A 60,099-nucleotide genomic window follows, 5' to 3' on the forward strand; every position below is an offset into this window, starting at 1 on the left:
TCTCCAGGAGACTGCTTCCAGAGCCCAGGCCATGCTTTGAGGTGAGCCCGACTATAACTAGCCGGTACCTCACAACCTCACGCACCAGCTCAGGCTCCTTCTCCACCAGAGAGGTGACATTCCATGTCCCAATTGCCAGTCTTGGTAGCCTGGGATCGGTCCGCCAGGACCTCCGCTCCTGGCCGCCGCCCGGCTCACATTGCACCCGACTCCTACGGTGGCTCCTGCGGGTGGTGGGCCTGCAGGAAGATGGGCCCATGTCCCTTTTTTGGGCTGTGCCTGGCCAGGCCCCATGGACTAAGTCCCGGCCACCAGACGCTCGCCCTCGGGAACCCTCCCCGGCCTGGTTCCAGGGCAGAGCCCTGGTAACCCTATCCCGGGCAGGGTGAACTGTTCCCTCAATGGTCTTTTCATAGGGGTCGATCCTCTTATGCTGTGGTTTAAAACCAGGCTATGAGTTTCACTTATCTGACATTCTAATGTAGTGCAGTGGTACTGCTGGCCCCTTTACTTGCAGTTGCTTTTATTCTGGTGTATTCACAGTCCCTTAACCCATGTGCTCTTGGAGTGCCTTATTACCATTTCTTGTCCAGGTCAGCCCGGGTCTTTATAGGACTAGTGGGTTAGAGGACTAGACTCACACATCCAGTCTTTCCTGGCTATCCTCCAGTCTTGCCCCTTTCACAGTGGTCACTAGGAAAATACCTGGGACTTTCGGCTAGGCATTACTGCCTGACATACCATTAGTTTAGGTGTGATCCATCTATATTTAGAACACACCCTCCAGTCTGTCTTCTTAAAGATCAGAATCACAGCTCCAATCTGCCAATCCAGAAGCACTACCCCAGATCTACATGGAATGCAGCAGAGGCGTGTCAACCAAGAAAGCCCAACAACATCCAGGACCTTAAGGAACTAAGGGGCGAATCTCATCAGGGGACTATACCAGATATTAATTAACTACCTCAGTGACCTAACCACTAGTGATAGGTGAGCTGCCACCCTCATCTCCAGACTCAGGTTCCGCAATGGAAGGTGTGGTAGTGGAATTATAGAGATCCTTGAAGTATTTCATCCAGCGCCTTGCGATATCCTCAACTAATGTCAACAGCACCTCAACTGCGAACTTCGTTATGGAAAAGTTGTGATTTGCAAAGAAGTCCAACAATAGGACACCACTAAAGTTTGGGTCAGGCAGGCCATTCCTCCTAATCACACCTCTCCAGTTTTACCTGTTGTTGCCAATGAGAGCTCTGAAGTCTCCAAGTAGGACAATTCATAATTCTCATGTGATGTCAGAGCTACAGGGAATTGCTCACCAGGAGGGCAAAACAATACTCTCCCCTGCTGCCCTACAGCCATGCCTTGAAAATCTTTGAGTTTAATTTAGTCAAAATGCTAGACAATTACTGGACTATCAGATATAATAATCAGTGCAAAACCAAGGAACGGCAAAGAATGGCAGTCACTCATGTTTACAGTAAATATTTTATCAGAGGTAAGATTCTGTTTAGTTCACCGAGTTATGATAAGTGTTGCAATTCTGATGATGCTAAAGCTAGCCTAAATGTTGTTAATGTATATTTAGAATCAGAATCAGAATACTTTATTAATCCCTAAGGAAATTATGTAAGAAAGCTATTTAAGCGACAGTAACAGTAGCTCTAGGAAGACAGCAGAGCTCAAACAGCCATGTAGCTATGTTCAGGCATCACCGGCAATCAGACAGAAAATGACTCAAGTAAATGCCTCAGCCATTAACATTTGAATTCAGCACTAGTCAAATCAAATATAAAAGACTTCTTATTTACTATGTGGTAAGGGAGATTAATTACTTTCTTCCCGATTGAACCTGAACCTTTTCTCTGGTTACATTTCTGTCATTTAACTTTGAAGTATTGTTGCATCCTGGTGCCTTACATCTCTCTTCATTAAGTCTTCTCCCAGCTCCCGACACACACAGACCTGCACATGTGTATGGATCATCATTTTTATCCACACACTATTGCTTACCCAATTGTGTCAAATATGTAAGACCTTGAACTGACTCCTGATCCCTAACTGTTCTTCAAACCTGTTTGAGGGATCTAATCTTACTCACTTTCTCTCTCATTACATTCATTCGTCTTATTGAGGAGAAGACTCAAACTGTACAATGACACTCTTTAATAAAAGCTCACGATTATCTCATGTAAATTGGTATAAATGTATGTTAGGTGATATGAATGCTGATATAGGCCACTATTCAGTGCTCCTAAAATGAATGGAGTTTCTCTTATGAACTCTAAACCTTGTTCTAATATGCCTTATTTAAATGATCTAGCCACCTTGATCATCACCTTTCACCTGCCTAATAACTTGATGATCACTAATCAAGTTTGTTGTAGCAGAGAAACACTTGGGAGAGAAACACAAATCCTTTTGATGACAGTGTAATGAACAAAAATCTGTTTTAGTGCCTGAGGGAAACGTCATGCTTTTGAGGGTTAGGTTGTTGAATGAGCCTGATGGTTTATTCTAAACTACTAAACTTATAACTTTTAACTAAATTATTGAAAAAAACCAACCATTTTATTCATACAAGTGTGTTTAATACATTGATTTGGGTGTCAGAATAATAACATTAGCCTTTCACTGAAAGCTGATTATCTCAGGAGAAAAGAGGAAATTACATGTTATAGGGTTACTTTAAAAAAAAAAAAAGCAATACAACTTTCAATGACATCAGCATTTTAGAAATTAAAATATATGACTTACCAGATTTTATTTTCTTCATGTCTACAAACCATACGCCCGTTGCCTAATGTTTCTTCACCAGACAGCAGAGAGGCTTCAAGACTGTCTTTTGCTGAACAAAGACATTTACTTTCTCTTAAACAGAAACCTTTTACATGATTGCCTTATCTTTGGCAAATTAAATCCATACATAAAAGGGGTGAGCATTGGTTGACAAATGAGCATATACATAGGTAAAATGATATTGACTTCATCTGGTACCTGACTTATTAAAAGCCTGAAGTTAATAGAGTGAAAAATACAGCCAACAAACAGGTTGGACACAGAGACGATCTGAGGGGTGCATGTCGTCATGGCTTTCTGCTTGTTTTCTGTGGATGTTTTTCGACAGACTGTCAAAATTTTCACATAAGAGACTGAAATGAGACTGAATGGTATGAAAATACTCATTATGACAAAGAATATGATAGATATAGAGCTTTGGACTGAAACTGAACATGAAAGTCTAATTATTAATTGGTGCTCACAATACACATTGTCAACAATATTTCCACAAAACTGCAAACTGAAGATGAAAGAAAATGAGAGTATAAAAATAAGAAATTAAAAAACCCACACAAGCAGAATGATCTTAAGCACTCTCTCTGTGTTCATAATGACATTATAACGTAATGGATGACAGATTGAAATATATCTGTCATAGGCCATGGCTGCTAAACTCCAAAACTCAGCAGGTGCACTTGTGTACAAACAACACATCTGCAGATAACACCATGGCAGGGTCACCTCATGACTGTCTGAATACATCTGTGAGAGCAAAAGAGGATACAGTGATGTGCTGGCATTTATTTCATTCACACATAAATTGCTGAGCAGTATATACATTGGCTCATGCAGCCTTCTGTCCACATGTATGACCACAATAAGAACTATGTTGGCCACACATATAGAGACATACCAAAACAATATTATGGTTAAATACAGGTATTTTAAATCCCCAACATTTCCATAAGCAGACAGCACAAATGACACAATCTCACTGGAGTTTTTCATTTTCTGCTTAATATGAGACAGTGAACAAAATCAATAATAATGTTATCAGTGGTTCTTTAAGATATAGATATGGGTATCAGATGCCCAAGAGAAGTCTATTATATTGTTTAAATGCTATTTTACAAATAATTGTTATGCCATTATGACACATTCATTCTCAACAGGTGTGACACCCGTGACAAAATGTTTACATAAGCAGTGAAATAATAAACATAAACTGTTTTATATAAGGTTCAAGATTTGAGCTGAGAAATTAATTTGAACTGAAGAACAAATGACATTATAACACAACATTTTAGTCATTACTCTCCCTCCCAGCTCAAAGAGACAAAAGCCTAACATTTATAGCAACGGCAAAGAGGAGAAGAAATGAAGTGGGTGGGTCAAGGTTGGAGGCAATGGCATACATTCCTTTGTTTTGTCTTTGTCTGTTTCTGACATTTGTTTTAAGTAAGCTGCTTTATAAAAAAATATAATATCAAAGCTTTTCAGAACTGTAGAGGAAGATAACATTTGTGTTGTTTTTAAGGGAAAGTCTAATGTCCCTACATGTTTCTCTAAATGTTTGTTATGTGTTTCAAAATGGAATTTGAATCTACAGACATTTAGGTCTGGAGTGGTGAAATATCATACATAAATGAATTTCATGTTCATAGAAAAAATTAAAAGCAACATTTCTGAAGTTCGAACACAGTGCAAAATGTAAATAAAAAGAGAATGCAATCATTTGCAAATCTCACAAACCCATATTTTACTCACAACATAGCCTTTTAAGAAAAACAATCATTTTTAATGTGATGGCCGCAATAAGTTGGGACAAGTCCATTTTTACCATCGTGTAGCATCCCTTTTTCTTTTAACAACAGTCTGTAAACATCTTGGCTGATGAGACTAACTGCTGGATTTTTGGGAGAGGAATGTTGTCCCATCCTTGTCTGATTTAAGATTGAAGCTGCTATACATCCCTGATCTTCCCCGATGATATGATGAAATGACATTTTTATTTTTCGGTTGCAGTTGCCCACAACCGAGATGACAGACCTTGCCGACCGTACATACAATACACAAACGTCACATTGGGGAGACAGGTCAGGCTAGGTAAGCTAGGGAAAAAAACATTGAAATGTGTAACACAAAAGGATAATCCAGAAATGCAAAGATATCACCACACCATAACACAATAAAACACAGACAAGCAACATGCGAGAATATTCTAGTGTGTACAGCTGGATCTGGGATCGCTGCAATCTTCGATTGCGCCTCCAGCTGATCCGCTGTCCACATCGGATGGGAAGTAAGCACGGGAGGAGGCGTTGGATTGGAGGGAGGGTGGGTTATAGTCAGAGCTGGACTGGGACAAAAAATCGGCCCGGGCATTTTGACTAGAGACTGGCGCACCAGGTATTATAGGAAAAACCATAAAGCCTTTGAATGAAAACAAAAATTGTTGTTCCAGTGATGGACACAGTCTTGTTGGTATATATGTATCAATCTAATAAACTTAAACCTACACCATCCTCCCTATTCTGGTATTCTAAACAGTATTTAGCCAAAACCCAAAGACTGCTTGGTCGAGTTAACCTCCTGAACTATCTACAACACATGGTGGAAACCTGAAATTAAGACAGAGAAGCCTATTCTCTGCACAGGTAAGAAAGAATAAAACTTAATTGACTTTTTGATGGCATTTTACACACAGTACTGGTACAGAATCTAGAAAATGTGGGCAAATACTGGCATCATATACTTAGCTACTTCTGAAGAAATTATGATGGGACCCTGAAAAACATTACTATGTACAATAATTGATTTCTATACATTTTACATCAGATGATGTAATGTTTGTTGTAAGAATCAGATAATTATTTATTAAAAGCGAGACATTTTAAATGAGAATAAGAAAGTATTTCTTTGTGCCTCCCTTTCCCTGGCCCCTGGCAAAACTTTGCTACACCCGCCCCTGCACTGTTACCAGCTGTCAGCTCGTATCCTGGTGTTATTTGTCTCTCAGAAACAGTTCATATCTTCCCTTCAACTCATTCATGTCACCTAAAAGGTAAACCTGTTTCTCCATCACCTGTTCAGCTCTGATGATTCAGTAAGGACATCTCCTGGTTTCCTCTTCATGTTTCCCTCTCACCACATATCCAAACCGATATCATGACCAGCAGCTTTTATAGCTGTGGCTCCAGCAAACATGAGCTGATACTAGAAATTTATATTAAATAAATTCTAACAACAGCTGATCAAGCTTAAAAGTGCTGCTGTTGTTTAGCGCGACATCCGCTGGTTTCTTCTTTCTGGCACGAAGTGGGCGATAAACAAACAAGAAAGAAAAGCCGATCAGCTGATCGTTAATCAGTTTCATGATTGAAATAACAACAGGTGAGAGAGGAGGATAGAATAAGAGAATAAGAAACAGCTGTGCAGCATAAAGACACAGAATAAGTCCAGCTTTGTGTCTTTTTCATTGTAGCTGAAGTACGGGACAAACTGTGTTCCTTTTCAGCTCAACATGAAACACGTAATATTTTCTCTGGATACGAGACGATTCCGTTTTTTTACAGGAAGGTTGGCAACTCTAATAACTAACCTTAAAGATAAAATAAAGTTCACTATCAGTAACATCATAGCACCCACCCAGCTGTATAGCAACTCCGTCGTGCTAGCTAGTACGCAGTACGAGTTATTGTAACTGACTGTAAAAAGTCAGCATAACGAAAATAAACTCCACCTAAACTTGGTTTATATCTGACCCAGATAGACTGCAGGTCATAAGTTCTCACCTGAAGTTCAGTTCCCCTGATACTCAGACCGGCGGCCACCTCGGGTCTCTCCTCCTCCTGCCTCACCTTTCTGTCATCTCGCCTCCAACACTTGCTAATGTTACTGAATCTGTGGAAGCTCCGCAATAGCCACCACCAAACAATTAAGTTATTTTTACACATCTCCCAGCTTCTGGCCAATCCACCACCTTTCAGTGTTTATACCGTTATGAAAAAAAGAAAAGAAAAAAACCATCGGCCCATAAAAACGAAAAATCACCATTGGCCCACTGGTCAAATGCCTGGTATGCCCAATGGCCAGTCCAGCTATGGTTATAGTGAGGGCGTATCAGTATCAGTGTGCGTGTGTGTGTGTGTATCCTGTGTTCAGCTGAGAGAAAGTGTCACCAGGCCCGGTTAAGCGAAGGTAAACAGTCTCCAGTGGACCCAGGCGGCCTTGAAGGAGTGACAAAGAGTTCTGACAACAATCCTGTTATCATGGAGAAGTTTGTTGGTCCAGTCAGCTTCGACCTTGGCAGCTTGCGCCAGTGGGATAGCCACATGAGTGAAGATGGTGAATGTTTGTGTTTAGTGCGAACAACTGCATCCAATTTTTACAGTTGGTCTAATGTCCATCACTGGTCACCAATTCTCTCAATTCCCGTTGTTCTTTTCCAAGATGTTATCCATATTGCAGAGCCATGAGCTTCTCCAAGATCTTATCCATATTGCATTCAAAACACAGTCTGAGAACTCACAGCCCTGCCAATCGTCTATCATGTCGGCCAGCCTTATGAGATTTTGAACAGCTGTAACCGCTACTTGTTCTTCGATAAGCCAGGTCTGAGCCAGCTCCAATCAGCCAGAACTCTGTTACCGTGGTTCAGAATTGGTAGATATTATTCAATGTCTTCCATTGAAAGTGTTGCCAGATGCACGACACAACCGACCATTGAGTAGTCAGTAGACAGTCGGGCTCTCCCAAGCCCAGGAAGGTGTCAATTCCGTTACGGGACCAGTTGATCAAATCCATAATTCTTTAGGTTTTAGAGAACAAGACTGAGAAACTCTTTGAGGGTTAGAGTTAGACGAGACTAGACAAAGACATTGAAGCAGAAGCAGGGAAGAGGAGGGAGGGAGAGGGTGAAAGATGCGTCCGCCTCCTCCAAGAGCCAAAGAGACATTTCATTGTTCTAAAATCTTTATAAAGCTTTATCATTAATAATGTTAAGTAAGGTGATCCAAACTGACTGGGCCTCTCTGGAGGAGCGCTGCCATTGTTTCCTGGTTAGCTGGATGAAGGCAAGTAACTGCCAGCTCTGGGATGCATTAATGACCAGTACATGACATGTAATGTCTGCACTGCGCTAGGTGGCCTCACTCTGTTGTCTCTTTGAGTTGCTGTTCAACTGGATGCCGCTGCAGTGGTGGTCCTAAATAAAGAAAACTGGGAGGAAGGTCTAACCCAAAGAACAAATTTTGAGACCAAAGGTACACATGTTGGGTAGTTTATCATAAGAGAATTTGCTCCAGTCCCGGGAACGTCAGCACTGCATGTTATCATGTTGTCACAATCTGCCATGGAAAATCGTGAGGAGAGAAGAGGAGGACCCAAATTCAGATGACCTGACAAAGAATGAATGACAAAAGACCACATAAATACACACAAGGGTGAAAAGGGAAGTGGAAATACACACGGAACACAGCTAATACAAATGAACATGACACCGCAGGACTCACGGGCAAGACACAGGAGCAGGGATAAACAGGGAGACAAATGGGGAGATGAGATGAAACACAAGAAGAGCAACATGGAAACACAAAAGGGAGACTGAGCACAGAAACACTATGTCAGCGGATTGGTCTGTGACCCCGCATTTTGAGTTTATTGTTATATTTGTGATTTCTTAGGTATATTGAAAGGTTCTTGTAGTTCTTGTAGTATTATCAGGTTGCCTTGAGTTTAGTTTAGGTTATTCTATGTCAGTGGTTAAACTTTTTTTTGCTAGGCCCCCCTTTGCACCTCCCCCAGCACAAACACATCCTCCAACCACACACAACCATATTTTGTTTTCAAACTCCACTGCAGTTTATTTTACACCTCAATCATTTAGTAAACAATTAAACAAATAAAAGTAAAATTCCTCGTCAAGTCGTCTTTCGGTTCAGGGCATGTTCATGTTTCTGGTTCATGTTTATACTTCATAGCTTCACTCGTGTTCCTGCTCCACATCATCTTCATAGTTGTCACAGTCAATTGTAGTTTTCTCCAGTTTAGGTCTTAGTTTAGTTTTGCCCTTGTTACTTCTCGTCTTTATTTTGTTTTGTGTGTAACAAAAGGCCGAGCACCCCGACACCTGTAAGATAGAGGGGCTAAGCTAAGACCGAGAAAATGCTTGTTTTACTCCCTTCATGCAGCTCAAATTTACTTGCTGTTCTGTACTCTAGGATGAAGAGAGGACCTGAACTGTCAGCTGATCACCACCTGGTAGTGATTAGGATAAATTGACAGAGAGGATGCTGGAAAGACCTGGTGGACCTAAACATAGTGAGGTTGCGCTGGGAACACCTGGCAGAAGCACCAGCCTGTGACATCTTTGACTCCCACCTGCAGCAGAACTTCAACAGTTTTCCAAGGAAAGCTGAGGACATTGACTCAGAGTGGACCATATTCTACACATGCAATGTTCAAGTAGCTGCACAAAATTGTGGCTGCAAGGTAGTTTCTGCCTGTAGTGGTGGTAATCTCCAAACCAGATAGTGTATACTGAATTGAGTCTGTTAGACTTCTGAGGCAGCAGAATGTTTCTGGCAAACCAAGCAGTGTCCAGTTCTAACAAAAGTTCTAAATCAAAAATGTAGGAGTGGAAGGGGTTTTGTGAGACCATGGAAGAAGACTTTTGGTCCAACTGGGCTCAATGTAATATTCCACACCTCCATTGTTGAGGCTGCAGCTTCCATCTGTGGCTGTAAGGTGGCTGCTGGTTGGTGTCTGTCGTGCTATAAACAGCTCATGCTATTGTGTCAGCTCGACACAATCTCACATTTCCTAATAAAAATGGCAAAGGAAGGAATTACCATCATTATCCCCTACCAGTATTAATTCACAGAACAGGTAACACCTTAAATGAAGCATATATGACAAGACATATTTTTTGACATACTTTTCTTTTGGGGACAATGCTATTGTCCAGTTCAGTACTTTCTGTGTGAGAGCCACTCGTGGAGATTAAAAAAGGAAGTGTTTGCTAAACAGTCGGCCCACTGTTTGTTTGCTGTCTGCAGGTTGGTCAAATCCTGTCCGGACAGCCAGAATTGAGTGACACAGTGGAGCGATTTGCCCTCATAGAGTGTGTTATTATCTTAGTATCTTAAATTAAAGTAAGTGGCACCCGACCAGCACTATTCTCTGTCTGAGTAGAGGACTGTTTTCTTCTCCTGAGTGAACTTAAATTTTGCAAAAATTGCACCCAGTAGGCCCTACATCTTATTCCATGGCCTCCCACACCTCAGTTTTTGCTTTAGCTGATTTTATAACTGCACTATGCTTGTCCTACCTGAACTAATCTAAACATATAGTGAAATTTAGTGCCCACTATCTCATTCAGGGATTACCATTATTACGGGCAGCAAGCACTTTGGAACTACAGTCACCTGTAGCTGCCGCATTATTGTAGGTGTGGAACTGGCACTAGGCAAAGAAAACCAATTCTTTGATTTTCTTGTTACAATAATAATAATAGTAATAATAATAACTGGGGTTTGTTTGTTTGTGTGTTTATGCATGAGTTAGTCTGCATTTGTGATTGTAGGCCTATTTGTTCCTGTGTTCTATGTGGAACTTCATGAAAAGGGGTTGGATATTCCATCTCTGTTGTTTGGCCATTGGAGTAACATTGCATCCAGTGAAAAGATCTTGTGTGCATTTGCTGTACGTTGGTATAAGTTCATGAGCATGATCTTTCTGCATATATATATATGTACTTTATTTTAAATAAATTCATAAAAAGGCACAATTTTAGAGTATTTAATAAATTGTTTTCTTTAGTATCCAGGGAATATTACATGTCGCAAAGTAGCTTTTGCAAAATAATTTTAAAATAAAGAATTGCATTGGTGTGAATTCAAATATGTCTCTGACCCATAATATGAATGCTGAATGTTATTCTCCAACCTCATTTTGAACGAAGACATTTATTTTCTCTCAAAAAGAAACCTTTGATATGATTGCCTTATCTTTGGTAAATTAAATCCATACATAAATGGGGTGAGCATAGGTTGAAAAATGAGGACATACATAGGCAAAATTATACGAACTTCATCTGGTAACTTAGAAACTACAAACCTGAAGTCAATAAAGTAACAAATGCACCCAAAAAAAAGGTTGGACACAGAGATGATCTGAGGAGTGCAAGTAGTCACAGCTTTCTGCTTGTTTTCTTTCGATGTTTTTCGACAAACTCCCAAAATCTTCATGTAAGAGACTAAAATGAGACTGAAGGGTATGAAAACACTCAGAATTGCGAAGGATATATCAGAAATAAAACTTTGGATTGAAACTGGACATGAAAGTCTAATTATTAATTGGTGGTCACAATACACGCTGTGAATAATATTTCCACAAAACTTCAAACTGAAGATGAATGAAAATGAGAAAATAAAACTAAGAAATGAATACACCCACACAAGCAGAATCATCATAAACACTCTCTCTGTCTTCATAATAACATTATAGCGTAATGGATGACAGATTGAGATATATCTGTCATAAGCCATGGCTGCTAAACTGCAAAGCTCAGCAGGTGCACTTGTGTACAAACAACACATCTGCAGAAAACACCACGGCACAGTCACCTCGTGGCTGTCTGAAAACATCTGTGAGAGCAAAAGAGGATACAGTGATGTGCTGGCATTTATTTCATTCACACATAAATTGCTGAGCAGTATATACATTGGCTCATGCAGCCTTCTGTCCACACGTATGACCACAATAAGGACTGTGTTTGCCACACATATAGAGAGGTACCAGACGAGTATTATTATGAAATAAAGGTATTTCAACTCTCCAATATTTCCATAAGCAGACAGCACAAATGAAACAATCTCACTTGAGTTTCCCATTTTCTCTATAATATGTTACAGTGGATAAGATAGATCAGTAATAATGATATGTTATATTCATTAGAAAGAAATACCAGACATCAATATAGCTGAGCAAAGTTTCTATGATATCGTTCAAATGCTGTTTTACACACACGTTACCTGATTATGGCACATTCCTTCTCAGCAGCTGTTGCACCTGTTGTACAATGTCCACATTAGCAATCAAAAACAAACAGCAAGTAGTTTTATACTTTAAAAGATTTAAGATTCAATTACACAGATTCTTACATATTAAGAACTCATAACAATAAACTCAGCTGCTTCCCTCCAGGTTGAACAAGACAAAAATAAGCTTCTGCTAATATTTATAGCTGCAACACAGAGGAGGAGGAGGAGGAGGGACAAACGGTGGCATTCTTTTCTTTTGACAGATATTCCTGAGTTTTTGTTTGTTTTAAATAAGATACTGTCACGTCCGGTGTGGCAGACGTGTGGAGTTGTAGAAAGGACCCAAAAGGCGGCAGCTCTGGTGCAGGTGAGTATTTATTTACAGGAGTGGGTACAAACAGCAATGGTGGGTGAACATGAAACTGGAAAACCTAAACTGGGTAAAACTAACAAAACAAACCAGAAACGAAGATGCAGGGAGGTCCGGGGAAATACATACTGAGAGACACAGGGAGACCAAGGGGAAACAACATAGACGAACCAGCAACGACTAAGACAGAAGACAAGACTTAAAAACACTCAGAGAACACAGGGAGATCACACACAGGTGGGGGACACAGCTGGGAGTGATTAACGTGACGAGACTCGGGAGGCAAACTGAAAACACTCACATAAGACGCAGACCTTCAAAATAAAACAGGAAATGGTAAATGGCCTGTATTTATATAGCGCTTTTACTAGTCCCTAAGGACCCCAAAGCGCTTTACATATCCAGTCATCCACCCATTCACACACACATTCGCACACTGGTGATGGCAAGCTACATTGTAACCACAGCCACCCTGGGGCGCACTGACAGAGGCGAGGCTGCCGGACACTGGCGCCACCGGGCCCTCTGACCACCACCAGTAGGCAACAGGTGAAGTGTCTTGCCCAAGGACACAACGACCGAGACTGTCCAAGCCAGGGCTCGAACCGGCAACCTTCCGATTACAAGGCGAACTCCTAACTCTTGAGCCACGATCGAAAGACATACACGCAATGACACAACACACAAACTTCACACAGACTGGGGAACACATAGGAACATGAAAACAAAACCCAGAATAATAATAACTACTAAAACATAAACACGGAGTCACAAACTCTGGATCATGACAGATACACTGTAAAATCATTACATCAACACATCAGTTATTACAAGTCTTTAGTATTGTAGAAGATAACTTTTTTCTTATTATTAAGGGAATTCAAATTTCTCCACAAATGTTTTGAAACAGCCTAAAACTTGCCTGACCTGAACCTGAACAGTGTTCGGTTACTGGATGAATGTGCAAACCACCATTTGTCCATAGGGTGCACATGGGACCAGGATGATTGATTTTGTAATTGTATCTTCAGTTCTGTATGTTCTGTACACTTGAGTGAAGATTGGCACTAAGCTATCAACTGATTGCCATCTGGTGGTGAGTTGGATCAGGTGGCGGGGGGGGGGGGGGGGGGGGGAGGATGCTGGACAGACCAGGCACACTCAAGTGTATAGTAAGGGTGCACTGGGAATGTCTAGCAGAGGCCCAGTCAGCGAGATCCTAGACTCTCACTTCTGGCAGACTTTAATAGCATTTCTAGGGACGCGTCCCGCATGGTGTTATGTCCCGGCCTAGGAGTAACCGGGACCCAACATGAAGGTGCAACTCCGCGCTCCAACCACTCCTGAGAAAGGTCAGCAAAGGCGCATGAAGGTGCTAGCAGCAATTTATTTACTTCGGACATGAGCTGTGCCCAAAATAACAAACAGAAAGATTTCTAATGTTCCTTAAGCTTTCCTTTTAAAACAAATGCGAACAAAAGACAATTTTCTAACCTACACTCCCTTGTCAAAAACATGAGAAAAAGGGTTCAACAAAAAAGGGCTTCTCACTCCTACTAAATCTGCTGCAGTGCTCAATATATACAGTGAATGCAAAATTACAAGAAATGTTTAAACAACTATTTACAAAGGTGCTCTTATCTCACACAAGATATCTCAATTACTGACAGCTCACACATTGCAAATTTTGACCCGATTTTTCTTCCTTTCAGCTGATTGGCCAATGTCATATCAATCACAAATGTAACAATCCAATCAGCGAACAGATGTGTTTGGCTGTTGAAGGAGTGCTAAATTTGTGATTGACATGACATTGATCAATCAGCTGAAAGGAAGAAAATTCGGGTCTAAATTTGTACTTGTAAGTTGAAATCCACACACAGCCAAGAATCTGAGCGCAGAGTTTTTTATTTTTTCTTTGTATCTGTAACCAGACCTTAACAAAAAAAAGTTGTAACTCGTGTAAATATTTTTTTTACAAACACAAATCTTTTTTACACACATGCAAATTCTCATCTGTAGATGCACATACCATTCATTCATTCTAAAACCTTTATCACCAAAGGTATCATTACACCTTTAATCATGAATAATAACATTCCTGATGAGTTCCACAATTTCATAAACATTAGTGCCCCCATTAGAGATGCAGACCTTTGAACTTGGTGAATAAACTGAGCACTTATAAAAAACTTAAAAACAACTGAAGGAACGGATGTCTCCTCTTTAGTATAGAAGATTGTCTGGACTGGTTGTGGAAGGAATTACCTTCATTATCCCCTACACTGTTAAAATTGTTATTTCTCTTCTTCTTTCTGCTGTTTAGTTTTCTACAGTTTATTCTATTCACTGCAACTGAGAAATACTTACCTCTTTAACATTCATGGAGCCTTATTTCTTCAAAGGGACAGAAAAGGTGTTAGAGAGAAGTAAAACAAGTAAGTAAGGTAAGTTAGGAGGGAGCAAGAAGGAGAGCTGGAAGGGGAGCGCCCGATCTGGCTTCCCACACCTCCCCACCGGATCAGGCTGTATGCTCTTCCTCCCCACTGCCTCTCAGAAAAGGGAACAAGAGCAGAGGGGAGAAGAGCGGAACATTTTCTTTAGCTGATTTTATAACTGCATTATGCTTGTCCTACTAGACCTAGTCTAAATATATAGTGAAATGTAGTGCCCACTATCTCATTCAGGGATTACCATTACTACAGGCAGCAACCACTTTGGAATTACAGCATTATTGCAGGTGAATGCGGCACCTGCACGAGGAGGCAGTGCCACTTACTTTAATTTAAAATACCAAGATAGCAACAGACTCTGTGATACAGTGGAATGGATGTACTGACTCGAGGGCAAATCCGCTCCACTGTGTCACCCAATTCTGGAACTGGCACTAGGCAAAGAAACCCGGTTCCTTGATTTTCTTATAACAAAATAACTGGGGTTCTTTTTGTGTGTGTGTTCATGCATGAGTTAGTCTGCATTTGTGATTGTAGGCCTATGTGTTCCTGTGTTCTATGTGGAACTTCATGAAAAGGGATTGAATATCACAATTATGTTGTTTGGCCTTTGGAGTAACATTGCATCCAGGGAAAAGATCTTGTGTGCATTTGCTGTACGTTGGTATATGGTATCATGAGCATGATCTGTCTGCATATATATTCCCTCTCTCACTGTTCTGGGGTGACGATGTTAAGGACAGTGTAAGAACCAAAATTTGGTTTCCTGCTTAAGAGCAATACAATACTATAGAGGGTTACATGAGCCTGTTAGTTTATTTTAAATAAATTCAAAAAAAGACACAATTTTGGACTTTTTAATAAATTGCTGTGTTTAGAATTTAGAAAAATTACATGTTGCCAAGTAGTTCTTTGCAAAGAACTTAAAAAAATTAATTGCATGGTTATTTTGTGAATATAAGTAAATCTGCTGAACAAAGACATTTATTTTCTCTTTAAGAGAAACCTTTGATATGATTGCCTTATCTTTGGTAAATTAAATCCATACATAAATGGGGTGAGCATTGGTTGAAAAATGAGGACATACATAGGCAAAATTATATGAACTTCATCTAATACCTGAGAAACTACAGACCTGAAGTCAATAAAGTAAAATATATACCCGACAAACAGGTTTGACACAGAGATGATCTGAGGGGTGCAAGTAGTCACAGCCTTCTGCTTGTTTTCTTTCGATGTTTTTCGACAAACTCTCAAAATCTTCATGTAAGAGACTAAAATGAGACTGAAGGGTATGAAAACACTCACAGTTGCGAAGGATATATCAGAAATAAAGCTTTGGATTGAAACTGAACACGAAAGTCTAATTATTAATTGGTGGTCACAATACACGTTGTGAATAATATTTTCACAAAACTTCAAACTGAAGATGAATGAAAATGAGAAAATAAAACTAAGAAATGAATACACCCACACAAGCAGAATCAACAAAAACACTCTCTCTGCCTTCATAATGACATTATAGCGTAATGGATGACAGATTGAGATATATCTGTCATAGGCCATGGCTGCTAAACTACAAAGCTCAACAGAAGCACTTGTGTACAAACAACACATCTGCAGAAAACACCACGGCACAGTCACCTCGTGGCTGTCTGAAAACATCTGTGAGAGCAAAAGAGGATACAGTGATGTGCTGGCATTTATTTCATTCACACATAAATTACAAAGAAGTATATACATTGGCTCATGCAGCCTTCTGTCCACACGTATGACCAAAATAAGGAGTGTGTTTGCCACACATATAGAGACATACCAGACCAGTATTATTACAAAATAAAGGTATTTTAACTCTCCAACATTTTCAAAAGCAGACAGCACAAATGACACAATCTCACTTGAGTTTTCCATTTTCTCCATAATATCCCACAGTGACAAAGATAGGTCAGCAATAATATATATTACATTTGCTAGACAGCAATACAACGACCAGGTATAAATTGCCAAGAAATGTTTCTACTATGATACCGTTCAAATGCTGTTTTACACACACATGTTACCTGATTATGTCACGTTCCTTCTCAACAGCTGTTGCACCTGTTGTACAATGTCCACATTAGCAATCAAAAACAAACAGCAAGTAGTTTTATACTTTAAAAGATTTAAGATTCAATTACACAGATTCTTACATATTAAGAACTCATAACAATAAACTCAGCTGCTTCCTTCCAGGTTGAACAAGACAAAAATAAGCTTCTGCTAATATTTATAACTGCAACAGAGAGGAGGATGAGGTTGCTGAGGTTCAATTCTCGACCTCACCGATCCTTTAATAATGCAGCTGGAGAAGAAGAGTCAGATGAGGCTGAAGTATCCTTTCATCAAAGCTTTATTACCAATGCGCATTGAGAGATCACACTACATGCAGCCACAGCAGTGGATCTGAGCAGCAACTCCTCAGTCTGTTCATTATAAAGGCTCTGGGCGCTTCCTTAAGGGACTGCCCCTATAGTTATCTAGTAGTAACACAAGCATCTTGCAACCTTTAGCTTACATGCTCAGTCACAGGGGCTACAGGTGAGCCCACCCTCATGCTCGCTACAGTCAGCAAAACAAGTCATAAAAAGAATACATGTTGTTTCCTTATCAACCACACCCAAGGACACACCCCCAAACATTCACATAGAAGGGTACACTCCCCAACTGTTCCTCTGTAGTTTCCTGCTTTTCTGTTCTTCTTTACAACCTACTCCTTATCTCTGCACATCATAAGGGAACTGAAACATGCCACCTGCTCAAATACTTTCTCACAATCCCCCTTTTGATCTCTGCTAAGAGATCACACTATTCAGCTGGTGTTTCCCTTCCAAGTCGTCTTGGTCCACTGCAAACAAAGGCCCTATGGTTGGGATACGAACTAAAAGCTGATTTCCCCCAAAGTAGTAATAGAGCCAACAAAACCATATCATTTAAGTTGAGATCCTGACACCGAGGTTAGCCAGGCGGCTAATGCTATCTACCGCCTGACTACCGAGGATAGTGACGTCATCAGCGAGAGACCGGTGACCAGCATCGCGGAGCATGACGTCTGAGCGGCACTGAGGAGAGTGAACACAAGGAAAGCGGCGGGGCCAGACATCACCGGCCGTCTGCTGCGCTGCTGTGCTGACCAGCTAGCAGGTGTTTTCACTTACATCTTCAACGAGTCCCTGGCGAAGTCTGTGGTCCCCACATGCTTCAAAAGATCCACCATCATCCCTGTGCCCAAGAACAGCAAACCCTCATCCCTGAACGATTACCGGCCAGTTGCACTGACCTCGGTAGTAATGAAGGTGTTTGAGAGGCTGCTGAAGAACATCATCTCCTCCTCCATCCCAGACACCACAGATCCGCTGCAGTTCGCCTACAGATCCAACAGATCCACAGAGGACGCCATCGCCCACGTCCTGCACACCACTCTCAGCCACGTGGACAAGAAACAGGGTAACTATGTGCGAATGCTGTTTGTTGATTACAGTTCAGCGTTTAACACAATAGTGCCCTGCAGACTGTTCACAAAGCTCAGGGATCTGGGACTTAACAGCCGTCTGTGTGCATGGGTGTTGGACTTCCTCACTGGCAGAAATCAGGTGGTGAGGGTGGGCAGGTGCTTCTCCAACAGCATCACCATCAACACAGGAGCACCTCAGGTATGTGTCCTCTCGCCACTGCTCTACTCCCTCTATACTTCAGACTGTGTGGCCACCCATGGCTCCAACACCATTGTGAAGTTTGCTGACGACACAGTGGTGTTGGGTGCCATCTCCAACAACGATGAGGCGGCCTACATGGATGAAGTGAAGAATCTGGCATGATGGTGCCAGGACAACCACCTCCAGCTGAACGTCTGCAAGACCAAGGAGCTGGTGGTGGACTTCAGAAGGGGTCAGCACAGAGACTACAAGCCCATTATCATCAATGGAGCTCCAGTGGAGAGGGTGCAGTCCTTCAAGTATCTTGGTGTCCACATCTCCTCAGACCTGACATGGGCTGCCCACATTCAGGTCCAGACCAAAAAGGCTAGGCAGCGCCTGTATCACCTACGACAACTGAGGAAGTTCAGAGTCTCTCCAAAGATCCTCAGGATTTTCTATACAGGCGCTGTGGAGAGCATCCTCACACAGAACATGACATCGTGGGTTGGGAACAGCTGTGTGAAGGACCAAAAAGCTCGCCAGAGAGTGATCCGTACAGCAGAACGCTGCTGCAGGATTGCTCTCCCCCCGCTTCAGGACACCTACACCAGGAGATGCCGGACTAGAGCAGCGCAGATACTGAAGGACCCGTCCCATCCTGGCAACAAACTGTTCCAACTTCTGCAATCTGGTAGAAGGTTCCGCATCATCCGGGCAAGGACAGAGAGACTCAAGAGGAGCTTCTATCCCCAAACCATCCGGGCCCTAAACACACACACCCGCCCTCTCACATCATCTATAATTGACTGAGACAGGACTCTCTTCCAGACACTCTAAACCAAGGCACAATGTACATTCCAAATTCCTTTAATTTTAAATATGTTTATATTGTCGATCCTGTAAAATAGTCAGATGTCTATTCATATTAATGTACAGAATTCACCTGCTTGCTGCTACTACTGCACATTCACCCAGTGTATATACTATATATATATATAATGTTCTTCCTCTACACCCCCCCCCCCCCAAAATTTTTGCACATGTCGAGGAGCATGTAAGGCTACATTTCACTGTGTGTTATACTTGTATAACTATGCATGTGACAAATAAAGAACCTTGAACCTTGAACCTTGAACCACCAAAGTGGAACCCTTCTCCACTTGAATCCCTTCTAAATGACCCTTCTAGGAACGCATGTCTACTTTCTAAGGCGACTGAGGTCTTTCAACATTTGTCAGACAATGCTCAGGATTCTTTGCGAGTCTGTTGTGGCCAGTGCCACCCTTTATGCTATTTCATAGGGCACATCTGCACCAGGGCAAACATCCGCCTGCTATACAGATGAAAATAGAGCAACAGGACTGCTGAGTCTTTGATTTTATTTATTTTCTGCTGTGTTTCACTTGCATTTATTTGAAAAACTGAGTCTAAGCAAAAAATAATAATTTTATTTTATGTGCTGGAATGTGCAGAAAATAGGGTTAAATATTAAACAAATTTCCTCCAGTCAGAGAATGTTGCATATAATTTAATTTTTGCTTGATGCATAAAGTTAAAAGATTAAAACTAATAAAAATAAATTTTAAAAAGAGACTTTTCCATTTGATTACATTTTGTATGATTGATTATGCAGAAAAAGTAGAATTGGGCTGAAAGATCTATCGCTTTATCACCTATTCAGGTTGTAAATTGTGTTTTTAAAAAGTAACTAAGTAACCAAGTAATTAATTACTTTTGAAAATAAGTAATCAGTAATGTAACAAGATTACTTTCAAGTAACTTGACCAACACTGGTGACAAGAGCCTGATAGTTAATTTTAAATAAATTCATTTAAAGACACATATTTAAAGTATTTAATACGTTTCTTTGTTTACAGTTCAGAGAATATTACATGTTGCAAAGTAGCTTTTGCCAAATTATTTTAAAAAGAAAGAGTTGCATGGGTCTTTTGGAATTTCAAATATATCTCTGAACCATAATATGATTGCTGAATGTTATAAGCATAGCATAGCATCTTTATTTATAAAGATTATTATTATTTATAATGCACACTAGGCACACTCAGGTGGAGCTGGTCTTCCGACCTGAGGGATCGGGAAGGTATGCATGGATGAAGAAGCTCAGAGAGGTACAGAGGGGCAGCATTGGACAAACATTTAAAAACAAATAAAAGCAGCTTAAAATGGATCCTAAAATGCACGGGCAGCCAATTAAGTGAATATAAAACTGGGGTGATATGCTCGCATCTACGAGTCCCAGTTAAAAGGCATGCAGTCAAACTGAAACTGAACTAGCTGCAGTCAAAAAACAGAAGATCGACTCACCCCAAAATAAAGAGAATCACAGTAATCCTGCTGAATGGTTACAAAAGCATGGATTACTGTTTCAAATTGCTGTCTCGCAAGAAAGTGCTTAATTTTGGCCAGCTGCCTGAGATGAAAGAAACTAGACCTTACAACCGACCTGAACTGGCTTTCAAGCTTAAGCTCAGGATCCATTTTAAAACCCAGATTAACAATCTCTGTTTTACAGAATGATTTCAGGGATTGCAAATCAACACACGGAACAGCAGTGGAGGCAGGTTTAAACACCATTACTTCAGTTTTAGAATTGTCAAAGCAAAGAAAGTTTAGCCTGTATCTAGCCCCGGTTTCTTAAGAAGTGGTTGCACAATTGCATCTTTGAAATTCTTTGGAACCACACCTGAGGCAAGGCTGCTATTTAAAATGGTTAAAATAGTTGGACCTATGGTAGAAAAAACTTCTTTCAGAAAACGGGGAGGGGTAGCATCATAAGGTGAGCCTACAGGCTTTAAATGATCCCCCACCTCCTGTAGCTGAGCAAGAGTAACCGACTCAAACTGTTGAAAGACAGCTGAGCAAATTGGAAGATCAGAGGGGTCAGATGTGGGCAAAATAATCCACGCCCTAGCCGAGGCTACCTTGTTCATAAAGAAGTGCAGAAACTTTTCACACATTTCATGTGAAGGCTCAAAACTAAGAGCAGAGGGAGGGCTTAAAATAGTCTCAGTTAACTTAAACAATATATGTGGTTTCTGATAATTCACCATAATAATGTTTGCAAAGTATTTCCGCTTTGCTTCTTTTATTGTAAGCTGATATAAGGCCCAGCGCTCTCTTAAATTTTGTGAAGGGACCTGTAAGTTATCTTTTTTTCCATCTCCGCTCAGCCCTACGACATTCACGCTTCGCAGAACGAGTTTCATCATTCAACCAGGGTTCAAACTTAGTCTTAGGATGCCTAATTTTTAGAGGGGCAACAATATCCAAGGCAGTCTGACAACTGGTATGAAACCGTAGTTCCTCTACGTATTGGAGTGTGTCAGGAATGGAGAACTGATTATAGTAGGTGGAGAACCGAGCTGCAGTGAAAGAATTTAACAAACGAGTTGTCTTAGCAAGGACATGCCTCCTGAATTCATTTCTAGATAAAGAAATGTCAAACAGAACCGGCATATGATCAGAGAAAAAAGGGTCAGAGACTTTCAGATTAAAAACAGGCAATCACTGCGCTAAAACCAGATCGAGATTGTGACCACAATGTTGCGTGGGTGCAGGCACACATCGAACTAAATTAAAAGAATCAGTAAGATTAAAAAATTCTTTAATCATGGGCTTTTCTGGACAGCACACATGAATATTAAAATCCCCGACAATAAGAAAGGAGTCATATTTTATCGTGACTTCAGTTAGAAATGCAGCAAATTCCTTTATTCTCCTACAGAGCAAAGATGCTCTAGGATAATCTCATTCTGAACAAAGATATTTATTTTCTCTCAAACAGAAACCTTTGATATGATTGCCTTATCTTTGGCAACTTAAATCCATACATAAATGGGGTGAGCATAGGTTGAAAAATGAGGACATACATAGGCAAAATTATACGAACTTCATCTGGTACCTGAGATACTAAAAACTTGAAGTCAATAAAGTAAAAAATACACCCGACAAACAGATTTGACACAGAGATGATCTGAGGGGTGCAAGTAGTCACAGCTTTCTGCTTGTTTTCTTTTGATGTTTTTCGACAAACTCTCAAAATCTTCATGTAAGTGACTGAAATGAGACTGAAGGGTATGAAAACACTCAATAAGAGAAAGGATATGTTAGAAATAAAGCTTTGGATTGGAACTGCACATGAAAGTCTAATTATTAATTGGTGGTCACAATACGCATTGTGAATAATATTTCCACAAAACTTCAAACTGAAGATGAATGAAAATGAGAAAATAAAACTAAGAAATGAATACAGCCACACCAGCAGAATCAACAAAAACACTCTCTCTGTGTTCATAATGACATTATAGCGTAATGGATGACAGATTGAGATATATCTGTCATAGGCCATGGCTGCTAAACTGCAAAATTCAGCAGGTGCACTTGTGTACAAACAACACATCTGCAGAAAACACCACGGCACAGTCACCTCGTGGCTGTCTGAAAACATCTGTGAGAGCAAAAGAGGATACAGTGATGTGCTGGCATTTATTTCGTTCACACATAAATTACAAAGTAGTATATACATTGGCTCATGCAGTCTTCTGTCCACACGTATGACCACAATAAGGACTGTGTTTGCCACACATATAGAGAGGTACCAGACCAGTATTATAATGAAATAAAGGTATTTCAACCCTCCAATATTTCCATAAGCAGCCAGCACAAATGAAACAATCTCACTTGAGTTTTCCATTTTCTCCATAATATGTTACAGTGGATAAGATAGATCAGTAATAATGATATATTATATTCATTAGAAAGAAATACCACACATCAATATAGCTGAGCAACGTTTCTACTATGATACCGTTCAAATGCTGTTTTACACACATGTTACCTGATTATGGCACGTTCCTTCTCAGCAGCTGTTGCACCTGTTGTACAATGTCCACATTAGCAATCAAAAACAAACAGTTTAAGATTCAATTACACAGATTCTTAGATATTAAGAACACATAACATTAAAATCAGCTGCTTCCCTCCAGGTTGAACAAGACAAAAATAAGCTTCTGCTAATATTTATAGCTGCAACGCAGAGGAGGAGGAGCAGGAGGGCCAAACGGTGGCATTCTTTTCTATTGACAGTCGTGTCTGACTTTTTTGTTTGTTTTAAATAAGATACACTGTAACATTATTACATCAACACATCAGATATTACAAGTCTTTAGTATTGTAGAGGAACAAGATACATTTTTCTTAGTCTTAAGAGAAATTAAAATTTCTCCATCAATGTTTTTAAATGCAAATAGAAATTGTGCATGTCTACAAATTATGCACAGTTTTTTGTACACAACAAAGTTATATGGTACTATTTACCTAAAAATGCAGCCAAGGCCTCAGGCGTTTTTTATATAACCATTCAAAGCTACTTACAGAACAATCAGGTGTTCTGCATCAAATAGGAAGGCACACAAACGATTTGTGCCACTCCAAAATATAGTTTCTTTACATTGTAGGATGACAACAGAGGCCTAAACCCTGAAGGTCTGACAGCAGGAGGTGTATCATTCCTGTTTTCCGTGTGGAGACAGATTTTACACTGGAATCTGCCTTTGGTACCTTTTTTGGAGCAACTATGACATTCATCTTTTTTTTTCACTCGCAAGCAGAGAGTGTTTGCTAGCAGTATCTGTAGAAAATGCTGTTTTTACCGTTTCTTCCCGCTGTTAACACCACTGTTTTATTCAGAAAAAACACATGGCATGTATTTTTTATCATAACTCTGTTTTTACGTGGCCTATCAACGCAGTTTAAAAACTGGTGTATAGCTCGAAGTCCACACTTTCGACCCAAGTTGAAATGGAGACTCTGGGTCGCTGCATCTTTTTGCTGTGTCGTCGTAAATTTGTCTCCTGATTTTGACGCACTGGCGTGTCTGTCGACCCCAGAGGGTTAAGTAGTCCAAAACTTAACTTAAGCTTACACATTCAAATCCAGTTGTCATTTATGTTGTACTATGACCAAATGAACTCAACTGTCAAATATACAAGCCAACAAAACCATATCATTTAAGTTGAGATCCTGACACCACCAAAGTTGAAGCATCCTGCATTTGAATCTGCCAAGAAATTCTATCCATAAAAACAATGAACATAAACAATAAAAATGTGGAGGCCTGGTGAAGTCCCACCAGGAACAAGTCACACATCTTGCGATCAGTGTTGTTGTGGCTAGTGCTAAGTGCATCAAATGGCTAGTAGCAATGGGACTGACACCTCATGTCCACCTCTGGTTTGTGTATTTCTGTGTCAACAGGCAACAGCTACCTTGAAACTACAAATGTGTGCAGCTGCCTGAACAATGGAGGTGAGAAACATAGTCAATTCAGATTTGATCTTCCCAGCCTCTTCCAGGAGGAAAAATGAGACTACCTTCCTTCCTTGCTAGTTTTGGGAATTGAAGATCTCACAGGTTGGGGCCTTTGCCAGACACTCATAGTGCACCCTCACTATACATCTGTGCCCCTCTGCACTCCAGTCATCTTTTGAACATCTTTGATTTTAGTTTAGTCAAAATGCTGGACAATTCCGGTGCTATCAAATACATTGATTTGTGCCAAGCCAGGTGTATAATTTTGTAGGATTTAATTGGAAAAAGAAAATCCAGAGATAAGGCGATTGTGGATTTGTACCTTGCCAAGGCCATTTTTTGCCCTAGTCGGGAAGAGCAAAACATGACTATCATCAAAGTACATTTTTGCTTAGAGTGGATATTTGATCAAAGTTTCAATTTACTTTGTCATTTTTGATTAAGGTGTTGCTGTGTGCTTCTGTTTTATGACATTGTCAAAAAAATTATGAGAACTGTTCAAATTGTAATAATGCAAAGGTGAGCTGAAATGTTGTCAACATGTATTCAAAAAACATTTTAACCGAAGGTATCAGTATTCCCTTTCGTTAATCAGTACTTGGGACTAGAGCAGGGTGATATGACCAAAAATATTTATCACGATATACATTTGAAAATTTGCGATAACAATATAACTGATGATATAACTGACGATATAATTGACACTACACAAAATACTTTACAACTCCACAACTTTATTAGTGCAAAAAAAACCCATCAATGTATTTTCACTTAAACAAGCAGCTGTTTTTTATGTCCATTAAAGTTATATAAAAATGTAACAGTGCGATTGCAAATTCCTTGCTGACAGTTTAACCAAAAGGCATTTCCAGTGGAAATTGGCTCCTCACTCTGCAAGGCGCCTGCCTAATATAGCCGTAATGCTCCGACAATCCATCAAGCGGTGCGGCTTCGTAGCTTAGCAAAGTTGTACTAAAACATTTGACAGATTTTCGAGCGCCAGTTCCACATCACTGAAGTTGCAGCATTTTTACAAACCAATTCTGGTTCATCTGTTTAATTTAACGTTCCACTTTCGCTCTTCTTATTCTGCGTCGCCGCCATGTGCGTATGTAAACATAGGCACTGCGCATGCGCGTTTTACCCATATTCTATCACGATATTTCATTTTCCTGTCGTTTCCCAAAATTACACCAGTATTACCGTGAACGGTGTGATATAGCCCAGCCGTACTTGGGACATTTCATAGTTCTAAAATCTTTATAATTAATATATATATATATCCATAGGTCCCTCATCCTATTCATGTAGCCCCTTCCGCCAGGGTTACTTGCGTAGTAGCATTCCAACAACACCCTGTTTTCGTCCCTTGCCCACCAATGCCTTCTTGTTCCAGTAGCCCACTTTTCGTCAGGGTGCCCTGGTTCCTCAACACCTGACGCGGACCTTGTTGATCCGGGCGACGTCCAAGCCGGCATGCCTTCATATTTATCTGTCTCGCTCATGTCTGCGGTAGGCTTGCTTAGCATAGGGGGTCTAGCCTTAGGACCCTTACTGGATACAGACGCCCCAGGCAGGAATCGAACTTGCGATCCTCTGGTCCAAAGGCGTGTAGTTTTAACCACTACGCTATCCAGCTGCTATGCCAAGTCCAGCACCCTGAGGCTGTACGCTAAGCGGAAGGAAGGGGGCCGGGGACTGGTGAGTGTCAGCACCACAGTCCAGGATGAGACAAGGAACATCCAAGAATACATTGGGAAGATGGCCCCAACTGACCGAGTGCTCAGTGAATACCTCAGGCAGCAGAAACCCAAGAAAGAGGAGGGAGACGAGGAACCATCATGGAAGGACAGGCCCCTGCACCGTATGTACCACCGGCAGATAGAGGAGGTGGCTGATATCCAGAAATCCTACCAGTGGCTGGACAAAGCTGGACTGAAAGACAGCACAGAGGCACTAATCATGGCAGCACAAGAACAAGCTCTGAGTACAAGATCCATAGAGGCTGGGGTCTATCACACCAGGCAAGACCCCAGGTGCAGGCTGTGTAAAGATGCCCCAGAAACAATCCAGCACATAACAGCAGGGTGCAAGATGCTAGCAGGCAAGGCATACATGGAACGCCATAACCAAGTGGCCGGCATAGTGTACAGGAACATCTGTGCCGAGTATAACCTAGAAGTCCCGAGGTCAAAATGGGAGATGCCCCCAAGGGTGGTGGAGAATGACCGAGCTAAGATCCTGTGGGACTTCCAGATACAGACGGACAAAATGGTGGTGGCTAACCAACCGGACATAGTGGTGGTAGACAAACAGAAGAAGACGGTCGTAGTGATCGATGTAGCGGTTCCGAATGACAGCAATATCAGGAAGAAGGAACACGAGAAGCTGGAGAAATACCAAGGGCTCAGAGAAGAGCTCGAGAGGATGTGGAGGGTGAAGGTAACGGTGGTCCCCGTGGTAATCGGAGCACTAGGTGCGGTGACTCCCAAGCTAGGCGAGTGGCTCCAGCAGATCCCGGGAAAAACATCGGAGATCTCTGTCCAGAAGAGCGCAGTCCTGGGAACAGCTAAGATACTGCGCAGGACCCTCAAGCTCCCAGGCCTCTGGTAGAGGACCCGAGCTTGAAGGATAAACCGCCCGCAGGGGCGTGCTGGGTGTTATATATATATATATATATATATATATATATATATGTATATATGTATATATATATATATATATTAATAATGTTAAGTACAGCGATCCTAGACTGGCTGGGCCTCTCTGGAGGTACACTGCCGTTTGTTCCTGGTTAGCTGGATGAAGGCAAGTATAACTGTCAGCTCTGGGATGCTACAGCTAGGTGGCTGGAGCTTGGTCTGATGAGAGAGGAGGATCGGTTGCTGGATGCCATTGTGCTGGAGAACTTTTTGGCAGGACTTGCTGGTGAGATAGCAGAGTGTTTATGCTACCATCAACCCAACAATCATATGACCCCCTATGAGCAAACACTTTGGCGACAGTGGGAAGGAAAACTCCCTTTTAACAGGAAGAAACCTCCAGCAGAATCAGGCTCAGGGAGGGGCGGCCATCTGCTGTGACCGGTTGGGGTGAGAGAAGGAAGGCAGGATAAAGACATGCTGTGGAAGAGAGACAGAGGTTAATAACAGATATGATTCAATGCAGAGAGGTCTATTAATACATAGTGAGTGAGAAAGGTGACTGGAAAGGAAAAACTCAATGCATCATGGGAATCCCCCGGCAGCCTATGTCTATTGCAGCATAACTAAGGGAGGATTCAGGGTCACCTGGTCCAGCCCTAACTATATGCTTTAGCAAAAAGGAAAGTTTTAAGCCTAATCTTGAAAGTAGAGATAGTGTTTGTCTCCCGAATGCAAACTGGAAGCTGGTTCCACAGAAGAGGGGCCTGAAAACTGAAGGCTCTCCCTCCCATTCTACTTTTAAATACTCTAGGAACAACAAGTAGGCCTGCAGAGCGAGAGCGAAGTGCTCTAATAGGGTGATACGGTACTACAAGGTCATTAAGATAAGATGGGGCCTGATTATTTAAGACCTTGTATGTGAGGAGCAGGATTTCGAATTCAATTCTGGATTTAACAAATGGAGCCAATGAAGGGAAGCCAAAACAGGAGAAATATGCTCTCTCTTTCTAGTCCCAGGATGTTGCTTTTAGGACATCATGATAATAATGAATTACAGTGGTCCAGCCTGGAAGTAATAAATGCATGAACTAGTTTTTCAGCATCACTCTGAGACAGGATATTTCTAATTTTAGAGATGTTGCGCAAATGGAAGAACGCAGTCTTACATATTTGTTTAATATGTGCATTGAAGGACATGTCTTTGTCAAAAATGACTCCAAGATTCCTCACAGCATTACTTGGAGGCCAAGGCAATGCCATCCAGAGTAAGAATCTGGTTAGATACCATATTTCTAAGATTTTCAGGGCCGAGTACAATAACCTCAGTTTTATCTGAATTAAGAAGCAGAAAGATAGCAGCCATCAAGGTCTTTATGTCTTTAAGACATTCCTGCAGTTTAACTAATTGGTGTGTGTTATCTGGCTTCATGGATAGATAGAGCTGGGTGTCATCAGCATAGCAGTGAAAATTTATGCTATGTCTTCTAATGATACTGCCTAAGGGAAGCATGTATAACGTAAACAGAATTGGTCCTAGCAGTGAACCCTGTGGAACACCATATTTGACCTCAGTGTGTGGAGAGGACTCTCCATTTACATGCACAAATTGGAGTCTATTAGATAGATATGATACAAACCACTGCAGTGCAGTACCTGTAATACCTACAGCATGTTCTAATCGCTCTAATAGGATATTATGGTCAACAGCATCGAATGTTGCACTGAGGTCTAGCAGGACAAGCACAGAGATGAGTCCACTGTCAGAGGCCATAAGAAGATCATTTGTAATATGATCATTTGAGTCACTGAGTCAGTTGACCAGAGAGTGCAAAAAATGTACATTTTCACTCAAACTTAATTTGTTTCTCTTTTCATGCATATCCTACTGCTAAGATGAGTGATTCTAAAAGAAAATAACTATTTTATAGAGCAAAAAAAAAGCAAAAAAAAAATTCTAAAGGGAACATTTATTTTGTTTATTTTTATTTTATTAGTATTTTCCTTAAATGTGTCAAATATATATTTTCTTATCTAAATGTCCACTGAGCTGTGAGCCAGGGGGTGGTAATGCGCCTTAACATTGGTTGGCAAGCAAGAAGAAGAAGCTGTGAGCCAGGGGGAAGGGGGTGAGTGAGTGAGTGAGTGATTGGCCCTTTCTCAATTCTCAAGTATTGAGTATTGAGAGTACGGACTCGCCGAGAACACGAGCACGGACTCGCGATTTGTACAATTGGAACACCAGCGTACTTGATGATGTCACAGGTCCGGAGTTTTTACTGCCGTCCCCTCTTAATTTAACTATGAGTAATATGTTATGAAGCTTAACTTTAATCACAGCCAAACCGGTTTACTCAGGAACAAATAAAACACTGAAATAAACCAAACATTAACATTTAGAAGTGATCTAAGTGACTTGTATATCATGTTTAACCTCAGTAATGAAATCTCTATTAATAAAAATAGTGTACATGTCACGGTTCTGGGTCCGTTGGACCCAGCAATTGAGTTTATGTTTTGGTTTACTTTTGCATCATGGATTATTCTTTGTTTCTCTGGTACTTTGTGTTTCAGTTATCTTGGTGTTTTGGATTGTTTTCTCATTCTCTTGTTGTAGTGATGTTTATTATTAGTGTTTCATGTTTTATGTTTTATTGTGAAAGTCTTTGTCTTAGGTTAGTGTGTGCAGCTTTGTTCCCCCTGTCTCGTTAGCTCTGATCTCCCCCAGCTGTGTCTCCCTTCTGTGGCCCATTCCCTCATTACTACCCTGTGTATTTAAGCCCTGTGTTTTCCCATGCTTGGTGTCGCGTCGTACCCTCAGAATTATGCCTGTGTGTTCAGTTCTCAGTGTCATTGTTCAGTTCACGTTGTCGTTTATCACCAGCAATAAAGCTAAGGTTCTCAGTTTCAATTCAGTCTCAGAGTCTCGCATTTGGATCCTCCTCTCCATCCGCCTGCACACAGAGCCCTGACAGTACATGTACATACGTGTACATACCTTAATAAAAACAAGCAGGTGAGATGTTGGAACACTTTTATTTTTATTTTAGTGGACACTCAATACAATAGACAGCTACTGGGGTTTGGTGTTTGTTTAACCTGAGTAGCGAAAAGACCGCAGGGGGTTGGAAAACGATGTGCCGGGAATCCGCTGTTCTCGCCGGCTGTAATAATCCTCGCTGTCTGCTATGGAGCTGGCAGGTCAAAGAGGTCTCCGAAAACGTCGGAGCGCATTTGGAAATATATGATATCTTGATAAATCGAGCAGGTATTTGAAGTTTACACAGCTACATTCTCACTTGAAAAGAACTTAAGTTTATTTTGTGACCCAGAAAGAGTAATATTTAAAAGTTTTTAGCCCCGCTCGTCCGCCATTGCCGCGTTTGAGTTTTGGATGAAATGCATTCTGGGATATTTAGCTGTACCAAGTCCACACAAGTCACCACCGATGCATGCTCGATAAAACGGGCAGAGCGAGAACACATCCGGGACTTTTTCGCGTTCTCAGCTTGATGCGTACTTTGAATTGGAACAGTACTTGGTCTCCGACTGATGACGTATCACGAGTACACGAAAACGCAAGTATGCACAAATACGCATATTGAGAAAGGCCCATTGTTCGCGCTATGGTTCAGCACAGGAAGGGAGGGGGTGAGTGAGTCCTGCGTGAGTCGTTTGCGCTATGATTCAGCAAGGGAAGGGAAGGGGTGAGTGAATCCTGAGTGATTCGCTTACGCTAAGATTCAGCTCAGGAAAGGAGGGAGTGAGTAGCTCAAATGAGCTGTTAGCATGTTAGCAGAGCGATGCTACTGTGAACCAAGGAGCTATTGTCTTGATGTGAGCTTCTACTCAGGGTTCTTTCTTCCAGTTCAGAGCAGAAATGTTTTTGTTAAGATACTGGATGTGGTGTTTTTCTCCACAATTTTAATTACAAGCTAGATATATTTCTACTAATGAAATTAGTTTGCTAACAGCAACAGGGATGAGTCAGTGAGTCAGTTGGGCTTGTGAATCGTGAGTCAGTAAAGTGATTCTCGAGTATTGAACGATTTGTTCATGATTCGCGCATCACTAACAGAGACTTGGAGGAGAGACACCTAATATATAATAATCCACATTTAACTGTTTTACTCTTTGGTTCAGATGTGGATACTATATTGTTCTTCTTTTTGATTTTTTATGTTTAAGTTGTTTATTGCTGGTTTTTAGTTTGTTTTTTGTCTGTTTGGGAGCTGACACAGTCTCAATGGAAATTTTTTTTCTTTGGCGGGGGGGGGGTTAACAGGAGGGGAGAAGCTGCAGAGAGGCGTGTAAGACTGCAACTCTGTGGCTGTAAGGTTGTTGCTGGTTGGTGTCTGTCATGCTATAAACAGCTCATGCTATTGTGTCAGCTCGACACAATCTCACATTTATAAAATGGCAAAGGAAGGAATTACCATCATTATCCCCTACCAGTATAAATTCACAGAACAGGTAACACCATGAATGAAGCATATATGACAAGACATATTTTTTGACATATTTTTCTTTTGGGGAAAATGCTATTGTCCAGTTCAGTACTTTCTGTGTAAGAGCCACTCTTAAAATTTGGAGATCAAGAAAAGGAAGTGTTTGCTAAACAGTCGGTCCACTGTTTGATGATGTGCTGTCTGCAGGTTGGTCAAATCCTGTCCGTGTGGCCAGAATTGAGTGACACAGTGGAGCAGATTGGCCCTCACAGAGTCTGTTGCTATCTTGGTATCTTAATTTAAAGTAAGTGGCACCCGACCAGCACTATTCTCTGTCTGAGTAGAGGACTGTTTTCTTCTCCTGAGTGAACTTAAATTTTGCAAAGATTGCACCCAGTAGGCCCTACGTCTTATTCCATGGCCTCCCACACCTCAGTCTTTGCTTTAGCTGATTTTATAACTGCACTATGCTTGTCCTACCAAAACTAATCTAAACATATAGTGAAATTTAGTGCCCACTATCTCATTCAGGGATTACCATTACTACAGGCAGCAACCACTTTGGAACTAGAGCCTCATGCAGCTGCCACATTATCGCGGGTGTGGAATTGGCACTAGGCAAAGAAATCCAGTTCTTTGATTTTCTCATTACAAAATAACTGGGGTTCTGTTTGTATGTTCATGCATGAGTTAATCTGTATTGTGATTGTAGGCCTATGTGTTCCTGTGTTCTATGTGGAACTTCATGAAAAGGGGTTGAATATCACATCTTTGGCCTTTGGAGTATTTTGTTTCCTGATTAAGAGCAATACAATACTATAGAGGGTTACACTGTGACCTGAGCCTGGTAGTTTATTTAAAATAAATTTAAAAAAAGACACAATTTTGGAGTGTTTAATAAATTGCTTTGTTTAGAATTACATGTTGCAAAGTAGTTTTTGCAATTTTACTTTAAAGTATTGCATGTTTTTTTAAAAATTTCAAATACATCTGCTGAATGTTATTCTCCTACAGAGCAAAGATGCTCTGAAAGAGCCTAATTTTAAACAAAGATATTTATTTTCTCTCAAACAGAAACCTTTGATATGATTGCCTTATCTTTGGTAAATTAAATCCATACATAAATGGGGTGAGCATAGGTTGAAAAATGAGGACATACATAGGCAAAATTATACGAACTTCATCTGGTGCCCGAGAAACTACAAACCTGAAGTCAATAGAGTAACAAATGCACCCGACACACAGGTTTGACACAGAGATGATCTGAGGGGTGCAAGTAGTCACAGCTTTCTGCTTGTTTTCTTTTGATGTTTTTCGACAAACTGTCAAAATCTTCAGGTAAGAAACTGAAATGAGACTGAAGGGTATGAAAGCACTCACAATGGCAAAGGATATGTCAGAAATAAAGCTTTGGATTGGAACTGCACATGAAAGTCTAATTATTAATTGGTGGTCACAATACACGCTGTGAATAATATTTCCACAAAACTTCAAACTGAAGATGAATGAAAATGAGAAAATAACACTAAGAAATGAATACACCCACACAAGCAGAATCATTAAAAAAACTCTGTCTGTGTTCATAATAACATTATAGGTGAATGGATTACAGATTGAGATATATCTGTCATAGGCCATGGCTGCTAAACTACAAATCTCAACAGAAGCACTTGTGTACAAACAAAACATCTGCAGAAAACACCACGGCACAGTCACCTCGTGGCTGTCTGAAAACATCTGTGAGAGCAAAAGAGGATACAGTGATGTGCTGCCATTTATTTCACTCAAACATAAATTACAAAGTAGTATATACATTGGCTCATGCAGTCTTCTGTCCAGACGTATGACCACAATAAGAACTGTGTTGGCCACACATATTGAGAAATACCATATCAGTATTATAATGAAATAAAGGTATTTCAACCCTCCAATATTTCCATAAGCAGCCAGCACAAATGAAACAATCTCACTTGAGTTTTCCATTTTCTCCATAATATGTTACAGTGGATAAGATAGATCAGTAATAATGATATATTATATTCATTAGAAAGAAATACCACACATCAATATAGCTGAGCAACGTTTCTACTATGATACCGTTCAAATGCTGTTTTACACACACGTTACCTGATTAAGGCACGATCCTTCTCAGCAGCTGTTGCACCTGTTGTACAATGTCCACATTAGCAATCAAAAACAAACAGTTTAAGATTCAATTACACAGATTCTTAGATATTAAGAACTCATAACATTAAAATCAGCTGCTTCCCTCCAGGTTGAACAAGACAAAAATAAGCTTCTGCTAATATTTATAGCTGCAACGCAGAGGAGGAGGAGCAGGAGGGCCAAACGGTGGCATTCTTTTCTATTGACAGTCGTGTCTGACTTTTTTGTTTGTTTTAAATAAGATACACTGTAACATTATTACATCAACACATCAGATATTACAAGTCTTTAGTATTGTAGAGGAACAAGATACATTTTTCTTAGTCTTAAGAGAAATTAAAATTTCTCCATCAATGTTTTTAAATGCAAATAGAAATTGTGCATGTCTACAAATTATGCACAGTTTTTTGTACACAACAAAGTTATATGGTACTATTTACCTAAAAATGCAGCCAAGGCCTCAGGCGTCTTTTATATAACCATTCAAAGCTACTTACAGAACAATCAGGTGTTCTGCATCAAATAGGAAGGCACACAAACGATTTGTGCCACTCCAAAATATAGTTTCTTTACATTGTAGGATGACAACAGAGGCCTAAACCCTGAAGGTCTGACAGCAGGAGGTGTATCATTCCTGTTTTCCGTGTGGAGACAGATTTTACACTGGAATCTGCCTTTGGTACCTTTTTTGGAGCAACTATGACATTCATCTTTTTTTTTCACTCGCAAGCAGAGAGTGTTTGCTAGCAGTATCTGTAGAAAATGCTGTTTTTACCGTTTCTTCCCGCTGTTAACACCACTGTTTTATTCAGAAAAAACACATGGCATGTATTTTTTTATCATAACTCTGTTTTTACGTGGCCTATCAACGCAGTTTAAAAACTGGTGTATAGCTCGAAGTCCACACTTTCGACCCAAGTTGAAATGGAGACTCTGGGTCGCTGCATCTTTTTGCTGTGTCGTCGTAAATTTGTCTCCTGATTTTGACGCACTGGCGTGTCCGTCGACCCCAGAGGGTTAAGTAGTCCAAAACTTAACTTAAGCTTACACATTCAAATCCAGTTGTCATTTATGTTGTACTATGACCAAATGAACTCAACTGTCAAATATACAAGCCAACAAAACCATATCATTTAAGTTGAGATCCTGACACCACCAAAGTTGAAGCATCCTGCATTTGAATCTGCCAAGAAATTCTATCCATAAAAACAATGAACATAAACAATAAAAATGTGGAGGCCTGGTGAAGTCCCACCAGGAACAAGTCACACATCTTGCGATCAGTGTTGTTGTGGCTAGTGCTAAGTGCATCAAATGGCTAGTAGCAATGGGACTGACACCTCATGTCCACCTCTGGTTTGTGTATTTCTGTGTCAACAGGCAACAGCTACCTTGAAACTACAAATGTGTGCAGCTGCCTGAACAATGGAGGTGAGAAACATAGTCAATTCAGATTTGATCTTCCCAGCCTCTTCCAGGAGGAAAAATGAGACTACCTTCCTTCCTTGCTAGTTTTGGGAATTGAAGATCTCACAGGTTGGGGCCTTTGCCAGACACTCATAGTGCACCCTCACTATACATCTGTGCCCCTCTGCACTCCAGTCATCTTTTGAACATCTTTGATTTTAGTTTAGTCAAAATGCTGGACAATTCCGGTGCTATCAAATACATTGATTTGTGCCAAGCCAGGTGTATAATTTTGTAGGATTTAATTGGAAAAAGAAAATCCAGAGATAAGGCGATTGTGGATTTGTACCTTGCCAAGGCCATTTTTTGCCCTAGTCGGGAAGAGCAAAACATGACTATCATCAAAGTACATTTTTGCTTAGAGTGGATATTTGATCAAAGTTTCAATTTACTTTGTCATTTTTGATTAAGGTGTTGCTGTGTGCTTCTGTTTTATGACATTGTCAAAAAAATTATGAGAACTGTTCAAATTGTAATAATGCAAAGGTGAGCTGAAATGTTGTCAACATGTATTCAAAAAACATTTTAACCGAAGGTATCAGTATTCCCTTTCGTTAATCAGTACTTGGGACTAGAGCAGGGTGATATGACCAAAAATATTTATCACGATATACATTTGAAAATTTGCGATAACAATATAACTGATGATATAACTGACGATATAATTGACACTACACAAAATACTTTACAACTCCACAACTTTATTAGTGCAAAAAAAACCCATCAATGTATTTTCACTTAAACAAGCAGCTGTTTTTTATGTCCATTAAAGTTATATAAAAATGTAACAGTGCGATTGCAAATTCCTTGCTGACAGTTTAACCAAAAGGCATTTCCAGTGGAAATTGGCTCCTCACTCTGCAAGGCGCCTGCCTAATATAGCCGTAATGCTCCGACAATCCATCAAGCGGTGCGGCTTCGTAGCTTAGCAAAGTTGTACTAAAACATTTGACAGATTTTCGAGCGCCAGTTCCACATCACTGAAGTTGCAGCATTTTTACAAACCAATTCTGGTTCATCTGTTTAATTTAACGTTCCACTTTCGCTCTTCTTATTCTGCGTCGCCGCCATGTGCGTATGTAAACATAGGCACTGCGCATGCGCGTTTTACCCATATTCTATCACGATATTTCATTTTCCTGTCGTTTCCCAAAATTACACCAGTATTACCGTGAACGGTGTGATATAGCCCAGCCGTACTTGGGACATTTCATAGTTCTAAAATCTTTATAATTAATATATATATATATCCATAGGTCCCTCATCCTATTCATGTAGCCCCTTCCGCCAGGGTTACTTGCGTAGTAGCATTCCAACAACACCCTGTTTTCGTCCCTTGCCCACCAATGCCTTCTTGTTCCAGTAGCCCACTTTTCGTCAGGGTGCCCTGGTTCCTCAACACCTGACGCGGACCTTGTTGATCCGGGCGACGTCCAAGCCGGCATGCCTTCATATTTATCTGTCTCGCTCATGTCTGCGGTAGGCTTGCTTAGCATAGGGGGTCTAGCCTTAGGACCCTTACTGGATACAGACGCCCCAGGCAGGAATCGAACTTGCGATCCTCTGGTCCAAAGGCGTGTAGTTTTAACCACTACGCTATCCAGCTGCTATGCCAAGTCCAGCACCCTGAGGCTGTACGCTAAGCGGAAGGAAGGGGGCCGGGGACTGGTGAGTGTCAGCACCACAGTCCAGGATGAGACAAGGAACATCCAAGAATACATTGGGAAGATGGCCCCAACTGACCGAGTGCTCAGTGAATACCTCAGGCAGCAGAAACCCAAGAAAGAGGAGGGAGATGAGGAACCATCATGGAAGGACAGGCCCCTGCACCGTATGTACCACCGGCAGATAGAGGAGGTGGCTGATATCCAGAAATCCTACCAGTGGCTGGACAAAGCTGGACTGAAAGACAGCACAGAGGCACTAATCATGGCAGCACAAGAACAAGCTCTGAGTACAAGATCCATAGAGGCTGGGGTCTATCACACCAGGCAAGACCCCAGGTGCAGGCTGTGTAAAGATGCCCCAGAAACAATCCAGCACATAACAGCAGGGTGCAAGATGCTAGCAGGCAAGGCATACATGGAACGCCATAACCAAGTGGCCGGCATAGTGTACAGGAACATCTGTGCCGAGTATAACCTAGAAGTCCCGAGGTCAAAATGGGAGATGCCCCCAAGGGTGGTGGAGAATGACCGAGCTAAGATCCTGTGGGACTTCCAGATACAGACGGACAAAATGGTGGTGGCTAACCAACCGGACATAGTGGTGGTAGACAAACAGAAGAAGACGGTCGTAGTGATCGATGTAGCGGTTCCGAATGACAGCAATATCAGGAAGAAGGAACACGAGAAGCTGGAGAAATACCAAGGGCTCAGAGAAGAGCTCGAGAGGATGTGGAGGGTGAAGGTAACGGTGGTCCCCGTGGTAATCGGAGCACTAGGTGCGGTGACTCCCAAGCTAGGCGAGTGGCTCCAGCAGATCCCGGGAAAAACATCGGAGATCTCTGTCCAGAAGAGCGCAGTCCTGGGAACAGCTAAGATACTGCGCAGGACCCTCAAGCTCCCAGGCCTCTGGTAGAGGACCCGAGCTTGAAGGATAAACCGCCCGCAGGGGCGTGCTGGGTGTTATATATATATATATATATATATATATATATATATTAATAATGTTAAGTACAGCGATCCTAGACTGGCTGGGCCTCTCTGGAGGTACACTGCCGTTTGTTCCTGGTTAGCTGGATGAAGGCAAGTATAACTGTCAGCTCTGGGATGCTACAGCTAGGTGGCTGGAGCTTGGTCTGATGAGAGAGGAGGATCGGTTGCTGGATGCCATTGTGCTGGAGAACTTTTTGGCAGGACTTGCTGGTGAGATAGCAGAGTGTTTATGCTACCATCAACCCAACAATCATATGACCCCCTATGAGCAAACACTTTGGCGACAGTGGGAAGGAAAACTCCCTTTTAACAGGAAGAAACCTCAGGCAGAATCAGGCTCAGGGAGGGGCGGCCATCTGCTGTGACCGGTTGGGGTGAGAGAAGGAAGGCAGGATAAAGACATGCTGTGGAAGAGAGACAGAGGTTAATAACAGATATGATTCAATGCAGAGAGGTCTATTAATACATAGTGAGTGAGAAAGGTGACTGGAAAGGAAAAACTCAATGCATCATGGGAATCCCCCGGCAGCCTATGTCTATTGCAGCATAACTAAGGGAGGATTCAGGGTCACCTGGTCCAGCCCTAACTATATGCTTTAGTGTGGCGAGACGAGGTTGGGATATAAAGTAAATACTCTGCAGTTTTAAAGAACGACAACGCCACCCTGGGAATTTCACCCAGAGAATACTGGAAATGACACTAAATCACCAAAAAGGCACTTAGGTTCGCTATACTCAATCCAGAGACGAGGTTCAATGATCAACAAATTCACAATTTATTAATAATTATTTAAAACACCATATAAAAGCACAATCATAAATATTCAAGTACAAATATGCTTAAAAAGGTATTCAGAGCTGAGGCTTACCAGTGGAGCGGCAGGGATGCCACATACAACTAAAGAAAGAAAACACACCAAAACACAAGTGCAACACACTATCACACACTCACACTAATAAACTAGACAAGGCAGGTGTGTACACTCAAGGGATCCCACCACCAAGGCACCCTAGTCTCCTCCACGTCGGCACTCCGCATCTGAATGAAAGAAACAAAGAAAATGTTAATATATTACAACAAACTAATGTGTAGCACCGGGGGATAACCCAACTGCAGGACCACACTGGTGATCCACAGCTAGAAAAAGGGCCTCCCACCAGTGGTGTAACAGAGAATCCAAACTACAAATCAAAAAGCAATAAAACAACATACAATCTGAATAAAACTCTAAAATCTGGAGCAAACGGAATCGCCGTACTGCTCCAACTTGCCGTCCACACGACGATAAGTTAACAGTCAATCAATATGCACGCCAGCTGACTCCGATAACCGGCATGCATATGGCCGTTGTCCACGCCGACGTCCACTGTAAAAGCTGACAGCAGCAGGGAAGAATTCTCACAACGGGAACAGACGGTAAAAGCACAGCAAGGCAAAACAGCAGCACTTCAGTTCACGTAACTTGGCGCAAAACTAAGGCCCACACTTCCTGCGAAACATAATAAATAATTACTATAAAAGAACAATAGAAGGCAGAGAGCGTAACAAAAGTTGATTACGTACCAAGTAAGCCGGGTCACAGAATGTAAGCAGAATAGCTCAGAGGAGGCTTCTATAGCTACGACCAGCCGCGATGGAGGCTTCAGAAGAATAACCCACAAACGATCTCTACCCCACCGAGGAAGTCAGGTGACCAAAAAGGAGATCACAGGCAAGCGATGCAGAGACACTCAAATGGCCACTATTTATACCAGCGCCCCCTAATGGGCCAGGCTGAAAGTGGGTTGGACTGAGGGATAACATTCATCCTGCCACATTCTACCCCTCCTTCTTGCATCGTCGCCCCGACGATGAATTACAAAGACACCCAGATTACAAAGACACCCAGATTAGTCCCAAGGCCTAAAAAATGCAGAGACAGCATGTACCCTAGGCTCAGAAATAGAGTTAGCAGCCCCATGTGCCACCTCCCCTGTTGGTCTTGGGAGACGATGGATGTTTGAATGCTGGCCAGCTGTGGACCGGGTTGTTTTTCGCACCACCACATTTCTTGTATCAGAACTCGTAGAGGGAGCAGGAAGAGAGCTAGATGGAACTGGTGCTACACTCGGAGTAACTGTACAAGTGGCTGGAACATCGGAAGTTCGGTCTTCTGGTGGGAGCAACAACTCAGGGCTACTTGGAATCACTGCCACTGGGCTGTAAGATGGTGAAACATTTACTTGAGGAGCTCCTATGCTCAGGAATAACAGGTCACTGTCACGTGATGAGTCATGTCCTGGTTCTGGGGAGGATATTTCTGGGCCATGTGAGCTACTGCTTGGAGCAGGCCCTTCTGATGGTGTAGCTGCCGTTACCACAGCCTTCAACAAGGTACGATGAACATGCTTCACGCTGCTGGGATCATCTGCAGGTGCAATGGTATATACTGCCCCACCTCCTTTAGGTGCCTTCAGGATTCTATATACCACGGGTTTCCATCGATCTTGGATTTTACATCTCCCTCTTCCACTCAGATCGCGCAGGAACACCAACTGGCCATTGTTCAATGGTGCCTCTTTCACCTTTTTATCATGGTGCCTCTTTCTGCGGTCGGCAGCCAATTGCAATCGTTCCTTGGCTCCTTCATGTACAACCTGTAGCCGGGCTTGATGCTCCTGAATCCACTTGTGCACATCTCCACTGATGGGGTCTGGTACTCTGCCCAACAGAAAGTCCACTGGCAACCTGCGTTCTTGCCCAAACATCAATAAGAATGGGGTTTCCCCAGTAGCCTGATGGGGAGTGGTATTATAACAGTAGAGTAACTGGGGCAAACATACATTCCAGTCTCTTTTTCTGGATACTGGCAGGGTCCGCAACAAATTGTGCAAAGTCCTATTAAAACGTTCACACTGACCACTTCCAGCCGGATGATAAGGAGTAGTGTGGGACTTCTCAATACCATAAAACCTGCAGAGCTGCTGGATCAGGGAGCTTTCAAAGTTACGACCCTGATCGGAATGGATACGCGCTGGTACACCAAACTTCGAAAACCACTCAGTCACGAGAACCTGGGCCACTGTAGCAGCACATTGGTCACGAGTGGGGACAGCCAATGTATACTTGCTGAAAACATCAGTCATCACCAAAACGTTCTCCAGCCCATTCCGGGAAGGTTCGAGCAAGGTGTAATCAATGGCCAAGATTTCATTTGGTTGAGAAGCCAACAAATGTCCCATGAAACTTTGAGCTGCTGGTTGGGTGTCTTTTGCAACTTGGCAACGTTCGCATCTCTGACACCAACGAGCTACCTCAGCAGACATACCTGGCCAATAGCACCGTGAGCGGAGAAGTGCTAGGGTCCTTTCCACACCTTGATGGCCGTGCTCCTGATGAACATGAGTCAACACCTGCTCAATTAGTGCACTAGGCAGCAAAAGCTGAAGTACCACCTCGGCACCGTCAGGGCGATGAACCTGACGATACAGAACTCCTTCCCTTTCGATCAGACGATCCCATTGTCGTAGCAGCACCAGAGCAAGTGGAGCAAGCTGCTGCCGCTCCTCAAAGCTGGGTCGCTGCTTCCGTCTCCAGAACACCAAGATCTCCTTTATCACTGAGTCGACCTGTTGGAGGGTATGAAGATCAGGAGTAGTGAGATGGGGCAAAACTGTAATGGCAGTTTGTGATACCTCAGCTGGTCCCAGCCGCAAGGCTTGTTGAAGAGGTCCAGGCAAGGCTGTACCAGGAACCATGGCTTTAATCTCCTGAGGATCAGGTGGATGCTGGCGAGATAAAGCGTCTGCGTTCTTATTACTCCTTCCTGACCTGTACTTTAAGTCGAAGTCGAACGAAGCGAGCTGAGCTGCCCAGCACTGTTCAGTAGCCCCAAGTTTAGCAGAAGACAAGTGACTAAGAGGATTGTTGTCAGTGTAAACAATACACTTATGGCCCAACAAGTACTCTCTAAATTTCTCAGTCATGGCCCACTTAAGTGCCAAAAACTCCAGCTTCATGGAGCTATAATTTAGCATATTGCGCTCAGGGGGCCTCAAACCCCGACTGGCATAAGCTATTGGCCTCACTTTACCTCCCTGCTCCTGGGAAAGCACTGCCCCTAGGCCGGCATGGCTGGCATCCACTTCTAAAATAAAAGGCAAAGAGAAATCTGCATAAGCCAGCACTGGTGCTGTCGTCAGCTTAGTCTTTAATGCCTCAAAACTTTGAGCACACTCTGCAGTCCAGTTCTCCGCTACACCATGCTCTGACTTCTTCTTTGATTTTCTGCCTCCCCACTCTGCCACCAGTCTATGCAGAGGTGCCGCCAACTTGGCAAAACCCTCTACAAAACGGCGATAATAGCTGGCAAACCCAAGAAAGGAGCGTAGTTCCGAAACAGTCTTAGGAGGCTGCCAGTTAGCCACCACTTCCACCTTACTAGGGTCCGTTGAAACACCTTGATCGGAGATGACATGGCCTAAATAGCGAACCTCCCGCTGGAAAAAGGCACATTTGGCAAGCTTGGCTTTTAAACCTTCCTGCTGAAGCCGACCTAGCACCACATCCAGCCGCTCAAGATGTTGCAATACTGTTGATGAAAAGATTACAATGTCATCAAGATAGAGAAGCAGAGACTGGCACTGTTGATCACCGAAAAGGCGTTGCATTAGTCTCTGGAAGGTGCTAGGGGCATTACAGAGCCCAAATGGCATTCGGTTCCATTCAAATAGGCCGAAAGGAGTACAGAAGGCAGTCTTGGGCCTATCCTCTTCCGTAACTGGGACCTGATTATAGCCACTTGCTAAATCCATGGTGGAAAACCAACGGGCACCAGTCAGCGCATCTAAGGATTCTTCAATGCGCGGCAAGGGGAATGCATCCTTCCTTGTCTTGTTGTTCAGTTGCCGATAATCAACACACATGCGCGGGCTGCCATCCTTCTTCTTAACGAGCACAATGGGAGAAGCATAGGGGCTGCTACTCTCTCTAATCACCTCGGCCCCTAACAACTGGTTAATATGCTCTTTCACAACCTCGTACTCTGAAGGGGGGATGCGCCTATAACGCTGCCGCACGGGGATATCGTCTAAAACTGGAATGTCATGGGAGATCAAGTTAGTGCAACCCAAATCAGTGTCATGAGCAGAAAAGACCGAGCTGTATTTCTTAAGGAGAGACCTCACCTGTCCCTGTTCCTCTGCTGACAGTTTAGACAAATCAATCCCTTCCATCTGATCCTGCACAGTAGGAGTGGCGGTGTGAGATGCCATTGTGGCTATGTTAGGGAGTACTTCTGTCACACCAGCGGGCAAACTGACCACATGAACATCTTCCAGGGTCCCTATAACGGTCCTAGGGTAAAGCAAGACCGCCGTAGTCCCTACATTAACAACTGGTATGTATGCAGTACCTCTAACCACTCGAACCAATGCAGGGGACGCTAAAAGTCCAGCAGGCAAGTTAACATCATTAGGTTCAAATAACACGGTGGCACCTGAATATTGCTCCGAACAGGTGGCGGCCACTACTTTCATTACACCACCCGGAATGCAACATGCTCGCTTACCCCTCACTCTCACATGGCCAGACAAATCCAGTGGGGCTCTTATACTAACATCATGGCACTTTTGCAGCGCCTGCACAAGGGGTTTAGGGGCCTCGGTGACAAAGCCCAAACTAAACAATGCTTCACCGTGTTGCCCAAAAAGCTCGTGGTAACACTTCCGAATGACATTCATCCCCAATACACCCGGAACCGTGGAAGGTCCTGCACCTGGAGGATCTTTAACGACCAACACGCCACACTGTGGAAGAAACTTGTCACAGAGCTCTACACTTAGCTCGATATAGCCAAGGTAAGGAATGGACAACCCATTAGCCGCTTTAAGCTGCAACCAATGACAAGCTTGGAGACGCTCTTGACCCCAGGACTCAAAATGCTGGCGGAAAAAACTTTCAGTAATGGTGGAGACCATGGACCCCGTATCAACCAAACAAGGTACTTTTATACCGCCCATGTCCACATCTATATGAGGACAGGATGAAATTAATTTGGAGACTGCCTCTGGACCATTAGAAGCAACCCTTGAGCCAATAGACACCCCACCCGAACTGTGGCTCGGCAATACGGGGGGTGCTAGTTTTCCGAAGCCGTATTTAAAGGAGAGTGCCTGCGATTATGCAGAGGGGCCTGCGAAGGAGGCCGGGAACGAGGGACGCGTTCCCCATCACACTCCCGAGCAAAATGTCCAGGTTGCTGACAACGACGGCATATAATGGAGTCGCCCCGTCCTGAGCGAGGCATTCGATGGGGGCCCTGCAATCGAGCAATGCTCTGAGTGAGCTGATTAAGTTGCTCCTGCTGGCGCTTTAACAATTCCTTCATCTCGCTCATCTCAGACAAATGGGTAGACTGAGCTATTCCTGAGGGACCGCTATGGACCCCATACTGAATGCCATAAACAGAAGGGACAGAACTGCTTCTATGCCTAACGCCACTAGGCAACCCTTCACGTTCCCACCTAATAGCTTCCCCTCTAGTCTCCAGCAATGTCAGTGTTGGCTGCCTCCTTACTAGCTGCTTTAACTCCCGCCGCAAGGTACTATCTAAGACCTGTTCAACAAATTGATCTCTTAATAAAACGTCAGCATTGGGCATGCCATTGGGGGCACTCGATTTAACTTTTTCCATAAGACCCAAGAGAGCGAGGGAAAACTCTTGCAGTGTCTCACTTTCCTGCTGTTTTCTAGAGAAGAAAGCTTCCTGCAATGCTACATAGGAGTCTGAACAGCCATACAGTTCTTGCAATATAGTGATTATCTTAGCAGGATCAGTCCTCTCTGCACTAGAGCGATATTTGATCTCCTCACGTGCTTCCCCTTCTAGGTGGTCAAACAGAAAAAATGCTTTATCAGCCAAAGACAAATGACGTGCTCTAGCACAACCTTCTATTTCCTCCAACCATTCATTCAACCCTATACCTGATTTTCCTCTAAACATAGGGCACTTTCTGTCACGGGGCACAAAAACTAGTCTCTCTGCTACAGAGACACCAGCCGTTGGGGGGTTAACAGATGATGCAGTTGAAGTAGAAGGTGTAGCACTAGTACCTGACCCAACAGCCCTCTCCTGACGCAGCCTCTCATTGTCTGCTTTCAGCTGCGCGATCAAGTCCCTGAGTTCCTGTAACTCTTCCTCCATCTCTGTAACACAGCTGTGAAATCCCACACCAAAGTAGCTGCTGCTTTGCCTTTATTCTGTACAAAAATAATATAAAAAAACAATTTACGTTACACCAAACAAAAAAAGAAGAACACACGTCTCTGTTTTAAAGAGTATACCCTGTTCGTGACGCCAAGTTTGTGGCGAGACGAGGTTGGGATATAAAGTAAATACTCTGCAGTTTTAAAGAACGACAACGCCACCCTGGGAATTTCACCCAGAGAATACTGGAAATGACACTAAATCACCAAAAAGGCACTTAGGTTCGCTATACTCAATCCAGAGACGAGGTTCAATGATCAACAAATTCACAATTTATTAATAATTATTTAAAACACCATATAAAAGCACAATCATAAATATTCAAGTACAAATATGCTTAAAAAGGTATTCAGAGCTGAGGCTTACCAGTGGAGGGGCAGGGATGCCACATACAACTAAAGAAAGAAAACACACCAAAACACAAGTGCAACACACTATCACACACTCACACTAATAAACTAGACAAGGCAGGTGTGTACACTCAAGGGATCCCACCACCAAGGCACCCTAGTCTCCTCCACGTCGGCACTCCGCATCTGAATGAAAGAAACAAAGAAAATGTTAATATATTACAACAAACTAATGTGTAGCACCGGGGGATAACCCAACTGCAGGACCACACTGGTGATCCACAGCTAGAAAAAGGGCCTCCCACCAGTGGTGTAACAGAGAATCCAAACTACAAATCAAAAAGCAATAAAACAACATACAATCTGAATAAAACTCTAAAATCTGGAGCAAACGGAATCGCCGTACTGCTCCAACTTGCCGTCCACACGACGATAAGTTAACAGTCAATCAATATGCACGCCAGCTGACTCCGATAACCGGCATGCATATGGCCGTTGTCCACGCCGACGTCCACTGTAAAAGCTGACAGCAGCAGGGAAGAATTCTCACAACGGGAACAGACGGTAAAAGCACAGCAAGGCAAAACAGCAGCACTTCAGTTCACGTAACTTGGCGCAAAACTAAGGCCCACACTTCCTGCGAAACATAATAAATAATTACTATAAAAGAACAATAGAAGGCAGAGAGCGTAACAAAAGTTGATTACGTACCAAGTAAGCCGGGTCACAGAATGTAAGCAGAATAGCTCAGAGGAGGCTTCTATAGCTACGACCAGCCGCGATGGAGGCTTCAGAAGAATAACCCACAAACGATCTCTACCCCACCGAGGAAGTCAGGTGACCAAAAAGGAGATCACAGGCAAGCGATGCAGAGACACTCAAATGGCCACTATTTATACCAGCGCCCCCTAATGGGCCAGGCTGAAAGTGGGTTGGACTGAGGGATAACATTCATCCTGCCACATTAGCAAAAAGGAAAGTTTTAAGCCTAATCTTGAAAGTAGAGATAGTGTTTGTCTCCCGAATGCAAACTGGAAGCTGGTTCCACAGAAGAGGGGCCTGAAAACTGAAGGCTCTCCCTCCCATTCTACTTTTAAATACTCTAGGAACAACAAGTAGGCCAGCAGAGCGAGAGCGAAGTGCTCTAATAGGGTGATATGGTACTACAAGGTCATTAAGATAAGATGGGGCCTGATTGTTTAAGACCTTGTATGTGAGGAGCAGGATTTTGAATTCAATTCTGGATTTAACAAATGGAGCCAATGAAGGGAAGCCAAAACAGGAGAAATATGCTCTCTCTTTCTAGTCCCAGGATGTTGTTTTTAGGACATCCTGATAATAATGAATTACAGTGGTCCAGCCTGGAAGTAATAAATGCATGAACTAGTTTTTCAGCATCACTCTGAGACAGGATATTTCTAATTTTAGAGATGTTGCGCAAATGGAAGAAAGCAGTCTTACATATTTGTTTAATATGTGCATTGAAGGACATGTCTTTGTCAAAAATGACTCCAAGATTCCTCACAGCATTACTTGGAGGCCAAGGCAATGCCATCCAGAGTAAGAATCTGGTTAGATACCATATTTCTAGGCTTTTCAGGGCCGAGTACAATAACCTCAGTTTTATCTGAATTAAGAAGCAGAAAGATAGCAGCCATCAAGGTCTTTATGTCTTTAAGACATTCCTGCAGTTTAACTAATTGGTGTGTGTTATCTGGCTTCATGGATAGATAGAGCTGGGTGTCATCAGCATAGCAGTGAAAATTTATGCTATGTCTTCTAATGATACTGCCTAAGGGAAGCATGTATAACGTAAACAGAATTGGTCCTAGCAGTGAACCCTGTGGAACACCATATTTGACCTCAGTGTGTGGAGAGGACTCTCCATTTACATGCACAAATTGGAGTCTATTAGATAGATATGATACAAACCACTGCAGTGCAGTACCTGTAATACCTACAGCATGTTCTAATCGCTCTAATAGGATATTATGGTCAACAGCATCGAATGTTGCACTGAGGTCTAGCAGGACAAGCACAGAGATGAGTCCACTGTCAGAGGCCATAAGAAGATCATTTGTAATATGATCATTTGAGTCACTGAGTCAGTTGACCAGAGAGTGCAAAAAATGTACATTTTCACTCAAACTTAATTTGTTTCTCTTTTCATGCATATCCTACTGCTAAGATGAGTGATTCTAAAAGAAAATAACTATTTTATAGAGCAAAAAAAAAGCAAAAAAAAAATTCTAAAGGGAACATTTATTTTGTTTATTTTTATTTTATTAGTATTTTCCTTAAATGTGTCAAATATATATTTTCTTATCTAAATGTCCACTGAGCTGTGAGCCAGGGGGCGGTAATGCGCCTTAACATTGGTTGGCAAGCAAGAAGAAGAAGCTGTGAGCCAGGGGGAAGGGGGTGAGTGAGTGAGTGAGTGATTGGCCCTTTCTCAATTCTCAAGTATTGAGTATTGAGAGTACGGACTCGCCGAGAACACGAGCATGGACTCGCGATTTGTACAATTGGAACACCAGCGTACTTGATGATGTCACAGGTCCGGAGTTTTTACTGCCGTCCCCTCTTAATTTAACTATGAGTAATATGTTATGAAGCTTAACTTTAATCACAGCCAAACCGGTTTACTCAGGAACAAATAAAACACTGAAATAAACCAAACATTAACATTTAGAAGTGATCTAAGTGACTTGTATATCATGTTTAACCTCAGTAATGAAATCTCTATTAATAAAAATAGTGTACATGTCACGGTTCTGGGTCCGTTGGACCCAGCAATTGAGTTTATGTTTTGGTTTACTTTTGCATCATGGATTATTCTTTGTTTCTCTGGTACTTTGTGTTTCAGTTATCTTGGTGTTTTGGATTGTTTTCTCATTCTCTTGTTGTAGTGATGTTTATTATTAGTGTTTCATGTTTTATGTTTTATTGTGAAAGTCTTTGTCTTAGGTTAGTGTGTGCAGCTTTGTTCCCCCTGTCTCGTTAGCTCTGATCTCCCCCAGCTGTGTCTCCCTTCTGTGGCCCATTCCCTCATTACTACCCTGTGTATTTAAGCCCTGTGTTTTCCCATGCTTGGTGTCGTGTCGTACCCTCAGAATTATGCCTGTGTGTTCAGTTCTCAGTGTCATTGTTCAGTTCACGTTGTCGTTTATCACCAGCAATAAAGCTAAGGTTCTCAGTTTCAATTCAGTCTCAGAGTCTCGCATTTGGATCCTCCTCTCCATCCGCCTGCACACAGAGCCCTGACAGTACATGTACATACGTGTACATACCTTAATAAAAACAAGCAGGTGAGATGTTGGAACACTTTTATTTTTATTTTAGTGGACACTCAATACAATAGACAGCTACTGGGGTTTGGTGTTTGTTTAACCTGAGTAGCGAAAAGACCGCAGGGGGTTGGAAAACGATGTGCCGGGAATCCGCTGTTCTCGCCGGCTGTAATAATCCTCGCTGTCTGCTATGGAGCTGGCAGGTCAAAGAGGTCTCCGAAAACGTCGGAGCGCATTTGGAAATATATGATATCTTGATAAATCGAGCAGGTATTTGAAGTTTACACAGCTACATTCTCACTTGAAAAGAACTTAAGTTTATTTTGTGACCCAGAAAGAGTAATATTTAAAAGTTTTTAGCCCCGCTCGTCCGCCATTGCCGCGTTTGAGTTTTGGATGAAATGCATTCTGGGATATTTAGCTGTACAAGTCCACACAAGTCACCACCGATGCATGCTCGATAAAACGGGCAGAGCGAGAACACATCCGGGACTTTTTCGCGTTCTCAGCTTGATGCGTACTTTGAATTGGAACAGTACTTGGTCTCCGACTGATGACGTATCACGAGTACACGAAAACGCAAGTATGCACAAATACGCATATTGAGAAAGGCCCATTGTTCGCGCTATGGTTCAGCACAGGAAGGGAGGGGGTGAGTGAGTCCTGCGTGAGTCGTTTGCGCTATGATTCAGCAAGGGAAGGGAAGGGGTGAGTGAATCCTGAGTGATTCGCTTACGCTAAGATTCAGCTCAGGAAAGGAGGGAGTGAGTAGCTCAAATGAGCTGTTAGCATGTTAGCAGAGCGATGCTACTGTGAACCAAGGAGCTATTGTCTTGATGTGAGCTTCTACTCAGGGTTCTTTCTTCCAGTTCAGAGCAGAAATGTTTTTGTTAAGATACTGGATGTGGTGTTTTTCTCCACAATTTTAATTACAAGCTAGATATATTTCTACTAATGAAATTAGTTTGCTAACAGCAACAGGGATGAGTCAGTGAGTCAGTTGGGCTTGTGAATCGTGAGTCAGTAAAGTGATTCTCGAGTATTGAACGATTTGTTCATGATTCGCGCATCACTAACAGAGACTTGGAGGAGAGACACCTAATATATAATAATCCACATTTAACTGTTTTACTCTTTGGTTCAGATGTGGATACTATATTGTTCTTCTTTTTGATTTTTTATGTTTAAGTTGTTTATTGCTGGTTTTTAGTTTGTTTTTTGTCTGTTTGGGAGCTGACACAGTCTCAATGGAAATTTTTTTTCTTTGGGGGGGGGGGGGGGGGGGGGGTTAACAGGAGGGGAGAAGCTGCAGAGAAGCGTGTAAGACTGCAACTCTGTGGCTGTAAGGTTGTTGCTGGTTGGTGTCTGTCATGCTATAAACAGCTCATGCTATTGTGTCAGCTCGACACAATCTCACATTTATAAAATGGCAAAGGAAGGAATTACCATCATTATCCCCTACCAGTATAAATTCACAGAACAGGTAACACCATGAATGAAGCATATATGACAAGACATATTTTTTGACATATTTTTCTTTTGGGGAAAATGCTATTGTCCAGTTCAGTACTTTCTGTGTAAGAGCCACTCTTAAAATTTGGAGATCAAGAAAAGGAAGTGTTTGCTAAACAGTCGGTCCACTGTTTGATGATGTGCTGTCTGCAGGTTGGTCAAATCCTGTCCGTGTGGCCAGAATTGAGTGACACAGTGGAGCAGATTGGCCCTCACAGAGTCTGTTGCTATCTTGGTATCTTAATTTAAAGTAAGTGGCACCCGACCAGCACTATTCTCTGTCTGAGTAGAGGACTGTTTTCTTCTCCTGAGTGAACTTAAATTTTGCAAAGATTGCACCCAGTAGGCCCTACGTCTTATTCCATGGCCTCCCACACCTCAGTCTTTGCTTTAGCTGATTTTATAACTGCACTATGCTTGTCCTACCAAAACTAATCTAAACATATAGTGAAATTTAGTGCCCACTATCTCATTCAGGGATTACCATTACTACAGGCAGCAACCACTTTGGAACTAGAGCCTCATGCAGCTGCCACATTATCGCGGGTGTGGAATTGGCACTAGGCAAAGAAATCCAGTTCTTTGATTTTCTCATTACAAAATAACTGGGGTTCTGTTTGTATGTTCATGCATGAGTTAATCTGTATTGTGATTGTAGGCCTATGTGTTCCTGTGTTCTATGTGGAACTTCATGAAAAGGGGTTGAATATCACATCTTTGGCCTTTGGAGTATTTTGTTTCCTGATTAAGAGCAATACAATACTATAGAGGGTTACACTGTGACCTGAGCCTGGTAGTTAAAATAAATTTAAAAAAAGACACAATTTTGGAGTGTTTAATAAATTGCTTTGTTTAGAATTACATGTTGCAAAGTAGCTTTTGCAATTTTACTTTAAAGTATTGCATGTTTTTTAAAATTCAAATATATCTGCTGAATGTTATTCTCCTACAGAGCAAAGATGCTCTGAAAGAGCCTCATTTTAAACAAAGACATTTATTTTCTCTCAAACAGAAACCTTTGATATGATTGCCTTATCTTTGGCAAATTAAATCCATACATAAATGGGGTGAGCATAGGTTGAAAAATGAGGACATACATAGGCAAAATTATACGAACTTCATCTGGTACCCGAGAAACTACAAACCTGAAGTCAATAAAGTAACAAATGCACCCGACACACAGGTTTGACACAGAGATGATCTGAGGAGTGCAAGTAGTCACAGCTTTCTGCTTGTTTTCTTTTGATGTTTTTTGACAAACTCTCAAAATCCTCAGGTAAGAAAATGAAATGAGACTGAAGGGTATGAAAGCACTCACAATGGCAAAGGATATGTCAGAAATAAAGCTTTGGATTGGAACTGCACATGAAAGTCTAATTATTAATTGGTGGTCACAATACACGCTGTGAATAATATTTCCACAAAACTTCAAACTGAAGATGAATGAATATGAGAAAATAACACTAAGAAATGAATACACCCACACAAGCAGAATCATCAAAAAAACTCTGTCTGTGTTCATAATAACATTATAGGTGAATGGATTACAGATTGAGATATATCTGTCATAGGCCATGGCTGCTAAACTACAAATCTCAACAGAAGCACTTGTGTACAAACAAAACATCTGCAGAAAACACCACGGCACAGTCACCTCGTGGCTGTCTGAAAACATCTGTGAGAGCAAAAGAGGATACAGTGATGTGCTGCCATTTATTTCACTCAAACATAAATTACAAAGTAGTATATACATTGGCTCATGCAGTCTTCTGTCCAGACGTATGACCACAATAAGAACTGTGTTGGCCACACATATTGAGAAATACCATATCAGTATTATAATGAAATAAAGGTGTTTTAACTCTCCCACATTTCCATAAGCAGCCAGCACAAATGATACAGTCTCACTTGAGTTTCCCATTTTCTCCATAATATGACAGTGTGAATAAGATAGATCAGTAATAATTATATGTTATATTCATTAGATATATGGAAAGAAATACCAGACATCAATATAGCTGAGAAACGTTTCTACTATGATGTTCAAATGCTGTTTTACTCACACGTGTTACCTGATTAAGGCACGATCCTTCTCAGCAGCTGTTGCACCTGTTGTACAATGTCCACATTAGCAATCAAAAACAAACAGCAAGTAGTTTTATACTTTAAACGATTTAAGATTCAATTACACAGATTCTTACATATTAAGAACACATAACAATAAACTCAGCTGCTTCCTTCCAGGTTGAACAAGACAAAAATAAGCTTCTGCTAATATTTATAGCTGCAACACAGAGGAGGAGGAGTTGGAGGGGGAGATCCAATTAATGGCATTCTTTTCTTTTGAAAGTTATTTCTCACTTTTTTTGTGTTAAATAATATACATTGTAAAATTATTACATCAAAGAAATCAAGATACCTTTTTCTTGTTCTTAAGGAAAATTTAAAATTTCACCATAAAATTTTTTGAACAGTCCAGCAGTCTAATTTTACGTTATACTATGACCCACTGAACTCAACTGTCAAATATACAAGCCAACAAAACCATATCATTTAAGTTGAGATCCTGACACCATCAAAGTCAAATTGAAGATCTCAAAGGTTGGGGCCTTTACCAGACACTCCCAGTGCACCCTCACTATACATCTGTGCCACTCTTCATTCCAGTTGTCTTTAAAACATGTTTGAGTTTAGTTTAGGTAAAAATGCTGGACAGTTCTGGAGCTATCAAATACACTTATTTTTCCCAACCCAGGTGTATAATTTTGCATGATTTCATTAGAAAAATAAAATCCAGAGATTTGTACCTTCTCAAAGTAGAGTCATTCTTTGCCATAGTCGGGGAGAGCAAAACTGACAATCAGCACAGTACACCTGTGCTTACAGTGTATATTTCATCAAAGTCTCAATTTACTTTGTCATTTTCAAGTTGTTGCCGTGTGTTTAAAAAAAAACAACCATTTATGACATTGTCAAAAAATTATGATAAATGTTGAAATTGTAAATTGCTAAAGCGAGTCAAAATGTTGTCAACATGTAGTAGAAAAACACTTATCAAAAGATAACAGTAGCCCCCTCTGTTAATCACTTATCGTGGTGGAGAGGTTTGTGTGTCCCAGGGATCTCAGGAGCTATGTTGTTGGGCGGGGAACCCCTATGAGCACAACATCAAGAGAACAGTTTAACCTGGCCAGGATAGAGTTACCAGGGCCCCTCACTGGAACCAGGCCTGGGGAAGGTGCCTTAGCCTTAGCTCTTTCACCAGGTGCAGCCCGAAGAAGGACATGGGATCACCCTCCTGTAGGCCCAATACCACGATGCACCATAGGTATCAGTTGTTCTGCATGCCGGGTGGCAGCTAAGGATAGCTGGGTTTGTTCCGTGTGCCTTTGAACTGTCATTCAGGTCGGGGACAACCTGTTCCTTGACACAGAGTACCTGGCCTTCTTTGAGTCCCTGGGTGGGGTCCTTGTGTGTGCTTCACCTGGTGAATCTGTTGTCCAACTGGGAGATTTCAATGTTCATATTGGCAAAGACAGTGTGACTTGGAAGGGTGTGAATGGGAGAAACAGCCTGCCCGACCTGAACCTGAACTGTGTTCTGCTCATGGACTTCTGTGCAAACCACCATTTGTCCATAGGGTGCATGTGGCACCAGGACACCCTAGTATGCTGTTGAGGAAGTGGGCCTGTGTAGTTAAAGGGGTACAAGTAGACAGTGCTCCTGATTTAGTGGTCCCCTCAAAATTTAGAGAGCTTGTGTTGAGCATGTCACATAGTGGCATTGCTGCCATGTTGTCCATTGCCAAAGAGCAAAGCTGAGAATAATTGCATGCTGAATGTAATGTGCTACTTACTATCTTGCAACATTTCCATTGTCCGCAATTAAAACTTAGTGATGAAATCTCTTACCACTTTCATATCACATCTGGTGTTCCAAAGGTAATGTACACTGACCAATGAAATAATTTCATGTCACAATTAGTAAAGCAGCCCGGGGCCGAACATCAGGTGTTAAGTGTGTGTGTGTAGACACTGAAATCAGTTGCTTTATGTTTCTGCACCAGACAACAGAGACTGTATTTTACTGAACAAAGACATTTATTTTCTCAGAAACAGAAAACTTTGACATGATTGCCTTATCTTTGGCAAATTAAATCCATACATAAATGGGGTGAGCATTGGTTGACAAATGAGGAGGTATATAGCCAAGATTGTACGGACTTCATCTGGTACCAGAGAAACTAAAAACCTGAAGTCAATAGAGTAACAAATACACCCAACAAACAGGTTTGACACAGAGACGATCTGATGGGTGCAAGTAGTCACACCTTTCTGCTTGTTTTCTTGAATTGTTTTTCGACAAACTCTCAAAATCTTCACATAAGAGACTGAAAGGTATGAAATTATGACAAAGAATATGATAGATATAAAGCCTTGGACTGCAGCTGAACATGAAAGTTTATATATTAATTTGTGGTCACAATACACATTATCAACAATATTTCCACAAAACTTCAAACTAAAGATGAATGAAAATGAGAGTATGAAAATAAGAAATGAAAAAACCCACACAAGCAGAATGATCTCTGTCTTCATAATGACATTATAGTGTAATGGATGACAGATTGAGACATATCTGTCATTGGCCATGGCTGTTAAACTCAGCCGGTGCACCTGTGTATAAACAACACATCTGCAGAAAACACCATGGCAGGGTCACTTCATGACTGTCTGAAAACATCTGTGAGAGCAGAAAAGGATACAGTGATGTGCTGCCATTTATTTCATTCTCGCATAAATTGCTGAGCAGTATATACATTGGCTCATGCAGTCTTCTGTCCACATGTATGACCACAATAAGGACTGTGTTGGCCACACATATCAAGAGGTACCAGAACAATATTATTACAAAATACATGTATTTTAAAGCTGCAACATTTTCCAAGCAGCCAGCACAAATGAAAAAAAAATCTAACTTGACTTTCCTATTTTCTGCTTAATATCATACAGTCAATGAGATGGATCAGAGAGAGATATATATAGATATATCGATATATATATATAGATATATCGATAGATCGATAGATAGATATAGATATATATGACGACTCAGAACAAACCTGAAACTTAGAGACGCATGGAGATGCAGGGAGACATAGAAAGACAACCAGAGATGACGGAGGGAGATACCCAGACGAACCAGCAATGCACATGAGAAAACACAGGGCTTAAATACACACAGGTCAATCAGGGAATGGGAAACAGGAGGGAGGCACGGCTGGGAGTAATTGGACATAACGAGACAAGGGGAGTGAAACTAGAAACACCGACGAGGGACACAGACCTACAAAATATTCTGCTATGTCTTTTGTTTAGGTTTGCTATGTGTTAAGAGTTTTGTTTTATGCCTGCCTATGTTCCCTCTGTCTGTACATGGTGTCACTGTGTCTGCTCGTGTGTCTTGTCTGGTCCTGTGTCTTTTTGTTTCCTGTTTTATTCTGAAGGTCCTTGTCTTATGTGAGTTTGTTCAGTTTACCTCCTTTGTTGTTTGTTCTATCACCATCTCAATAAAGCTCACTCTCATCAAAGCCAGCGCTTGCATCTTGGATCCTACTTCCAACCTCCACTCGTCTGCCACTGCGGATGTGACAGTATGAACCAGCCACAATGGACCCAGGAGCATTCGACCCGCCCGAGAACCTCTGGGAGGATATCATTTACTCGGTGGATAGATTAATCAACTTATGGCTGGAGCACGAGGGGGAAGAATTTCGCCAAGCCATAGCTAATCGGCTACAGCGCTTAGTATTGGGTCTCCTCTGGTTATTCAGCTCACTTCTATTATTCTATTAAAAGAAACAGAATCTTGATCCTAGCTCCACTAGTAATTATTGACCTGTTTCAAAATGGCCATTTTTTAAGTATATTACTAGAAAAAATTGTTGAAAATCAGTTCAGGTCCCTATTATGTAAATTACACATTTTTGACCCTTGTCAGCAGTGTTGGGACTAACGCGTTATTAAGTAACGCGTTACAGTAACTACGTTATTATTGTGGTAACGAGCACGGTAACTAGTTATTATGCCAAAATCAGGAACGCGTTAGTCGTTACTGGGATTTAGATAGGGTCGTTACTCGTTACTTCGTGTGGTGGCTATCGCGGAGCTTCCACAGATTCAGTAACATTAGCAGGTGGATGAGAGAAAGCAACACGTTCTCAGGCTGGAGAAAGGGGACGCAGAAGGAAAAGAGACCCGAGGCGGCCGCCGATCCAAGTGTGTACTGAACTTCAGGTAAGAAGTTATGACCTGCAGTCTCTCTGGGTCAGATATAAACGAAGTTTAGGTGGAGTTTATTTTCGTTATGCTGACTTTTTCTGTCAGCTGGGTGGGTGCTATGAAGTTAATGATGTTGAACTTTATTTTGTTCATAAGTTATTAGAGTTGTCAACCGTCCCGTCTGGTATTCAGAGAAAATATTACGCGTTTCTTATTGAGGTGAAAAGGAACAGTTTGTCCCGTAATTCAGCTACAATGAAAAAGGCACAAAGCTGGAGTTATTCTGTCTTTACGCTGCACAGCTGCCTCTTCTTCTCTCATCCTCTCCCCCTCCCTCTCCCGTTTCTACTTCAATCATGAAAACTGATCAGTGATCAGCTGATCGGCTCTCTTGTTTGTTTATCGCCCACTTTGCACCGAAAGAGGAAACCAGCTGATGTCGCGCTAAACAACAGCAGCACGTTTAAGCTTGATCAGCTGTTGTTAGAATTTATTTAATATTAATTTCTAGTATCAGCTCATGTTTGCTGGAGCCATAGCTGCAAAAAAGCTGCTGGTCATGATATGGTTTGGTTATCTGGTGAGAGGGAAACATGAAGATGAAACCAGGAGATGTCCTTACTGAATCATCAGAGCTGAACAGGTGATGGAGAAACAGGTTTACCTTTTAGGTGACATGAATGAGTTGAAGGGAAGTTATGAACTGTTTCTGAGAGACAAATAACACCAGGATCCTTTTTTAGGTAGCTGACAGCTGGTAACTGTGCAGGGGCGGGTCTAGCAAAGTTTTGCCAGGGGGGCCAGGTAGGGCATTAACAGGGAGAGGGGGGCACAAAGAAATACTTTTCTATCTTATTCTCATTTAAAATGTCTAGCTTTTAAAAAATAATTATCTGAGTCTTACAACAAACGATTGATACATATATACCATCAAAACAGTGTACATCACTGTCACAACAGCGTTTGTTTTCATTCAAAGGCTTTATGATTTTTCCTATAATGGTGGGCCGGTCTCTAGTCAAAATGTCCGGGCCAATTTTCTGTCCCAGTCCAGCCCTGTATGCAGCTCATCTGCAGTCTGGTGTTACCAACATCTTCCTATTCAGAAGGCAGAATTTCCGAGTTCTGAGTACAATCGAAAGCACCACGACTGCAGTTTTTGTGTTGGATGTAAAAGGCGCACATGACACTGTGACGTAGGCTAGAATCATGGCGGCGGTCAACGACGGTCCAGGCGTGGGATTTCTCTCGTGGAAATATGCACATTATCTTTTCCTGTCTATTGGTAGGTGGCACAGTGCACTTGTGGCAAGTAAACAAGCTAGAAGACTGGCAAAGTTATGGAAGCAACACATTAACAAGAGAATTCTGAGTAAAACCAAAGTTACTTTCCCTAGTAACTAGTTACTTTGAAAGAGTAACGAGTAACTTGGAGTAACTGAGTTACTTTTAAGAGCAGTAACTAGTAATGTAACTAAGTTACTATTTTAAAGTAACTTACCCAACACTGCTTGTCAGTCTGGCTTTCAAAAGCAGCACTCTACAGAGACCGCTCTCTTAAAAGTCTATAATGATCTATTAATGGCATCTGATGCAGGGTATTGTTCTGGGATCATTTTGCTTGATCTTAGCGCAGCCTTTGATACCATTGACCACAAAATGCTACTTAACAGGCTTAAGGTTTTGGCTCATATATCTGGCTCTGCCCTAGACTGGTTTTCTTCCTATTTATCAGATAGGCCCTTTTCTGTTAGGACTGACAGGTTCACCTCTGACATTGCTGCACAGACCTGTGGGGTTCCACAGGGTTAAGTTTTAGGTCCATTATTATTTTCTTTTTATATGCGACCTATCATTTTTATGCTGATGACATTCAGCTGCATATGTCCTTTAAGCCTCATCAGCTGGATAGGCTGTCCACCGTAGTCCAGTGCTTAACTCAAGTTTCTGATTGGCTTTCAAGCAACTACCTCGTTCTAAATACTAACAAGACCGAGACCATGATCATAGCTCCTCCTGAGCTACATTTTAAAATTAGTCAGGTTCTTGCCACTTTCTGTCCTTCTGTCAAGTCAAATAATCGAAATCTTGGAGTAATATTTGACTCTTCTCTGGGCGTTGACTCTCATGTAAAATCTTTGTCTCATTCCTGTTTCTATCATTTAAGAAACATCTCTAAACTGCGACATAAGGTGTCTTCAGCTGAACTGGTAAAACTCATTCATGCATTTGTATCATCACGCTTAGATTACTGTAATTCCCTGTTCACTAGCTTGTGTGGCAGGATGAATGTTATGTCTTGGTTCAACCCACTTTCGGCCTGGCGCATTAGGGGGGCACTAGTATAAATAGTGGCCATTTGAGCATTCCTGAATCGCTTACCTGTAATCTCCTTTTTGGTCACCTGACTTCCCTTGGTGTTACAGAGATCATTTGCGGATTACCCTTCTGAAGCCTTCATCGCGGCTGGTCATAGCTGTAGAAGCCTCCTATGAGCCACTCCGTTCATGATTCGTGACGCTGTTTACTTGGAAGTGTGGGCCTTAGTGAGGGACCAGTAGCCTTACTGGACGTCAGCGTGGACAGCGACCACATGCATGCCGGCTACGGGAGTCGGCTGGCGTGCACATTGATTGACTGGATGATTAACTTATAGTCGGGCAGACGGCAAGTTGGAGCAATACGGCGATTCCGTCCAAAGTTTTATTTAGGTTGTATGTTTGTTTTTCAGTTGTTTTGATTTGTAGTTTGGGTTTTTGTTACGCCACTGGTGGGAGGCCCTTTTTCTAGCTGCGGATCACCAGTGTGGTCCTGCAGTTGGGTTATCCCCAAGTGCTGCATATTGGTTTTGTTGTAATATATTATAATTTTCTTTTTTTCTTTTATTCAGATGCGGAGGGCCTGACGTGTAGGAGACTGGGGGTGCCTTGGTGGCGGGATCTTTTGAGTGTTACACACCTGTCTTTTTTTTTAGTTTATTAGTGTGAGTGGGTGATAGTCTGCTGCAATGGTGTATGGGTGGGTTTTCTTTTCTTTTTTTGAGTTGGTGCATGGTATCCCGGCCCCTCCACTGGTAAGCCTCGGCTCTGAATGTTCTTTTTTTAGAATGTTTGTATATTTATATTTATGATTGTGCTTTTATATGCTGTTTTAAATAATTATAAATAAATTGTTAAACTGTTTTATCATTGAACCTCATCTCTGCACTGAATATAAACAAACCTAAGCGCCTTTCTGATGATTAGTGTTACTTCTAGTATTTTCTGGGTGAAATTCCCAGGGTGTCGTTGTCTCTCAAACTGTGAAGAGTATTTATTTTATTCCCACCTCGTGCTACCACACTTGGATAAATCTCTCTCTCTCGCCTCCAGGCAATACAAAATGCAG

At 41.8% G+C, this 60,099-nt stretch overlaps 5 protein-coding genes and 2 pseudogenes across 5 annotated transcripts; all 7 read right to left on the minus strand.

The window, feature by feature from the left end:
- Window positions 1–2,862: 2,862 nt before the first annotated feature.
- Window positions 2,863–3,789, minus strand: LOC113008523 (olfactory receptor 10A3-like; annotated as a pseudogene).
- Window positions 3,790–10,748: 6,959 nt separating this feature from the next.
- LOC113008371 (olfactory receptor 4D1-like) lies at window positions 10,749–11,678 on the minus strand. The gene has a single exon (XM_026145736.1). The coding sequence runs from the start codon at window positions 11,673–11,675 to the stop codon at window positions 10,749–10,751; it is 927 nt and encodes a 308-aa protein (XP_026001521.1). The 5' UTR covers window positions 11,676–11,678.
- Window positions 11,679–15,632: 3,954 nt separating this feature from the next.
- On the minus strand, window positions 15,633–16,568 carry LOC113008346 (olfactory receptor 11A1-like). The gene has a single exon (XM_026145706.1). The coding sequence runs from the start codon at window positions 16,566–16,568 to the stop codon at window positions 15,633–15,635; it is 936 nt and encodes a 311-aa protein (XP_026001491.1).
- A 5,541-nt stretch (window positions 16,569–22,109) lies between these two features.
- On the minus strand, window positions 22,110–23,045 carry LOC113008479 (olfactory receptor 4D1-like). The gene has a single exon (XM_026145924.1). The coding sequence runs from the start codon at window positions 23,043–23,045 to the stop codon at window positions 22,110–22,112; it is 936 nt and encodes a 311-aa protein (XP_026001709.1).
- Window positions 23,046–32,798: 9,753 nt separating this feature from the next.
- Window positions 32,799–33,734, minus strand: LOC113008393 (olfactory receptor 4D1-like). The gene has a single exon (XM_026145766.1). The coding sequence runs from the start codon at window positions 33,732–33,734 to the stop codon at window positions 32,799–32,801; it is 936 nt and encodes a 311-aa protein (XP_026001551.1).
- A 17,691-nt stretch (window positions 33,735–51,425) lies between these two features.
- On the minus strand, window positions 51,426–52,361 carry LOC113007344 (olfactory receptor 4D1-like). Its single transcript, XM_026143791.1, has one exon. The coding sequence runs from the start codon at window positions 52,359–52,361 to the stop codon at window positions 51,426–51,428; it is 936 nt and encodes a 311-aa protein (XP_025999576.1).
- Window positions 52,362–54,531: 2,170 nt separating this feature from the next.
- On the minus strand, window positions 54,532–56,150 carry LOC113007583 (putative gustatory receptor clone PTE01; annotated as a pseudogene).
- Window positions 56,151–60,099: the final 3,949 nt, after the last annotated feature.

This window comes from Astatotilapia calliptera, chromosome 16 (genome assembly GCF_900246225.1).
Source record: "Astatotilapia calliptera chromosome 16, fAstCal1.2, whole genome shotgun sequence".
Classification (NCBI taxonomy): Eukaryota; Metazoa; Chordata; class Actinopteri; order Cichliformes; family Cichlidae; genus Astatotilapia; species Astatotilapia calliptera.

Bases quoted from the DNA above. Each gene is read 5' to 3' on its own strand.
- LOC113008371 (XM_026145736.1), bottom strand. From the start codon at position 11,675: ATGGGAAACTCAAGTGAGATTGTTTCATTTGTGCTGTCTGCTTATGGA.
- LOC113008346 (XM_026145706.1), bottom strand. From the start codon at position 16,568: ATGGAGAAAATGGAAAACTCAAGTGAGATTGTGTCATTTGTGCTGTCT.
- LOC113008479 (XM_026145924.1), bottom strand. From the start codon at position 23,045: ATGGAGAAAATGGAAAACTCAAGTGAGATTGTTTCATTTGTGCTGGCT.
- LOC113008393 (XM_026145766.1), bottom strand. From the start codon at position 33,734: ATGGAGAAAATGGAAAACTCAAGTGAGATTGTTTCATTTGTGCTGGCT.
- LOC113007344 (XM_026143791.1), bottom strand. From the start codon at position 52,361: ATGGAGAAAATGGGAAACTCAAGTGAGACTGTATCATTTGTGCTGGCT.